The 57,620-nt window shown below is 38.5% G+C and overlaps 6 protein-coding genes across 8 annotated transcripts; 3 read left to right on the forward strand and 3 right to left on the reverse strand.

The window, feature by feature from the left end:
- The first annotated feature begins 2,307 nt into the window (after positions 1–2,307).
- LOC131320224 (uncharacterized protein YKR070W) lies at positions 2,308–10,043 on the forward strand. The gene is made up of 12 exons (XM_058350893.1): positions 2,308–2,483; positions 2,608–2,714; positions 3,367–3,402; positions 4,926–4,999; positions 5,241–5,281; positions 5,877–5,948; positions 6,069–6,255; positions 7,459–7,554; positions 7,658–7,725; positions 8,058–8,265; positions 8,378–8,461; positions 9,660–10,043. Exons 1-12 carry the CDS (start codon positions 2,359–2,361, stop codon positions 9,714–9,716), a joined length of 1,155 nt encoding a protein of 384 aa, XP_058206876.1. The 5' UTR covers positions 2,308–2,358; the 3' UTR covers positions 9,717–10,043.
- Positions 10,044–10,126: 83 nt separating this feature from the next.
- On the reverse strand, positions 10,127–16,265 carry LOC131320305 (enoyl-[acyl-carrier-protein] reductase, mitochondrial). Of its 2 annotated transcripts, XM_058351004.1 has the most exons (10): positions 15,898–16,265; positions 15,665–15,762; positions 13,996–14,127; positions 13,417–13,560; positions 13,231–13,333; positions 12,705–12,804; positions 12,474–12,550; positions 12,310–12,388; positions 11,424–11,542; positions 10,127–10,586 (listed from the first exon to the last, which is right to left on the reverse strand). In XM_058351004.1, exons 1-10 carry the CDS (start codon positions 16,086–16,088, stop codon positions 10,493–10,495), a joined length of 1,137 nt encoding a protein of 378 aa, XP_058206987.1. In that variant the 5' UTR covers positions 16,089–16,265; the 3' UTR covers positions 10,127–10,492. The 2 variants fall into 2 exon arrangements, with proteins under 2 accessions (XP_058206987.1, XP_058207063.1); XM_058351080.1 differs by lacking the exon at positions 13,417–13,560.
- An 11,395-nt stretch (positions 16,266–27,660) lies between these two features.
- On the forward strand, positions 27,661–29,990 carry LOC131320518 (uncharacterized). The gene is made up of 2 exons (XM_058351272.1): positions 27,661–27,890; positions 29,548–29,990. The coding sequence occupies exons 1-2, from the start codon at positions 27,692–27,694 to the stop codon at positions 29,745–29,747; spliced, it is 399 nt and encodes a 132-aa protein (XP_058207255.1). The 5' UTR covers positions 27,661–27,691; the 3' UTR covers positions 29,748–29,990.
- On the reverse strand, positions 29,304–33,282 carry LOC131320435 (uncharacterized). The gene is made up of 3 exons (XM_058351171.1): positions 32,148–33,282; positions 30,855–31,400; positions 29,304–30,265 (listed from the first exon to the last, which is right to left on the reverse strand). The coding sequence occupies exons 1-3, from the start codon at positions 33,018–33,020 to the stop codon at positions 30,164–30,166; spliced, it is 1,521 nt and encodes a 506-aa protein (XP_058207154.1). The 5' UTR covers positions 33,021–33,282; the 3' UTR covers positions 29,304–30,163.
- A 7,130-nt stretch (positions 33,283–40,412) lies between these two features.
- On the reverse strand, positions 40,413–44,197 carry LOC131320602 (WUSCHEL-related homeobox 3-like). Of its 2 annotated transcripts, none has more exons than XM_058351465.1 (2): positions 42,167–44,197; positions 40,413–41,078 (listed from the first exon to the last, which is right to left on the reverse strand). In XM_058351465.1, exons 1-2 carry the CDS (start codon positions 42,560–42,562, stop codon positions 40,842–40,844), a joined length of 633 nt encoding a protein of 210 aa, XP_058207448.1. In that variant the 5' UTR covers positions 42,563–44,197; the 3' UTR covers positions 40,413–40,841. The 2 variants fall into 2 exon arrangements, with proteins under 2 accessions (XP_058207448.1, XP_058207366.1); XM_058351383.1 differs by having other exon boundaries at positions 42,164–44,197.
- A 2,988-nt stretch (positions 44,198–47,185) lies between these two features.
- On the forward strand, positions 47,186–49,976 carry LOC131331629 (chitinase 2-like). Its single transcript, XM_058365627.1, is given in 7 exon segments — positions 47,186–47,361; positions 47,778–47,931; positions 48,403–48,512; positions 48,514–48,743; positions 48,746–48,784; positions 48,787–48,940; positions 48,942–49,976. Coding segments are annotated over 7 exon segments (978 nt in total). The 3' UTR covers positions 49,057–49,976.
- Positions 49,977–57,620: the final 7,644 nt, after the last annotated feature.

Below are 57,620 nucleotides of genomic sequence, written 5' to 3' on the forward strand. Positions count from 1 at the left end.
AACTAGAAAACAATGACAAAAGACATTTAGCCAATGGAAAATGGAGATTGTAGATCAAAGTACAAAATCAAAATATTCAAAATTAAAGGGGCAAATTTGGTGAGGAGAAGGGCATCCAAAACAAATGCTTCATTTTTGAGCAACTTGTTATGACACCTAATTGTTTCCGTTAAAAAAAAAAAAACAGTTCTTAATTTTTTCAAAGTAAGGCGAGAAGGCCTACTAGGGGAAACAATGGTATGGGGTCAATTTCATCAACTAACTTCACAACTTGCATCACTTCAACGGAGGTGAGAGAAAGACTATCATTGCATTAAAACACGTAATAAAGGATGCTTTTTCGGCGTTTGAAGGCCACAGTGGTATACCCATTGGGCTGTTTCTAGAATTTGCCCTTAAACAAAAAAAGGTTGGCTTAAGAGTTGATCGCAACATAGGCTTGAGATGGTGGAAATGTTCATAATTACAAGAATGTAAAAAGAAAAATGAGAAAGAATAAATTTGTACAAATACACTCATAACTAAGGGTTATCATTTAGCCCGCCGGCCTGCGACCTACCCAAAACCCGCCCAGCTCGTTGGGCTTTTGCCCAGTCCGAGCCCTGTCCAATGGGTGAGCCAGCCTAGCCCGAAGTCTTCATGGGCCAGTCTTGGGCTTCGATATTTAAGCTTGGCCCGCTGGTCGGCCCGCCTGTGAGCCCGCCCTTATAGCCCATTAATCGCACAAAACCCAGCACACATGCACATGCACATGGCAGACCACATTTTTGCCCATTAATCTTTAATCACACAAAACCCAAAACATTCAATTCAAGGATATATATATTTTCATCTTTTCATCTTTTGGTACAGGAAAACCGAAAAAATGAATGGTGGTTTCCTTTAAATTGCACAATTCAAATATCTTTAATGTTGTCTTGTGAAAAGTTAATAAGCTGGAAAAAAAGAAAAACAGAGCTTCAATTTAAAAATAGAGCTTCAATAAGCCCAATACAATTCTAGCTCCATTAAAAAAAAAACAGAGCAATTAAAATCCAACCTGTAAGCCCAATATAATTCTAGCCTGCCCACAAGCCCGCCCGCCAGCCCGCCAAGTGGGCTGCCCGTGGGCTAGGCTTGGGCTTCAATTTTAGGTACCTAGCCCAACCCGCAAAAGAAAAAAGCCCGCTTAGCCCAACCCTTGGACGGACTTGGGTAGTGACTTGGCGCTGACACAGCTCGATGATGACCCTTACGCATAACTGTGAAATGCACACCTATGTGTGGAACCCTCACACGTGTGTGAATGTGTACAGGTATAGAATGGTTGATATAGAAAACATAAAATCTGATCACTTGTATTTCAGCAAAAAAGTACTTCATCCGTCCCGATTTGTTTGTCTATTTTCACTATTTGAAACCTCCTACAAAATTGTCTATATGTATCAATTTATAATATTTTTTATATGCAATATGGATCTTGTTTGATAGATCTCAATTAGATCTAAAATATGATACTCTCGAAATTATATAAATTGTGAGATATAGATAATTTTTTAAAAGGTGCATATGTCGAAATTGGACAAACAAATTGGGATGGAGGAAGTATTTTTTAACTATCGCATAAGAAGTACTCCCTCTCGTCCAATAATTGCAGTCTTTTCGAAAGTGATGTTAATTTTCAAATAGTCTTGTGCATTACTTTTTGAAATTTAATATGCTTTTAAGAATGGTGCACAAAGTTGTTATTTTCCTATATTCAAGAAAATAGTACTAGTTCCAAAAAAGAAAATGAAAGAAAAGAAAATACAGTGTTAGTTCCAAAAAATATTGAAAAATAGTAGGAATAATAAGTGGAGAGAAAAAAAGAGAAAAATGTTGGAAGTAAGAGAAATTTAAGAGGAATTTTTGAAAAATAGTAGGAATAATAAGTGGAGAGAAAAAAAGAGAAAAATGTCGGAAGTAAGAGAAATTTAAGAGAAATTTTTAAAAAAATTCTTTTTGAATTATAAATTATAAAGAGAACAAGGCAATAATAAAAGGGAGGGATATAAAAGGAAATAAATCGTGTTAAAACGTCGTAACTTCAACCCCGGAAATCTTTAATTTGAAACGCAACTAAACCCTTGCCCTAGAGAAGATTTTCAGTGCTAAGAGGATAATTGTAATGCCTGTTTGGCACATCCGAATCGTTCAATACATATATTACATATATTGCTTATGCATCAAATCGGCCGGGCGACTTGGTACCGTACCCATATGACACCCACAAATTTCTTTCTCCTCGACCTAACCTCCAAGGCTCCATCCAATCTTTAACCCATCGAGGTCTTTACAAGTGGGAAAAAAAGTTATTTAACGAGATTACAAAAAGGGAAGATGAGGTTCCTCCAAAACCTCGCTAAAGCCTCTTCTTCCTCGACCAAAATCCGAAGCCAGTCGACCACGCTGTTTTCCGCGATCATCTCTCGCTCCTTCTCGCGATCCCGCTCGTCCTCCGAACGGTACGTGCCTCGCTCCAAATCCATCTCCATCTTATTCGTCTTAACTCTTAACTAGTACACAATTTCTGTATCCGTTTGTTTCCTTGTTCCGATTCTATGCCATTGCGGTCGTGCATTTTTTCAGGCCGTCTTTCGGCGTTGCGTTCGACATCGACGGCGTCATTCTACGCGGCAACGCTCCCATCGGCGGCTCTCCGCGTGCTCTCGGACGATTATATGACGATTCGATCGGTATGTTTTCGGAAAAAAACTGCTTCGATTCCTTCGTATACTTGCATTGACGTGCATAGTGTTTGTTGCAATTAAGGGGAAGTTAACGCTCCTTTTGTTTTTTGGCAATTCGGCTGGAAAGGTTTCTAAATTATGCATGTTGATTTTACTTGCATTAGCGCCTTAGTGAAATTTTAGTAGACATTGTATGCTTTAGCTATTCCTTTTGTTTTGTTTACATCTCCTGTGATGTTTAGATGTTAACCTGCAAAAAAAAAAAAAAAACTGGTTGTTACTTGTTAGGTTATTACTTATTAGAGTCATGACTGTGGAAGTAATTTTATTCCAATTGGTTCTGACTTTGGCTACGTCTTATTGAACGATTGAGTATAATGGAGGATAAATAAGTTTGTTAACGACACGTATGCAACAATTTCAGTCAGTATGTATTTAGGTTAGAAGGCATTTCATGTTGGCTGGACTAAACTAATCAAACTTGAAACAAGACACTAGCTTGGAATCTTCTGATGCTGAATCACAATTCGCAACTATCATTGGTGTCTTCTGTTGCATTTGCATGTCAAATTTTGTAGTTGATCAGCAGGCACTTATTGATGACTAGTTAATGGTATACTTTTTTTTTTATCTAACCTAAATCCTCTTGTTTTGGCAGGTACCTTGAAAGTTCCCTATGTTTTCTTGACAAATGGTGAGCCGTTTGTGTAATGTGTTGTTCTGTTGAATTATATCGACGATATTAGCTGATATGATGGAATTTTTTCTGCATCCGCTTGTGTTGTTGTTTATGTGATTTTTCCCATGATGATTAGTAGGATAACTTACCTCCTAGAGTAAGCATGCTAAATTTTCGTCTAGATCAAAGAAGGCAAGAGGATGCACAGAGTATTTGTTAATATCACACAAAGGTGACACGTAAGAAATTAGAAGAGAGTGTCTCTTTCTTTTCCACACAGGCATAAACGCGTGCACTCGCGTATAGCAACTGTGCTACTTAAATCCTGCAACAAGTGAAGAAAGAGCTCCTTTTTCAGAACATTGGAAGAAAGTTTAGTGTCTTGCAAGAAATAAAGAGGTTTGGTGAGAAAGCAAAAGAAGTTGATGATACAGGATGGAACATGTGTAACGATGGCGAAGATGGACATAGAAATGGTGTAAGGATAGTGTAGTAAGCTTCTCAAGGACATTTAATTTCAGTTGAGGGAAGGAGTTCTCCTTTACCTTTCCTTCACTCCTTAACTACATTCTCAAGCTTAGTTGCCTGAAGCGGGAGCGTAAGTGGGGGCGGGAGCGGCGAAGCGAGGGAATATAGAAGCTCCCAAGGTTGGGAGCGTGAGAGGCACGTGTACTTATATTATGAAATTAATGTAGCATAGAGTATTCACTTTAAAAAGTACAATATTTTAGGAAGCAAAAATAGGGGCCAAGTCCTCCATAAGTGTAAGAAATGGGCTAGTGTACAATATATGATTATCTTTTCAAGATATCATGACTTAGGCTAGATATATGAGTTCATCATAGACCAATTAATAAAGCCAAGTGATAGATCCCTATTTTCTATACTAATATCATATAAAAGCTCCCATCTTCATAAGGAGCGAGCTCCCATCTCGATGGGAGTGCTCCCGTCAAGCTCCTTAGTTGGGAGAGCAAAAGCGGGCTCAAGGAAAACTTTCATTCCATCTACCAGCAAGGAATGAAAATTATGAAATTATTGCAAGTCCCTTCTTAACATCCTTCCTTCTACTTACATGGATAGCAATCCACAAGGAATGCAAGACCATACTCATCTAATCAATTGAAATGAGGAACCTTAATAGAAAGCTTAGATGGGTTCTTATTCTCACCTACCTTTCTATTTAAGGAAGGGAAAGAAAAGGAATATTAGCCAGGAAATGAGATTGATCAGTGTGGTGTGGTGAATAAGCATGGACAATTTGTATCATCTTGTGACTGGGAATAATTATATAGTTGCTGTGATTAGCCCCTGCGCATCCCAGGTAGGATTGGATGACAATTTGGTTGTCTCGTTGAAGTGTAAACCGTTGCAGATTGACTATTGTGCTGAAGAGTAACGTTTTCCAAACCTTTTCTGGGTAGATTGGGATTTTCTTGAGAATATTGGTTTGTAAGAATTTTGTGTTATGGATATTGGTATGACTGACTGATCCCCTCTTTCTTGTTATTGTTTATTTCTCATCCCAATTTTATCAGGAGGTGGAGTCCCTGAATCTAAAAGAGCCTTGGAGTTGGAAAAACAATTGCGTGTTAATATCTTGTCCTCGCAAGTGAGTTCTGAATTTCGTACATCTCTTAAAATTGAAGAATTTACGTTATTTTAGATATATTTGTTTCCTCAAATTGCTTATACGTCAACATTTAGTGGACATTGATGCTTTTTCAAGCATGTTTTATGCAGTAACTCCTACAAAGATATCATTGAACTCTTGGTTTTTTTTAATCTCCCCACGGTCAAAGTGCCTAGTGTGTGTGTTTTATTAACCCTTTTGACTGATTTTTGGGATGCAGGTTATACAAGGGCATACACCTTTCAAACAGCTGGTGAAGAGGTATGCATATGTTGTGGTGTCAGTTTAATCATCAAATAGAATACAAAGTGTTCCTTACACTAGGAGGAGAGAATTCAGGGGCCTTATGGGTATGTTGAGAGCTCCCCTCCGTCTTATAGCAGCTAGGATAGTGGATTTACTTAATACCGTAGAGAGGGGTGTCTGTGTGATCGAACGTCCATATGTATGTGAGTTATTGGCTTTCCCTTGACAATCAGATGAATACATCTTCGTTTTTTTCCTTTTTCTTTTTGTGATGGGTCATGAATCCTCTCCTTGAGCATACGAGAGGATTCCCTAAATTTTCTAGACTTCACTTTAGTGCTTAAAGTAAAGATCCCGGATCATGGGCTCTGATGAGGGCTCGGGAGTTGACCTTGCTTCTCTTATTTGTTATCACACAATACCTCTTGTGGTAATGAAAGGTGAAATTTACTATGCAAAATCCTCACAAAAATCAATGAATTTTGAAGAACAAAAAGGAAAAGTGTTGTGATTCCAAGAAAATGGTCCTAATTAAAAGAACATTAAATCCATGTGGTAGATGGAATCTATGTTGGCCAGTGGCTCATTTAACTATTACCTTCATTTACAGATTTGAGAAAGAGCTCGTTATTGCTGTGGGAAAAGGTGAACCTGCTGTAGTGATGTCTGAATATGGTTTCAAGTAAGGGTTTATCCTCATTGTATCGTTTTATCTGATTGTGCACCCCATTCAGTGAATTCCCCAACACGGTGTGCCCTTGTGTTTTGGATTTTATTGTGTGCTTATTGGTATTATTTTCAGAAATGTTCTTTCAATAGATGATTATGCATCTTGCTTTGACAACATTGATCCCCTGGGGTATTTTAAGAAGTGGACAACTGGGAATGTTTCTGATCAGATCAACACTATTAGAAGCTCTGTTTGCTCGCAAAGGGTGCAGGCAGCATTTGTTGTGAGTGATTCTATTGACTGGAGCAGGGACATTCAGGTTCTCCCTCTTAACTTAGTTGATCTTAAAAATAAAACATTATGCATTCATATATTTGTTTTCCTAGTCTGGTAGTCCTATAAAACACTAGCTCAATACCATAAAGAAGAAGTTTGGAGGCACCGGGAACTTCTTATGTTTCCTTCCATTTTCGTCTGTGTTTGTCCTCCCTTTGTTTTAGCTGAATTCGTCTATCTATGTCGTCATGCAGTGTTTTATGTCAATTCCATCATTTGTTTGTGATAGTTTGTGATGGCGCCGATGAGATTGCTGCACTTACCATTTTTCCTACTTGTGCACATATACATGCATATAATGAAATGACATATATGCTCACTGAGTCTGTATGTGTGTATGTTTGCTGATCTGCGAGTCACGGTCTGAACCAATGCTATTGCGAATTATAGCAGACTGGGTTAATAATCGTTCTTTCCTTAAATCTGTAGTAATCGTGGAAAAATCAGTGCCTGCAGAGCTTAATAAAAAGGTTTGAACATGTACCAAAGTTATCGATAAACTATAGTGTATCCATTTTAATATGATGGTGGGATACTGTTATTAATGTTATATGTGTATGGCACCATTATTTTCTAATGTCTTTGTATACTGTTGGATAGAAAGTAGAAAGATAGTCCTAGTTGTATTTGTTAAGTATATGAACCTCTACGGCCTGCTCATCCTGTAAACTTGCATTGAACTCATTGAACTCTGTGTCATGTATGGAATGTGAAAATTTCTGAAAAAGTGTCAAATTTTGTAAGTTTTGAATTCCTGTCCTTGGAATTGCTTCACTTTATTCAAATGGTTGGGCATGTGGAATGTGGATAGTCAAATTGTTGAATGATCCATTCACAAAAAGGTTCATGAAAAGGATCATGAATGACAGAAGCCCATTTTTCATGTATCATTGTGTATATAACCATAGTTGGCACAATAGTGGTAGCGGGATATGATTGGGGAAGTGGAAGCAGGAAACACAGCCGAAAACTAGAGGGGAAACATGAAGCTGGGAATCAGCCAAGAATCTAGTGGGAAACTTAATTGGAACATTTGTAGAAACTCTTTCTAAAGCAAGAAAGGAAACCATAAGCTCATTCATAGCTGAGCTCTCCGTCCTATTCCTTGCTTTTTGATTATGTCTTGATAATCTCAAATTTTGCAGTAATGAACCTGTGAACCCTTATCTGACAGAGATAATTTTAGGTTCTCTGTGACATTTTAAGAACTGGTGGTCTTCCTGGAAGCAAAATTGCACACCAACCTCCTTTGTATTTTGCAAGCGATGACCTTGAATACCAGGTTAGTTATTGCGTTCATTTTCACCAGATTTTATTTCTTGAATATTTTGCAGTAATATCCTATAGAACCTGATATTGTACTGATGAGGTGACAACATAGGTAGGCTGTATTTCCAAGTGAACGTCTTGGTATGGGTGCTTTCAGAATTGCACTTGAATCTATCTTCAACAGGTAAAACCAGATCTTCACGTATTTTTGGGTATGGTGATCTAGTAATATGCTGTTGGAATAAAGAATCTTATGGAATGCAGGAGCCATTATCGAATTCTTATCCCAAAAGAAAGGGAGAAATGCAAAAACTTTAAAGCTTGGTGTGGATGTGACTTTTAGATGGGTCAAATTTTTTACCACAATATTTCATTTGATATTTTCTAGGGAAAATCATTGACTTCATTTTTTTTTTATTTCTCCTTTTCTCTGTTTTTCGATTTATCAGTCCCATCTTATTATTGATTATGCGACAAATTCTTGCACATTTCTTATGCTCTGGTTTTACTATGCAGGATTCATCCTAATGCCCTTGAGTATACATCTTTTGGGAAGCCAAATACTTCTGTGTTCAGGAATGCTGAAACTGTACTGAGGGAATTGGTGCATTCATCATCCAATACCATTCAGTCAGCGAATGATCAAATTGGCGGAAATCATGTTTTTAGAACCCTTTACATGGTAGGAGATAATCCTTCAGTCGACATCAAAGGAGCTCAACAGGTTGGTCTCTCCCTCCCTCTCTCTCGTAGATTCAATGATATAATAATCGCCTACTATGGGAGGAATCTGAGGTTGTGTAATGGATATCATGTACCTATTTTTTCATTTTCAGGCTGGACATCCCTGGTTTTCCATTCTGACAAGGACGGGGGTTTTCAAGGGAAAGGAAAACCATGACGAGTATCCAGCAGATCTGGTATGCGAACAGAACCCTGGAGAATTGTGTGCAAATCTAACTAAATCTCAGTATATTTCATCCCTAAAGGAGACCTGCATACCCATATCCTTTTGACATTGTGGAGGAAATGTTTACCTTGAAATAAATTTTTACCCTAAGGCTCCATTTGTTTCGATGTAAAATATTTTTCCATGTAAAATATTTTTTCAGAAAATAAATTTCAAACTTTTATTTTCCGGTGTTTGGTTGGCACTTGAAAAATATTTTCAGAAATCGACAAAATAGTGTAGAGAGGAAGGGGGTCTTAAACGGTGGAGAGATCTGAGAATATTGGAATTGAACGTTGGTAAGGACTGTTGATCGAAGAAACTGAGCAGTGAGAATTGTAATAAAAAGCAACGGGTTCATTTCGGAAAATAACTTACGGAAGATTTAAGGGTAAGTCATTTTCATCAAATTAATGGAAAATGTTTTACATGTAAAATATTTTCATATTTTTTTACACAATCAAACACCGAAAAATAGGTAAAACCTTTTACCGAAAAACATTTTACACCTAAACAAAACGGAGCCTAAACTTCACTTTTGATTCCACTGTTTTGTTTATAATGCCGGAAATGCATTTTCTAGTATTGACTCTTTTCCCGCGTTCTAGACTTCACGAATTCAGGAAAAACATTACAGTTCTGGACTACTCACCACTAGTTCATCGCAAATGAACATCCTTCGTCCATGAAAATAAAGGACCCAGCGTGAAAATGAACAACCTTCGTCCATGATTTTAGTGAGAAACAAAACCGTTGGTTTTGATCTAGTAGCCTTGTAAATAGATGATCCTATAATGCTACTGAATTTGCCACATATCTAACGTTCTTTCGCTTAAGCAACAAAAAAATTCAGTTTTGTTCGTTTCCTGCCTTGGTAATCAGATTGATTTCCTTTCCTGTGCCCGAGCAATGTATTTGTTATACATTCTTCCCCCACTTTTGACAAATATCTTCTTATTTTCATAACCTAACCAAAATAGGCCAACTTTTGCTCCCACTTTATTTCCATTCCAATATTCTCCTTCTGTTTTCTGTATGCATATCCAAGACTGAAGCATGGCATTATTGTTGTCAAATGCTGGAAATCGTTTGGTACATTTGCCAGCTAGTTTAGTTATCAGGAGTGCAAAGAGTAAATTTCGGCTAAAGTTGTGTGTTTGCCTGGGCAGGTTGTTGACACAGTCGAAGAGGCAGTTGACTACATATTGAGGAAGGAGGGCATCTAAATTCTTATTTCATTGTTTCGGTTACAGAGGAGAAGGAACGGGTGCAAGAGAGGGCCCATTTTTTACCCAATCAAGGTGAACTAGCAGCATTTGTTTGGCGTCCCTAGACCGAAAATTTAGCTAATATCAGGTTTACTTGTTACTTCCAAACTTACTTGCTCTGGTAGACACCAGGTTTTTACAGTACCAGCACGCTTTATGGTGCACTTCATAGCTTGTGCCTGTCGATCTTTGTGACGAGCTTTTGTTTTCCCCCAACTTTGAACAGATCTATGGATCATTTGGCATGCATGCTAGTATAATTTACCGCACCATTTCTTTTGGCTAGTTGCTTGGATGTGAGGATTAATTTTTCTTTCACAACCAGTATCCAGTAGTCATATAGATTACACAAGAAAAGAAAACAAAAATCATTAAACAGGAGTTCTCTTATACCAAAAGCTTCCTCATCTCGGTATCCTTGCACAAACTCCAATTGCTACAGCGGAATAATTCCAGCAAGAAAGGTATCATCAAGGCAATTTCAGATTACACTTTGAGGATGTAATTGGATCAAAGATTTGGGCAAGGAATAGAAATATGAAATTTCAACATGTTAACGGATTTAATGGCTCCCAAGAATTTAATCCTTCCATTTCCTGTTGTTTACCAAAATCCTTGATCCAAATTGCACTTTGAAGAGCAGTAGAAGCAAGCAAAAGCCTGAGTTAAATCCCACATGTACCAGGGACTTGTAACTTGTAAGGAGTTAAATTTCCATCCGTCCCGCATCAGGGTTAGAATTTGATCACTTGTTTTGGTTGACTTCCTAGTTTTCCGAGTGCCTTATCCAATGCAGTGGGAAAATCGCTGAAAGGAACCAGCTCCATCCTGCAAAGAGTGAGGCCTCAAGAATGAATGAACATCAATTCCTGATGGAATGCAAAACATGAGCTAAAAGCAAAGATAAGCAAGCAATGTATAAATTCACTTTCACTGCTCAAGTTATTTTTCTTAGGCACGTTAAGGATACTCGGAGTCTAGTCTTTGTACAACCAGTGCCTCTAGAAGCTGATTAAAAAAAAAAAAATACTAGTTCCTCTTAGAATGTCCCCTAGGAGTTGTGTGTGTCCTTTGCACGTGGATAAACACAGTGATGTAGGCACAAAACACTCAGAAAAAGAGCAAGTACGTTCACTTCTGTTGTCTCCGCCGCTGGGAAAATCCATTTGAAACAGGTGCCTAAAATTTCCAAAAAAAAGGAAAAAAAAAAAAAACTACTCCCTTAATTTACACTAAAGTGCCCCTAAGAATAGTTGGAAATCAATCCAACAGGGTGTCCTAATACAAAATCATTATCTAAAGAATCTTTACAAAAAACCTACAACAAGGCATTCATGCTTTCTTTGGACTTCCAAGTTGCTAAAACAGAGAGACTCTAAATTTGCTAAGCATGCAATGGTTCTCTCACTCAAGTAGCAGCTTCAGAAACTGCAACCTAATGTCAAAATTTCAGTAGCTGATCAATCTGGTTTTACTTTTTTGGCAATAATCCGCATAAAACTCACACCGAACAGTAAAATCAAGGACTCATGTGCATTTTTCAAAAAAACAAAAAACAAATAAAGGGAATTCCAATACGAAGCTATCATCGCATCAATGTATCCTTTTGTCTTTATCTCCAAAAGACAAGGAATGCAAGAAACAAAGAAAGACATGTAGACATACTCGTATATTAATTTTCCCTTGCGAACTATGCTCAAAAGAAGATCAATCATTTTTCTGCACTCCTTTGCTTTATCAGAACTCATCCATTTCTGCAACCAGAATCCCCTCAGGGAAAGGTCCTGCATACATAGGAATTTGAATCAGGTCAAGATATAATGAAATAGTTCCACTGGGCTGTGGAATTGGTTATGCCTACATTAAAATGACACAACACATTGAGATAGGGTAAACAAACTGTCCACTTCCTAACAAACACGTCGGTCATTTCCCATTCCCTTGCTTCACCCCAACCATAATATCATACAAATCAATGTCTTTAAAATAAGAAAAACATTTCAAATTTTAAACAGTTTGATTGTGATCCCTTACAAAGTTTGCACTCATATTTTCCTGTTCAAGATCACAGAGATATTTCAGCATGCCATTATGAAAATGAGATTTCCTTCAAAGCCAGTGGGCTGTTATTTGACACTGTCACACCCAGATTTCGAGCAAGTCTTAAAAACTTTCAACTACTTCTGATTCGGTGCTACTTATTTTACATGGGCCAGCGATCAGTCTTTACTCTTTAGCTATGTAGTATGTACGCTTGAAGTGGAGGCTCTGCATTAACTCAAGCATCTAAAATTAATCCAAGCAAAGAATGAAAAGGAGAAAAAGACAAGTGCATAAATATATGTGTGAAAGTTAACAGTGCACAAAATGCAAATGGATGTGGCATTAAATGCGCCTGAGACGGTTTTAGCGCGCTCGTATGCTTAAATTCCCATCAGTGTTCTCATACAAGCAACAACATGCACCATGAACACGCACTATCCTAATTACTAGTAATTACCAACAATTTTCTCCACGAGAACAAGAAACTTGGAAAGAATTCATGGCTCACCTTGAAAATAAAAGACGAGGTCGATACCGTTATAGGCTTTTTGGACATTCCACCGTATGTTACCATAGTTCCTCCCTGCCTGAAAACCTAAAATGCAATGAGTCTCCTGTGGAGATTGAATTTTGAATAATACTATCTCCGGAACTTAGCACTGCTCATCTGACCTCAAGAATTTAAGAACCAAAGAAGCAGCATTGCCTCCAACACAGTTGAATCCCAGATCAGGCTCAGGTATGTCAGCCTTGCAAAATTCAAGGGATGTGAGTATGAATAACACTACTGAGAGATAAATCTGAACATCAAATCCTCTATAATGACTCCAGATACATCGAAGGCAAAATAAAAGCCTCCCTACTTCAGACACTGTATCAACTGTGATAAGTTGATAACGATACCAAGAGAGCTTTGACATTCTTCACTTCCAGTTGGCTCTCAGTATACACTTCATCCGCACCAAGCTTCTTGAGCTTATCTTTTACTTCATCAGATCCAGGCCTGTCCAAGCAGAATGTGATAATACAGCTAATTTTGTGATAATTTCTTCTGCTAAAACTAGGTCGTATGAAAAAAAATTATTTGGAGATATCTCGTCTCTTAGGACATAATAGTCAAATGCTCATCCCATCACATGCAACTATACTGGAAATTTGTTGGAAAAGGTCACTGGGAGTACAAATTCAAGTTGCCACCCAAAACACTAACATATTTTGAGTGACCGGATGACTGCAAAAATGGCAAATACCATTTTGACTAGATTAACCAAATTTCACGAACGATGTAGGCATCAACAAGAGACATTAAATAGACGCATACACACAGAGAAAGCTTAAGTTCATTTATTCATAGGAAACTCAGTAAGAGTGGCAATGTTAAATAAACTTGGATGAACATAAGCCCAAACTTTTGTAGTAAGATAAGCACCTGTCCCTTATGATATTGATGCTATGGATGCCTTGATATCTAGCAAGCTGAATAATGCACTGCCCCACAATGCTTGTTGCCCCATTTTGAACAATACAATCGCCTGTTCAAGTTGAGATGCAGACTATTCAAGGGAAAGCAGTAAATATATATCACAGAGGATAACATCAAAGCAAATGGCAGAACCTGATTTTAGACTGGTAAAGTCCTCGAGCATTCTTAGTGCAGTCAAAGGGTTAACAGTAATTGTGGCAGCATATTCGATTGGCATGCCTTTATCTATTTTGTGCCATATACTTTGATCTTTTACAATATATGTCTGCCATGTACCTAAGAAGAAGAAACTTTGTCATGTTCCATTACGAATTTATGAGTACTAAATATCAGATGTAATTCCATAATATGCCATATGTATATATTTTCCTTTAAATCGAGATAAGGTGGAGGGTGCTCTCTTCCTTAATCACGTCGGCAAATGAAACCAAACTTGAAGGCAATCATAGGTCACAGCTGAGCCCAGTAATCATATCCTTTACTATAACTTCTAACTGCCAACTACATTGGATTTCATGCTCCTTCATCATTAATCCTTTACGGATTAACTCAATTTTTATCCATAAAGCATCCCAGAGAACTCTTACAAGTCTATCAGTCTATGCCAGTCAACATCCTCCATGTATTATCACCACAATTTTGTGACATTTTGAAACTCCAAAATTACATCAAACTTGGAATAGCAGCAAAACAAAGAGTCAAATAGCATACCAGATGAAGGAGGAGATGGGATGACCCAATCACCAGGAGATAGATCCTTAACTGAAGATCCTAAAGAGTGTACCTCTCCAACACCTTCATATCCTCCCACTGCTGGCACTTGTGGCCTCACCGGGTACACACCTGAAACGAAAATGAGTTAACAAGTATGTCTTTTCACTGAAAAAGGCAATTACGGGAGTGTAAATACACATATAGGGGTAGGCCACATGCCCTAGATTGTGGTGCGGTAGGGGTAGGGTGCTCTAAATTAAAATAGCAGAATAAGCAAAATTCAAGAGAGAAACATCAAATAAAATGGTATACATAAATTAAATATCTGCGTATGACCAACTTTTCCACATTTTGTCTTGCTAAAGCTATACTCTCTCTAGATTTTTAGCTTATCACATCAATTTATTTCTCCTTGAAAACTTTTTAAGGAAATCAATATTAAAATTGGTAGGATTGGTTTGGATCACTTAATTTACCATATTGGAACATAGGGGTACTACAGTTTGGAACATGCGTTCCACTCCATAATTCACAAAGATATTATCGACTTCTAGTAACACAGATATAGGCCAATTTGCAGGTTCAATAACTGTTTTCCCACAAATCACATTACCAATTATTGTGGCTCATATATTCGACAATGCCATTGTCCTGTCATTTTGGTTGAGTTTTCTGTATGACAATGTCGAGCTAAAAAAACAACTGTTTTTCTACCCTTGATGAGCAACAGATGGTTCTACCAATGGTTAATGATTTTCGCCGTCAGATGGTTTCCAACAGATAAAAAAGGAAACATATTTTAGTTGTCGGTCTAACCAACTGTCTTCGGCTTTTTAGGTTCCGGCAACTCTATGCATTACTAGCAGCATCAGCAGCACCAATAACAAACAACAATAGACCCAAATACTCACACCATAGAGAGATAGGGCATACTCCCAACCTGAACTAGGAGCTTCTAATCTCCATCACCAACTACCTCATGGACGGCAGAGGATTGGGGGCAAGTGTGGGGTGCACTTTCCAATAATTTCTACACCCAAATTATAAAGGTCATAACAATTTGTATCCCAGAAACTATACACGCTTCCCTTTTAATGTCAATTATCTTTGTCAAGTTTCCAACAAGTTCTCTTATATTGATCCTTTAACATACTATATTTTGCAGCATATTTTACATTTCAATTCGTTTGTAACATTTATTATTACCACAGATAATAAATAACATTTAAATTTCTGGTCACGCCTAGAATAGAGGATTCTCGGTCATATAATCTACATAATAGATTAGATGGATTGGACCCCCTCTATCATAAACATGCCTTAGGCAAAACTTCTTTTTCAAAACTGGAAAAATGTTAACTCCTATTCCTTCTCTAGAACTAATATTCACCTCAACTATTCAAACTTTGGAGCAAACATATCCAAGCATTTCCTCATGCATTAAAAAACCTGAAACCTAGAAACCAAAATTCATTGCATGTTTGCGGACAATTTCTCCTCAACCGAGCATTGCCTCACCCGAAACTCTCATTTCTCCTCAACCGAGGGTTGCATGGCCCGAAACTTTCTCCTCTGAATAACAGCATCGACAACACATAGCTATACTAGACAAAATCCGCACATATCCAAATACAACAGAATTAAATAGGTTAAGAAGTAATCAGACCTTCAATCCTGTTAATATCAGAAGGATTAATAGGAGCAGCAAGCATTTTAACGCACACATCGGTTGCTTTGAGCTCAACTGGTGGAACCTCAACTATTCTGCACGTATTTCAATTACGAGATACATGAATACTCGAGTACTGCAAATATGCGTACACTTATTTATATATACGTATTAACTGAGAACAAGAGAGTTATGTAGAAAATCAAGTGTTCTGAGAGAGAGAGATGGACCTGGTGACGGTATCGGGAGGTCCGTGCTGGTCGTAGACGACCGCCGTGGACGGCGGCGACATGACGGCGGAGAAAGGTCGGACGGTGGGGAAGGCATGAGTGCGGGGGAGGAAGGCGTGGGAGAGGTTGCACTTCCACAGCGATGATGGTCTATGTAGAGCTTTTAGGGCTACTAACCTCAGTGAAGCCATTCAATTCTTCTCTCTCTCTCTCTCTCTCTCTCTCTCTCTCTCTCTCTCTCCTGGAGAATCGGCTGGTCGACCTCGCGGATAAATGGGTTGTTCAACGATGGTAAGTAGAATTGGGATCCTCTCTCTCTGGTGTGTTCCTCCTGTGCTGTGTTTCTCTCACGCGGCCTAAAATGTGACCCCCCGACGATGATTTCATTTCACGATCAATAAAATGTTTTTAATCACGGCAAATTATTTACTTAGTACTCTCCGAGCACCGCCACATTGTTCCAATACCTTTTGAATCGAATTTGTGTTTGACCCAAAAAAAAAAAAACACACATTTTGAATCAACACCTGTAACGCCCCCAATTTTGGGTACGTTAAATGAGGCATTTATTATATAATAAAGAGAGCCTGGCTCATTATTACATCATAAATACATCATAAGGAAAAGGTACATTTATTCAACAAGGAAGGAAACTAGGGTTCCTAATACTACTCTGCTTGCTCTTCCATCCTAGCAAGCTCCTCTGCTCCAAAAGCTTCCACGGTGTACATCTTATCCTGTTCATCTAAGAAATCTGACACATTATACCGGCGTCGCCACCCATATAATATGTCAGGGTCACCAAAAAGGCAACACCGTGAGCTACAACGCTCAATAGAGTAAACCCTACCCACTAACTCATAACTTACAAACAGTAAATCATATACGACGAATAGTAACAATCACACATCCACATTCACTATTCAAGTATCGTTGGTGTCCATGTTTTTTCTGTGTTTCTCCTACGCAACTCATCGTAGACCGTGTCTCCATTTTCACTTTTCATCACCAAATCAACATTTTCAAAATCCGTTTTTAACACACCCAACCTCGGTTCCGCCGTTCCGGGTTCCCGAGTATCCTCACAATGGTTCCGCCGCACCGGGTTCCCATTGGCACACATTTGCATTGGCTCCTCTCCGCGGATAACCAAGCCACACACCCAACCTCGGTTCCGCCGTTCCGGGTTCCCGAGTATCCTCACAATGGTTCCGCCGTCCCGGGTTCCCATTGGCACACATTCACACACACATCTCACATAATGCCATCAAAATCGGTCATTATGTAGTTTCAAAAATATTTCCTCCTTCGAAACACATTTTTCTTGTTAACCACACCCTAGGTGTCATGTTTCTATTTTCTCGATTTCCGTGTCTCGTTCTCATGCATAGACTCCGCGGTAGGACTTTTCACATACGCAACCATAAATCATTCATTGTAATCTAACAAGATCATCCAATTCTGTATTGCTAAGCATGCTCGAAAAGATCAAAATATGAATACTTCAAATCAAGCGTTAAAATCTTATCTTTCGAAAATCGTTATATCTTACTTTTTGAGAAATTCAATACAACATATGTTTATTTAAGACAAAGTCATTTATCCAACATGTTCATACCTCCATTAGTGAGATAAACTTATTGACAATCATGCATTTTAAACGATAAGCTTATTTACTTGAAACCAAACAATAGATAATCTTATCTACGATATTGATACTTTGAATCAAGAACATGCTACTCTCTAACGTAGATTTTATACTATACGTAGAGTTATTGGATTAGGGTTCTACGTATACTTAGGGAAGTGAGTAGAGAAAATCTACATGATCGTAATGTCATTTCAAGATTTTGTAAAACGAGCTTGCTATTTATTCCTAATACTTTAACTTGCCTTATCATAAGCAAAATAACTAAAGTTATACTAGGGAAAATGAGTGGAGATTTATCTACCTTGATCCGAAACTTAGTCGGGGCCGAATAAGCTAGTTGGAAGATTTTCTACGGGCGGTGAACTTGCAAATCTGGACCGAACTTTGGATGGCAGTAACTTGGTCAATATTTGGCCGAATACGATCGTTCTTGGGTCGAAGTTGAAGCTCTCGAAGTGCTCTACGACTTTCGTGAAGGAAGTTGATCCTAGAAACTATTTTAGGTAGGAGAAAAATGGTGATAAAGGCAGAGACAGTATGCTGTCTGGAAATAGAAATCCGAGATTTTTACTGAACTTCGGATGCCAATATCTTTGTCGTTTCTTCACCGATTTGGATGGTTCTTGGGTCTAACTTGAAGGTTTCGAAGTGCTCTACAACTTTCTCGAAGGGAGTTGGTTCTAAAAACTAGCCTAAGCAGGGGAAAATTGAGGATTTACGAAGGGCAGTAGGCTGCCTGGAAAAACAGAAATGGTTTTTAGAGAGAAGTGAGAGCAAGAAGTGAAGGTGTGAGTTGAATGGAAGGCATGGGGTGCTATTTATAGCCAACACTTGAGCTCCTCCTCCCTCCTCTATGGCCGGCCCCCCTCTCTCTCCTTCCTCCCATGGATTTGCTCCATTGTCATGTCCAATCAAGCTTGAAAGCATGCCAAGTCTTCCATGAGTTGTCACTTCCATTTGTTGGCCAAATCTTTAGGTCATCATGAAGGGTTTTGGACTTGTCAAGTCTATGGGGAGGTTGCTTGCAAGAAAGAATGAAATCATTGGCTAACTTTGTACTTTGAAAGACTAGAAATGGGTTGGCATGTAGTCAAAAAAAAATAGGCTTAAGGCTATAAATGTTGCTTATGTAAGTAATCAATACTCATGCACACACTCCACCCCACTCTCTCCATCCGGCCTTTCTCTCTCTCTCTCTCTCTCTCTCTCTCTCTCTCACTTGTATCTATATACATCCAAGAAAATCTAGGAAAGTAAGTCTAGGATTTTAAGACTAGAACATAGGTGTGCATGCATGGCAAAGCTAGCCTTGCTTCCTTGGAAGCAAAATGATGAGATTCCTTAGCCCATGATTTTGTATTGTCAAATCAAGGCTTCAATGGCAACTTAATTGCTATTAACCAATGGTCAAAAATTCTCCTAGCATTTATTAACCATTGGTTAAAGAAGGTAAGTATGGGCTTGAATGACTAGTCAAATCTAGGTTCTCATTATGGCAAGTCTAAGGTTGCTTCTTTTGGAAGCAAAATGATGGGATTCTTGTATGACTTGTCTTGTCATGCATTTAGGCAAGTCAAAGGTCTAATAACCAAGGGACAAAAATTCCCCTAACAATTATGGACCAAGGGGTAAAGGGATATTGGTAATAATTTGATATGACTAGTCATGGAAATCTATTGTCCAAGGGATAATATTTTCCCTAACATTTATGGACCAAAGGTTAAAGTTTTCCCTTGCCTTTATTATCCAATAGGTAGGGTAAGTAATGATGCTAGGTAAAGTGAAATGACTAAACATAGGAATAAAATGATTACTCCTATAGTCTAATGGTTCAATTAGGGTTCGGGGGTTCAAAAGGCTCAAAGACGGTCAAAAAGGTCCATCTAGGATTAGGAAATTGTAACTAGATTGAAACGGTAATTAAGGTTTTCTAACGAATTGGTTGGAAACTAATTCTACTTGCCAAGTAGGATTTCTAGCCAAGAAATATAATTTAAAGATTTTATTTTAACTCACTAGAAAAAAAAAAAATACGAGTGCTTCTACAAGCATACTTGTCTTTAGAAAATGACTAGATTGCTCGGCGTGAAAATATATAATTTTATAAATCTCAAATCTAATTATGACGGATTATTAAAATTAAAAAGAAATTTTTAGTAGCAAATCCAAGTAATTAAAATAAAATTTAAATATTTAACGAAATTTTTATTTACCAAAAATCAGGGTCGTTACAAACTATCCCCCTTAAAATAATTTCGTCCTCGAAATTGGTGCATGACTACGGATCAGATTTCGTCGCTTTACTGGTCTTTGAATCATCGTCTATCCCCCTTAAAATAGGAGCAGGTCACCACCAATAGCGTGATATTGAGGTGATCACCTTCGTCATTTGAGGATATCTCCATCACGTAACCTTCGTGGATTTTGTTGACGGCCATTCCTCCTCCTGAAGTAATAATAGGTTCAACGGCGAACCTATGGGCTCAGTTTCTAGTTTTGTACAAGTATGCAGTGATAAATAGTTTAGGAAAAACCTTCCCATTCCAAGGGTAGATTCTCGATTGGAAGAGGATAGAATACGCTGCATGGGTATAGGTACCCTTGCAGTGTTGATCAGGCTCGAAAATTAGGATTTCAACTTATGACTGAACGGAGAGGGGTGATGTCAAGGAATGAAAGAAATGCCCCTACAAAATCAGGAAGGACCCTATAGGTATGTTTTAAGCCAATCAGCGATCTAATCAAGATTCGAATACTCTGGCAACCCACAAAATGCTTTGGCATCACACGGCTACTGTCTAAGGCTCCGGCAGGTCCTAGAAGTATCTCGAAGTAAGACGACAGCATTTCAAGCATCTCTCACAATCTTCTGCATGTTTTGTTAATCAAATTAAGCCTCATCACTTGCTTAACAAGACGAGGTTGAAGTTGCTTCAGTCGTCGAACAATTTGCCTCGTAGTATGCCTTTGATGAAGTTTCTATCGTAGATACTAACGTCAAATGCAAAACTTCTACCAAATCATCATGCGGACTCGTATCCCATAAGCATCTTCTTATCACGTCCCTATCAAATCAGCTTGCTTCCCACCTAACGATATTAAACCCATTTCTAAACTAGGAAACAACGGATCGCTTGGGCAGAATCACTCCATTCTCGTAAAGCGTAAGTACTCCATCCTCATTCAGGGGAAATCGAACATCTGCAAGCATGTCCTACTATAGTCTACAAACTCGGATATTATTAGCAAAGGCATTGAAAGAACCTATGCAGTCACGGGAAAATAAACCTGGGTGGCATCGACTTCTGGCAATAATTTCAGAGGTACGGCTATCTTGAAAATAAAATTTCAAAAATCCAAGATAATCCTAGATGTCGGGACGGGAATGGCTGAGTTAAGCTGCCCTCAAGTAGCGCAAGCTTTTGATAAGGAATCAATGATATCTGGTTAGTTCAAGGAAAGGTACCCATCTCCTAAGGAGATTAGTTTCAAACAAATTTGAATGATCGTACCATAAGAATGAAACAAGGAGTTTTTCCGAAATGATTTGAATATCATCAAGAGATGATCTGAATTTATTGATTACGAACGAAATGGAATAGTTATTAATGATGGAATGGACCAATCATCAAATCTTAGTTATTGCGAAATGACATTGCCGATCATTATCGAAAGTGTCAATAAAAGTTGTATCAGAAGAAAATGGTTGCTATGATTCTCGAGGTTCAAAACTCAAGAGTTACGAAAAATTCGAGGGATAGTGAAAGGTTCTAAATGATAATAGTTAGGATTAGTAACACCATAGGGTGCATCGCTTGGCCAATTAGGTCGGGTCATAAAAGATACCCAAGATTACGCCACTCTTATCAATAAGTGTCGTAAGGAGTAAAAATGAATGATTTCATTACTTGAAACAATGAGGGTTTCCTTCACAAGGATGTTGATTTCAAATAGAGATTTGAGAGAAGCAATGTAGTTAGGAAATAGTACGGATATAACTAGTCGATTGGTATATACTTCCTACTAGGATTTAGCTGGCGGACGTAATTGTCGTTCCCTTCGAGCATTCCCAATTTAAACGAACTTTTCGACCTCAGTGTTCCCGGTTTGCGTCCGGTACAAGTGGTTAGCGTCCGCAGCCCTTGAATAGTTTCACGCCTTCCTTTGTCGGTTTACGATTCTAAGGAATCTCGCGATGTTTAGAGGTTAGAATGGAAGCTCTAGGAGTATTGGTTGATCTTGTTGGCTTCAGACGTTGCGTTGGGATGTTCTTTTAACTTCTGCATCAGTGTCGCCCTTGTTGCTTGCGGTGGCGGCCTCACCGTTGGTGCTGGCATCTTGACTTGTTCTCGTAGTCCTTCCTTTTTTAGTGTTAGAAGGGAGTTATTCACAATCTAGTTTCCTAACGGCGCGTAACTCGAAATCGCAAGGTTCTTACTCCTAGTGAAAGGGCGATGAGGTGAGAAAAGACCATTGAGATTTTGAAATGCGAACGAATTTTCAAAGCAGCAATGCAATAGGATGCAATTTGAATTCGGCTATGGTTCCGGCCGCTTTGGCCTAGGGTTGGTTAGTGCTAAGAATGGTTACAATAGCTTAGTTAGACCTGTTCTGCGTTTAGAGGGTCCTCCGTTATCGTATCCAAATCCGTGGCGCGTATTCACTCTCTATGAGGGAAAATCGAAAGGGGTTTTTACTAAAATAAATTTTCTTTTTGCAAATGGTCTATCTTTCAAAAGTCAAAAGTAGCTTAATAACATAGTATCCAACGGTACTCTTTTAAAAGTAAAGCAGGTTTTTCATAGATAAAAACATCATACAACATAAGCATAGAATTACAAACATAAACATAGAGTTCTACTATAAAACAAATAGATTAGAACAAGATTCCTAATACAAGTTGAACACGATCTTAATCATTAACATCCTACATCCCGAAGGATTACAATCGGCCTAATATATGTCTAAATGGCGTCGTTGGGTTCGGGTCTCGCCCATCCTCGAGATTCTCTACCATCTTTCGTTGTAAGCTTGGCGCAACTGACGTTCGTACTCCTTTACGACTGCGGCGAGTGCGACGGCCACGACGAGAGTCCCGTACCAGAAGGTGTTGAGACGGTTATTCACGGCGAACCACCGTGGCATACCTATTGTGACTACCGCACAAAATATAATGAGGGCGAAGAGTTGCAACCATAAGGTTTGGATTGTTATGGTTATTTCGGCTCGCTCCATTTCTCGGAATATGGCGTCTTCCGGAAATCCTCGTCGTCGGGTTGCCATGGCTCAGCTCGGTTCGGTTCGGTTCGATAGGATAGGATGGAGATTTGGAGGAGTTAAGATGGTGAGAGGGATGAAGAAATGGAATTGGTGGTGGGGTATATATAGGGGACGGAAAAGGTGGGTGGAGGAGGGAAAAGGTTGGAAATTTAAATTTGAAGTTTGAAATTTGAATTTTTGGAGGATAAAATTTGAAGGTTAGGGGGGGGTGCGGTTTGCCGCGCCTAATGGGGTTGTGCTCGGCACTCGGTGCTAGGTTCCGCTCTCGTCCCTTAAGAAGCGTGGGAAAATATTTATTTCAAGAACGAGCCGCAAGGTTTACTAATACCAAAAAAATATTTTCGAGTTTCTAAGTCCCACATTCGATTCTTGATTTAAGTCATCATCCAATTGTTCGGGAATTCCCAGCTCGGCCGTACTGCCAATTCCGTGCCTTGCTTCAATCCGAAGATTGTTTTGACAGAATTCCACCCAATTTGAGACGGTAAACTTAAACTCAATTTACGTTTGTGCAACGGTCAAACTATCTCATGGTTCTACCCATTCTACCCATGGCCGAGGTTTTGAACCTAAAGCTCTGATACCAAGTTGTAACGCCCCCAATTTTGGGTACGTTAAATGAGGCATTTATTATATAATAAAGAGAGTCTGGCTCATTATTACATCATAAATACATCATAAGGAAAAGGTACATTTATTCAACAAGGAAGGAAACTAGGGTTCCTAATACTACTCTGCTTGCTCTTCCATCCTAGCAAGCTCCTCTGCTCCAAAAGCTTCCACGGTGTACATCTTATCCTGTTCATCTAAGAAATCTGACACATTATACCGGCGTCGCCACCCATATAATATGTCAGGGTCACCAAAAAGGCAACACCGTGAGCTACAACGCTCAATAGAGTAAACCCTACCCACTAACTCATAACTTACAAACAGTAAATCATATACGACGAATAGTAACAATCACACATCCACATTCACTATTCAAGTATCGTTGGTGTCCATGTTTTTTCTGTGTTTCTCCTACGCAACTCATCGTAGACCGTGTCTCCATTTTCACTTTTCATCACCAAATCAACATTTTCAAAATCCGTTTTTAACACACCCAACCTCGGTTCCGCCGTTCCGGGTTCCCGAGTATCCTCACAATGGTTCTGCCGCACCGGGTTCCCATTGGCACACATTTGCATTGGCTCCTCTCCGCGGATAACCAAGCCACACACCCAACCTCGGTTCCGCCGTTCCGGGTTCCCGAGTATCCTCACAATGGTTCCGCCGTCCCGGGTTCCCATTGGCACACATTCACACACACATCTCACATAATGCCATCAAAATCGGTCATTATGTAGTTTCAAAAATATTTCCTCCTTCGAAACACATTTTTCTTGTTAACCACACCCTAGGTGTCATGTTTCTATTTTCTCGATTTCCGTGTCTCGTTCTCATGCATAGACTCCGCGGTAGGACTTTTCACATACGCAACCATAAATCATTCATTGTAATCTAACAAGATCATCCAATTCTGTATTGCTAAGCGTGCTCGAAAAGATCAAAATATGAATACTTCAAATCAAGCGTTAAAATCTTATCTTTCGAAAATCGTTATATCTTACTTTTTGAGAAATTCAATACAACATATGTTTATTTAAGACAAAGTCATTTATCCAACATGTTCATACCTCCATTAGTGAGATAAACTTATTGACAATCATGCATTTTAAACGATAAGCTTATTTACTTGAAACCAAACAATAGATAATCTTATCTACGATATTGATACTTTGAATCAAGAACATGCTACTCTCTAACGTAGATTTTATACTATACGTAGAGTTATTGGATTAGGGTTCTACGTATACTTAGGGAAGTGAGTAGAGAAAATCTACATGATCGTAATGTCATTTCAAGATTTTGTAAAACGAGCTTGCTATTTATTCCTAATACTTTAACTTGCCTTATCATAAGCAAAATAACTAAAGTTATACTAGGGAAAATGAGTGGAGATTTATCTACCTTGATCCGAAACTTAGTCGGGGCCGAATAAGCTAGTTGGAAGATTTTCTACGGGCGGTGAACTTGCAAATCTGGACCGAACTTTGGATGGCAGTAACTTGGTCAATATTTGGCCGAATACGATCGTTCTTGGGTCGAAGTTGAAGCTCTCGAAGTGCTCTACGACTTTCGTGAAGGAAGTTGATCCTAGAAACTATTTTAGGTAGGAGAAAAATGGTGATAAAGGCAGAGACAGTATGCTGTATGGAAATAGAAATCCGAGATTTTTACTGAACTTCGGATGCCAATATCTTTGTCGTTTCTTCACCGATTTGGATGGTTCTTGGGTCTAACTTGAAGGTTTCGAAGTGCTCTACAACTTTCTCGAAGGGAGTTGGTTCTAAAAACTAGCCTAAGCAGGGGAAAATTGAGGATTTACGAAGGGCAGTAGGCTGCCTGGAAAAACAGAAATGGTTTTTAGAGAGAAGTGAGAGCAAGAAGTGAAGGTGTGAGTTGAATGGAAGGCATGGGGTGCTATTTATAGCCAACACTTGAGCTCCTCCTCCCTCCTCTATGGCCGGCCCCCCTCTCTCTCCTTCCTCCCATGGATTTGCTCCATTGTCATGTCCAATCAAGCTTGAAAGCATGCCAAGTCTTCCATGAGTTGTCACTTCCATTTGTTGGCCAAATCTTTAGGTCATCATGAAGGGTTTTGAACTTGTCAAGTCTATGGGGAGGTTGCTTGCAAGAAAGAATGAAATCATTGGCTAACTTTGTACTTTGAAAGACTAGAAATGGGTTGGCATGTAGTCAAAAAAAAATAGGCTTAAGGCTATAAATGTTGCTTGTGTAAGTAATCAATACTCATGCACACACTCCACCCCACTCTCTCCATCCGGCCTTTCTCTCTCTCTCTCTCTCTCTCTCTCTCTCTCTCTCTCTCTCTCTCACTTGTATCTATATACATCCAAGAAAATCTAGGAAAGTAAGTCTAGGATTTTAAGACTAGAACATAGGTGTGCATGCATGGCAAAGCTAGCCTTGCTTCCTTGGAAGCAAAATGATGAGATTCCTTAGCCCATGATTTTGTATTGTCAAATCAAGGCTTCAATGGCAACTTAATTGCTATTAACCAATGGTCAAAAATTCTCCTAGCATTTATTAACCATTGGTTAAAGAAGGTAAGTATGGGCTTGAATGACTAGTCAAATCTAGGTTCTCATTATGGCAAGTCTAAGGTTGCTTCTTTTGGAAGCAAAATGATGGGATTCTTGTATGACTTGTCTTGTCATGCATTTAGGCAAGTCAAAGGTCTAATAACCAAGGGACAAAAATTCCCCTAACAATTATGGACCAAGGGGTAAAGGGATATTGGTAATAATTTGATATGACTAGTCATGGAAATCTATTGTCCAAGGGATAATATTTTCCCTAACATTTATGGACCAAAGGTTAAAGTTTTCCCTTGCCTTTATTATCCAATAGGTAGGGTAAGTAATGATGCTAGGTAAAGTGAAATGACTAAACATAGGAATAAAATGATTACTCCTATAGTCTAATGGTTCAATTAGGGTTCGGGGGTTCAAAAGGCTCAAAGACGGTCAAAAAGGTCCATCTAGGATTAGGAAATTGTAACTAGATTGAAACGGTAATTAAGGTTTTCTAACGAATTGGTTGGAAACTAATTCTACTTGCCAAGTAGGATTTCTAGCCAAGAAATATAATTTAAAGATTTTATTTTAACTCACTAGAAAAAAAAAAAATACGAGTGCTTCTACAAGCATACTTGTCTTTAGAAAATGACTAGATTGCTCGGCGTGAAAATATATAATTTTATAAATCTCAAATCTAATTATGACGGATTATTAAAATTAAAAAGAAATTTTTAGTAGCAAATCCAAGTAATTAAAATAAAATTTAAATATTTAACGAAATTTTTATTTACCAAAAATCAGGGTCGTTACAACACCTTTTTGGTGTAACGAAATCGGTGTTACTAGAAGTCGATAACATACATTTTTTGCCAGTCTTATAAATAATTGGTGCATTTTTTTGCTTGTCTTGTAAATAATTGGTGTCTTTTTTTCTTTCGAGATTTTGTCGTGAGACTCATGAGTTAGTACTAAATTCTTGTGGAGTATTGATGACCTTATTGTAGATAACATACATTTTTTTTTTTAGAGGATTGATGATCTTGTTATTGTATTTTTTATCGTCACGCATAATTATAAGGAAACTGATTTTCGCACTCTATTTTTTACTGATGGCGCTCCACTTTTAACGTGAAATAACTTAATGAACAAAGTGGAGCGCCGTAAATAAAAAGTGAAATGCGAATATCAAAATCTTAATTATAACTCTAAGCTTAATAAGGATATTTGGGATGTACCACTACCAAGTGAGAATGAAGTGCATAAATTAAAATTCTTGAAGATCCATAAGGTTGATCTAGACATCGAAGTCTAAGTCACATAATTCGCGTGTGCGTGAGAAAAAATTTGAGCGTGAAAACGTCTTTGAATCATATTTCGAACTACTAAAATTTGCAGGAGCGATAACTAAGAGCGTGAACTCAGTGCGAGTATTAATAACGTAAGCACATGACATCTTCAAGAAGAACTATATGTGTGACTAAGGTTGAGGTGCTTCTTGGCTAAAACAACAAAGACAAAAATTACTAATTTAAGCAATTTCCCATTTTTTCAATATTTTATTAATCTAAACGGGCGAAAATCTTCCCGCCCAAAGTTCGTTAGAAGAACTCTCCATGTAACTAACCGGAATCAGAAAGCTCACGAGGCGCTCTAACAAACTCTCTTTTCCAATTTACATTCCTCTCTCTCTCTCTCTCTCTCTCTCTCTCTCTCTACAATGCAGAGGGCCACGAGCTTGGCCCGAGCATCCGAGGAGCGCCACCACCACGTGATCGACATAGGGGAATGCTCTCCGAGGAGGGGGGAGGCGTGGGCGCGGAGGTCCCTGTGGCGGTCACTGAAGAAGCACTGGATCCATGCCATTCCGGTGATCGTGTTGCTCTCGTTCTTCATTCTCTGGTGGTACTCTTATCCAGGTAACTAAACTGATCAGATTCCCCATTGATCCTGTTCTTGAATTTTCTAAGTCGCTTCTTTCTGTGTATATTGTACTGTAATTTGTTTCCCTGTGTGCATCAAGTTGATCTGCGGATGGCAGATGGCTGTTCGTTTCTAGTAATTTCTAGGGTTTTGGGGGGAAGGAGTTTACGAAGCATGCGATCGTAAATTTGCACGCCTTTTTGTTTGATCTTGCTGTTACCTATGGCTCTCTCTCTCTCTCTCTCTCTCTCTCTCTCTCTCTCTCTATATATATATATATACACACACACACACACACACTCTGTGTGTGTGTGTAGACATTCTTATGAGATATCCAGTGATTATGTATTTATGTTGCTCTGCTTCTTCATTTCCCGACGTTTCAATTCAAGAACAGGATTCTCTTCTTGAAATTGGTAGTTGCTTCGCTCTGCAGAGTATTTCGTACCGTAATTTGCATCCTCGTATGCATCAAGTTAACGAGGGATGCAATTGTGCATTTGTACGCCTTTTTGTTTGACCTTGCTGTTGCGTATAAGACTCGAGTACATATACTACAACGCTCCCTCTACTTTTATGTGTATGCATGAACGTATACATATACACAATACAATAGGAGCATATCATATCAGCTGATACGTAACGTTTTTTAGTCTTCCGGTACTCTTGTACACTGATATACTGGTGACACGAAAACCTCATGTGTATTAGCGTATACGCTTGTTCCCATTACATATCGTTCACAGGCGATATTCAACTGTTACGGTGATTCAGGCACTCAGCATTTTTTTTTCGAAAATGATTTTTCCGAAAAAAATTGATGACCGTGTCAACCGATTCCCGGTATGCATTTTTCGATACCTCAATACCATTACACCGTGACCGTTACCATTACATGTCCCACTATTGTTAATTAAAACCTTGACTCACATACATGCTCTTCCTGTGATTATGTTGCTCTGCCACTTAACTCTCTGAGAATTTTCATTGCTTGAATTCAAGAACCCCCGGGCCCCAATCCTGTTCTTAATTTCGAAGTTGCTCCTCTCTGCATGTGTATACCATTTATATGTGTCGTGTTGTAATTTGTATTCCTGGATGCATTAAGTTGATCCACGGATGACATGCCTGTTTGTTTCTAATTTCTGGGGTCTTCGGTATCAAGGGGAAGGGTGTGAAAGAGGCTATGTTTGTTCGCTTTATGTCTATGTATATGTTCGTGGATAACATACGTATACTTACTGTTTGATTCAGGTTAAACATATAATGAAGAAGGTCCTTGTCTTCTGAACTGCGAAGTTGAGTTAGTGTAAAAGCGAAGACTACCTGTAGGATTTTGACACGCTAATTCAAATTAGAGAGGCTATTATTATGAGCTTCCTTTTCTTGAAACATACCAAACACAATCCTTAGAGAAATCAGAACATTGGCATTTTCATATCATTAAGAAAAGCTGGTATAAAAGAAGGTTTTCTGTCTTTGATTTCTGCTACTTCATTGTTCAATGTTCGTGATCTGCTTGTTTTGAGAAAAAAAGAGTTTTGGTTAGAAACTTGGAATGTTGAAGGAAAGAAAAAGAGGAAGATCAATCGTCTACCCCGTTTGTTTTCTAATCATCCTGATTGTTTTTCTGGTTTTTGCTAATGAATGCAGTAACCTTGGAAATCAAAGATGGCCAAATCATAGGAATACATAGGATCAACCTGCCCAAGCCTCTTAAGGATACTCGCGATGTTGACCTCACCATCCTGGCATTAGCTTCCCCGCCAAATGCCTCAATTCCTCATATTCCGACACTGAAGAACAAAGTTGAAGTGAAACCTGAATTGGAACCGGTGAGTCCAACTGATTGAAGAATCATCTCTTAGGTACTGGGTTCTGTTTGCCCTAAACAATTACAAGAACCATGAATGGGATGTAAGGTGATACTCGGATTTGTTTGTTTCATAGGAGAATATGGTAGAATAAATCCCCCGCTGCCCTGCATATAACTATGGCGCTGGGATACCAATAGGGTTAAGGTTCAAAATTGACATGCTTGTCTCAAATTTACAGTCAGAAAAAGGAGAAATAGCAAATATAGCCTACGAATTCAATCGATCAGCGATGTTGGTCAAATCAAAGGTTGCTTCTGCAGCTATTTTGATGTGCTTAAAGACAAATACATGAGTCTTCTGTGTTTGAACTCCATGAAACAGATGGCATATGTTTGAATCCTGCATGGCATCAGAGAACTTGGAAAAGAGGCAAAGTCAGCTCCCTCGTGCTGCTACAACTCGCTAACCTCACCTTCTCGGCAATTGCCCACCCATATATACATCTGTGAGCTCTTACTTGATGGCAAAACTCTACAACAATCTCTCCTCGGTGCCTGCAACAGATGATCAGGGGTTTCTTAACGTTATTTAGAAGTATTGCTAAAAGAACATAGGGAAATTCTAACAAGAGCAAGGCAATATAAGTGAAACAAAATTGGTTTCACACGCTTTATCAATCAACGGAATGCAAAAGACAGTTAATTCTGTTTGCTTTTGCGAACCTGATTAACAGCTTTGAATTAGGTATATAGCATTGCAATTTCCTTGGGGATTGGGCGAGAGGGTAGAAATGTTCAATAGTATGAGGAATATATTTTGTGTTACTTGTTCAAGTTGTGTGCAAGCATGTTTTCTAGGAAGGAAAACAGGTGATTGATACCTTGTCTATTTTTGCGCAAGACTTTTGGAGGTTATCTTAACATAAAGCCGCGAGTTTTGATTAAAGTGGACATAGCGTTACACTTAATCACTTATCACCTTCAAACAATATTGTTTTGTGGAATTTAGATCCCAATTCACCTTTGGTACCAAAGTTGTGTATACAGCTTCATAGGTTAAGCGAGTCAAAAAAATCAGTAGCATATCAAACCTTAGAACATAGTTGCATAAGAAGAAAAAGAAGACTGTTTCCAATATCCATACCTTATTCCAGCGTTGGGTATCCGGTCTTTTCAATACCACGATAGAATCAATCTTGTCTGGCGAGTCCATCTGCCATCGACAATAAGGGTGGGGATCTTTTCGATCGCGGGCATAAACCCCAATTATCTGCTTCCTGCCCTTGTCATACTGTGAGGATTTCACATAAAACAGGAAAGGCTTCTGGCAGGGGTGCCTGGTCACGGGCCTAGTGTTGAAAGAATAAGCTGTGAAATCAGCTCTTTTGTACCAGTTGAGAAAGGTTCTGGTGGGCATCTCTAGCTCTCTGGGAGACATGACTCCTCTTATGATCTGAACCACGTATCCCCATGAGACGGTGATGGACCATTGTCGTCGCCTGTCGAAGCAGATGGATTGCTGCATCATGCTGGCCGAGTCGTCCTTGGCGGACTCAAACAAGTGGTGGAGGGCCTGCACTTGTTTCATTTGCGGGAAGATAGGGTCCACCACGTCGAGGTGGTGGAGCGACACCAGTGGAGTTATAGGGTGAGCTCCCAATAGGCCTAGGAGGTTTCCATACACATCGTACTGTATAGCCACAAGACTAGAGACAGTTAATTCAAAACCAATTTCTAGTTGAATTCTGGATTTCAATATGCAGAGTCTACTTTTCTAAGGTATCGCATACTAAAAGTCTCAAAAGTAGTTGAGGAAGCTACGATCATTGTGGTGTCGACGAACATAAAAACAATCTCGATGTCAATCACTAATAACATTATGTCTGATGAAACCAATAGTTACTGACTATTGCTATTAGTTTGACGATAATGCCCTCGATGGGGCTCGGATTCCTTGTCCCAGCCGCTCTCATAGCCGCATGATGTGGTTCTTAATTTGCGATTCTTAATTTGCGAAACATCACATTGTACAACTGACAAGAGGGTATAGGCCTATAGGGTGACATGGTATTCTGGGACATGTTATTCGTCTCTGTTTAATATAACTCATCAAAGATACAGGAGTAACTAATCCAACACTAAATGAAATGTATTGGTGCACTTGCACAACATTCTTGGCATCAAGAGTATCAACACAGCAGCAATACTGAAAAAAAAAAAAAAGAAACCCCGGGATGCTGCCAAGCACCCCGCTCAGCACCTGCTTGGCAGGGCGGTGCTTGACAGTATCCCTAATTCTACACTGTTGGTTGGTCATTTTCCTTTCTAAAATCATTGTATCTCATTGGTCCAACAATAATGAATCAAACAAGATTGTTTGGTTCCATTCATCACCTCTGAAAGTATATCTCTGCTAAGCATAAGTTATAACCATTACCTGATGAAACCCGGGTTCTTTGGTAAGGGGCACCCCTAACTCAGCCATACAAGCCTGCATCCTGTCATCACTCCCATACAACCCCGGATACCGCTGAATACACCGGTCTTGCATCTTCTCCAACTCCTTCGCCAACGGATAGCTTATCGCGAACCCTCCCCCGCCAAATGCCATCGCGTACGAGAAAAATATGTTCTGTATGTGACTCTCCGACGAGCTCCCGACGTAGTAAAGCTGGTTGTGATCGTACTTGGACAGAACCCGAACCAGATTCTCCACCATGAACACCGTGTCGTCGTCCCCCATCACGAACCACCTCACGTCCTTCATCCCTAGCCTAAGCGTCTCAGAGACCGCCCTCGTTATCCTGAGCGCCGACCTGTCCCCCTGCCTGTTCGTGTACTTGAACTGGGCGGTGCTCCCGGATATCCGAATCTCCGGCAATTTCTCATTCCGCCTGTTTCTCACTCTCTTGTCGAGCCAAACGACTCCCCTGGTCTCCTTCGGCTTCCACCACAGCTTCAAATACTCCTTCCTTTTGTCCCATAAGCTCGACGAGGCCGCGATGCAGAACACGATGTGTTTAGCTTCCGTGTCGTATCGGAGGGACTTCTGGGGCAGGATTATGGGTTCTTGTTCTTGTTGGTTTCCTTTGGAATAGTTGGTGAGGGGAAGTGGGAGGGTGGTGGAGGAGGAGGTGGATTTTTGAAGGGTGGAAGGGAGGGGGCAGGAAGGGGGGAGGAGGATGAGGCTGGAGGAGTAGAGGACGTAAAGGAGGAGGAGGAGGAGGAAGAACGAGGTGACGCAACTGCGGAGGCGGCTGGTGGCGAGGAGGCCGGTCTGGGGGCGTTGGTGGTGGTTGGCGGAGGTCATTTGTGAGGCTTCCAACGCGATTTGGGAGGGTTGGAAACCGGCCTGTTTTGTGTTGGTTGAGGAGTCCCATGGTTTGAGATCATTGGATGGATAGAGTGAGTGATGGAGAGGGAACTTGGAGTGAGATTTGTTCGGATCTGGGTGATGAGAGAGAGAGAGAGATTGAAGTGAGGGAGAGAGAGAGGGGGTTTGCTTTGAAGTTTGTTATGGAATCGAAGAAGTTGAGGGCGGGTACGACACTTGGTGGTGGATGGAATTGGTAAAACAAGGTTGTGAAACAGGTTTTTTTTTTCCAGACGGTCCAGGTATGAACTCGAGAATCCGATATGAACCGGACACGAAATGGTCAGCTATCTTTTACATGAAACACGAATATGACACAATACGATAACACGAAAAACTAATCAGTTTTGGTTAGAGTTGAGAGAATTATGATGCGACCACGAGATGACGCGACATAACACGAAAAACTAATCAGTTTTGGTTAGAGTTGAGAGAATTATGATGCGACCACGAGATGACACGACATAAACACGGACATAACACGATACGATGTTCACCCCTAATATGGATCAACTTACGTGCATCTCAAATAACCCTCTCACTAGTACGGTAAAAATAGGTCATCCTTGCCAAAATTAGGCGGAAGCACTTCAGTGTTGACCACCACATTAATTTCTTCCACGGGGAAGGGTTTTCATGCAAACAATTTTAAGGAACATCTTGCTCCCTGCAAGTTATGTGTTATGGGTACGTTTGATTTGTCAAATTATTTTTAGAATGGAATGAAAAATATGGGATTAAGGATAGGGAGAAGATGAATAATTGAGATTAGTTGTACTCTGTTTGATTAGAGTGAGATAACGATGGAGTAAATTAAGATGATATGAGGAGGGAGATTATCTGGAGAAGAAGACTAGTTAATACCACCCTTGTCCTGGTATAAGTAAATCCCTGCATGGAGTACTAAATTGAAAAATAGTCTCACCTTATCTAGTCCAATGATTAATTCTATACGCCCACAAACACGGGTATTAAGAAATAATGGGAAACATATGGGTTCTTGTGTTCCCCTAATCCATCCCCACCTTTCTAATCCAGCAATCAGTACTAATCAACGAGTCTAATAGATGGATCTCGCATAGCACGTGTCATTGGTATTTGTAGCATAAGGCATACAATATCACAATTGTGTTCGCTTGAGTCTCTAAACTTACCACTCTCTTTGCGGTCCTCAATTATTATTACTCATATTTTTCTATTTCTCTCCACTCATTATCTCGGTATTGTTGAGTAATAAAACTGGAGTAATGGTATGTCATTAGGTGAATGATTAATACCAAGCGGTTTGACCAAGTAATATGACACAACAACTAAAAAGCTTACCCCAAGAGGTTGTAAGATTGAAATCTCACTAAGGTCAAACATTTTAAATCTTGGGTCACTGAAGGTTTGTTCGATCGTTAATGTCAGGACCTCGGGAATAGTCAAGCTGTGTCCAAACTGGGCCAGGCACCTGATTTCAAAAAAAAAAGGTTAGGTGGGTGACATTTAGGTTATATACTCTACTCACATTTTTTTTTGGATCTTATCTTAGCCTGTACGGCTGTACCAAGCCTTGAACTCTTGACCATGGAGTTTTGAGAAGTGACACCATCCATGTCAGGTCAAGGAGGCTAAGTCTCTACTCACATTGATTTCGAGATAACAGACCTTTGATTAATTCAAAATTGATTGGAAATTATGAACTAGAACAGAAGAGACATCCAGGAAATCAAAAGCTACTTTTGGTATGGTATTTGATGTGATATTTACATGAATCATACCTATCCAAACTGGAAATCCCTAGAGTATCATTTGATAGCTATATGAGATAACTGTTGGCCGGTCCTATTTTTTAGTTCATGGCTTGGGGATCCTTCCCCATAAAATTTCTTATCTCACTAGGTTGTTCCCAAAAATTTCACACGTGCCTACACATTATGTGCGCATTTAATCTCTGCCACTCTCTCTCTCTCTCTCTCTCTCTCTCTCTCCCTCCCTTGTCGCTTTCTCTCTCCTCTCTCCTCTCTCATTTCCATTTCCCTCTCCCTCCTGTCACTTTCACCTCTATTGTTTGTCCTAATTGTGGATTTAGACAGTTAATTGTAAATTTAGATAAAATATAAAATGGACATTGAAAAATAAAATTTTTATTTTTTTATAATTTTATATATCCAATAGTGATCTCATTAGCTAAATATGAGAGAGGAGAGATCGAGAGAGAGTGAGGAGAGGGAGATAAATAAAGATGAGAGAGGAGAGAGAGATGGTACGGAGAGAGAGATGCAAAGGGAGTGTGTGCGTGTCTGAGTGTGGGAAGAGAGAGAGGGGAGAGGGAGGGAGAGAGAGAGAGAAGACAGACAAAAAGAGGAAGAGTGAGCGCTCGTGTAGTAGGACTTCATGGAAAAATACTTGTGCGCAAGGATCTAATGGGACATAATCCACTCACATGAGACTGTCCCGGAAGAACCCCTAGCACTATTGGCTTTGTTTACCTGGGTTTCCAAAACCTTTCTATATTTGTTTGAAATAAATTCTCTCCATTATTGCTCCAAAAAATCCCTCAAAACCTTTGCTATCAAATAATCAAAAGGTTTGTTCTCTTGGGTATGCCGAACCTCTCCATTTATATGTGCACGGTTTTTAATAAGTGTCTCTCTGCTTACAATTATTCTACAACTATACTCATTTTTACACACTCAAATGCGCACACACTCGCAAAAGTGTTGGGGCTCCACATGGCGCAACTCTCTATGTGCTCGATTTTCAATAAATTTTTCTCCACTTACACTTATTCTACAACTACACCAATTTTACATATCCAATTACACACACTCAGTCAAGTGTTGGGGGCCCACACACATGCGCCATGTGAAGCCCCAACACTTTTGTGATTGTGTGTGCATTTGGGTGTGGTTATAGAATTATTCCTTCACTTACTACCCCAATCTTTCTACCTCTCATATGGGAGTAATAAGTGGATGAATAATTCTATGACTATACCCATTTTTACACCCAAATGTGCACCCTCAATGTGCCAATGGGAAAGGACCGACCAAGAATCTAGGCTCTTGAACGTAGGTCAAGCTGAGTCTAGTGCATTAATAGATTAAATAAAATAGCAACTTTGTTGATTTAAATGAACTTTTGGGAAAATACCAATAGCATTGTCGTTAGTTAAAGTTATTCTCTACTTTCGCCACTAGAGAAAATTTGTGTGTGGGATAATTCTTCTTCTTCAAGCCATGCATCCTTGTGAGGGTGACGTACTCTTGGGCTTCAACCTCTGTGTCCTGGTGAGGGTATAATTAATGACTTGGGCTAATAATTGTCCTTTCTCCTGTCCTTTATGCAGAAGAAAGTGATAGAAGAACAAGATTTGCATATAAAAATTTCATGCAGGATACCAAAGTGTCACATCTATTTTTCAAGGCAACTTTTCTGAAGTCCTAAGATTGCACTGCAGGTTGCAGTTTATTCACCTGAATTTCTCCGAGATGATTCGGGCTGTCCATAATGTATATAGTTCATCGATTAAAATGTACGTCCACACAAAGAATAATTTATCGAAATTAGACAAACAAATTGAGGCAGATTATGGGCTAGCCAGTCGGTTTGGATAATTTAATTTCAATCTGCATTACTCATGATATTAGAGAATATTGATGTAGACGGCTGTGTGAGATCAGAAACTTGATGCGCAAATTAGTTTAAATTTATTCTACTCTGGCCATGAAAAGCTTGTGTGTACCATAGTTTTAAATATCGGCCGATACGGTACGTATCGGCCGGTTCGTACCGGAATTTTCGACTCCCGGTTCGGATATAGGCCGATATATCGGTGAGATTGAAATTCACAGGCGTATCGGCCGGTTCCCGATACGTATCGGTCTGTAACCGATTTTTGGACGGGTACGGCCGGTACGTATCGGTTCTGGAAAAAGAAAAAAAAAACAGAAAAAACCAAAAAACAGAGCTAAAAAAAAAAAAACAGAAAAAATCAAAAAACAGAGCTCCTTCCACACATATGTATATATTTGCTTCCACGTCATTCATGTACGTATTGGTACCCCCACATCATTCATTCTGGCATTGAAGTTGTATTAGCAAAATTATGTTTGACTTAAAAGCTATGAGCTTGAAACTAGTTGTGCCTAGCGATTATGTAATGTAAAACCTCTATGGTGTGTTTATTTTAATGTCTTCATCTTATTTTTGCTATTTATGTCAATTATATCGAAACTTATAATGTTGCATTTTTCTCATATTTGTAAAATCTTATTGACTTGCGAGTTTTGATAAATTATCGGATATTTCACATGAAGAGAATGGGCTATTACATGTCTTAAATTAATTAAAATGTGATAATTTAAGCCAATGTTTGGGGCAAAAGTATATTTTTCAAGTTTTATACATGTTGCTGATGATTTTTAAAAATTCACGACCGCGACACCCGATTCCCGCGACGTATCACCGATATGTCCCGATACCGATATACCGCGACCGATACCGCGACGGCGACCGATACCGCGATTTAAAACTATGGTGTGTACTCTGTGTGTGTGTGTGTGTGAGAGAGAGAGAGAGAGAGAGAGAGAGAGAGAGAGAGAGAGAGAGAGAGTAATTCTTGTGCTTCACCCCATCCAATATCCATCCTTGCAAGGGTGAGTACTCTAGGGCCTCAAACCTGTGTCCTCTTGAGAGGGCATAAAAGTGGAGGCCAGGGAACCTTGTAATGATCTTGTCCAAAATCACAGTTCACATCAATAATTCTAAGTAGTATATCAGAGTATGTGAGAATCGTATACCGGCCGTTTGAGATCTAGCACATCTAATATTCCATTGCTACGCGACATGCATTTGCTTATTTAGTGTCACGAGACTATTAATTAAAGATACACGAGTTGAAACAACCACAATTTATCATTGGCCGCGTGAACTAGCTACAATCCTTTGGCCGTTGGAGCAATCGTTGAATTACAATTTCCAAATATCATACAAGTTAGTACTCAGAAGAATCCAACAATGGTGAAGATTTCGTCAAAAGATGTAGTTCGTTTAACATGAAACACCAGCTACGTACGTACAAGCCTAAGATGAAGGTAGGTACAAGGTGGTAATTGTTTCAGGGTCATTAAATCCATGCCCCTATATATTAACCTAATTCCGCTTATATAACTTTCTCGATCATGCACTCTCTCACGTTTGGTCATAGGATCATGCAAGGCGCATGCAAATGATGATTTTGTGCGAAGTAACAGCACCGGAGGCACTATATAAACATTCTAACGCGAAATTTCAGTGCTAGCTAGCTCCAGTGCAAGGTTATAGAAATTAATAGGAGTAACTAGTTAAACTTGGCCTAGGCCAAATTATTGCTCTCTTTCTGACATTGAGAAGGGAGACAAATGAAGAAATGGTACTACTTGTACAGAAGAGTGGTTGTAGTTGTTGAATACTTCAATTTAAACACTGTAGCTTTCCCTCTTTGCTAAGCAATTTAAACGCGGTAGCTTCTCATAATTTACCTTATGATCAAAGGCTAAAACGGCTGTTTTCTCCGTAGCTGCTCTAATTCATGCTGCGAACAAACGACACAATATTCGGCTTGATTAATTGCAAGTTTCCAACTAATTCTTAACATTTAGGCTCCGTTTGTTTCGATGTAAAATGTTTTACAATGTAAAATATTTTCCATGTAAAATATTTTTTCAGAAAACAAACTTCAATTTTTTTATTTTTCGGTGTTTGGTTAGCACTTGAAAATATTTTCAAAAATCAACAAAATAGTGTAGAGAGAGGGGGGTGAAGAGATCTGAGAATATTGGAATTGAACATGGGTCAAGACTGACGATCGAGGAAATTGAGCAATGAGAATTGCAGTAAAAAGCAACGGGTTCATTTCGAAAAATAACTTACGGAAGATTTAAGGGTAAGTCATTTTCATCCAGTTGATGAAAAATGTTTTACATGTAAAATATTTTTCTAATTTTTACACAACCAAACATCTGAAAAATAGGTAAAATATTTAAAAAATATTTTACGCCCAAACAAACGGAGCCTTACACACGTTTGAATTACAACTTTACGAGATCACGGGCTCGGCCTAATCAAAAACATTTAGATATCTTTTAATGACAAGTATAGACAATTTATGATAAAAGAACTCGTGAGAGCATCTCCAACCCACACTCTGTTTTCCCTTCCAAATTGGAGCATGCAATGTGGTACTTCTAATATGTACGTAGTATGGGAGAAGAAAAAAAAAAAGAAAAAAAAGAACGGATCCTCCAAATTCACTTTATGAATATACAAATGCAGAAAGTATTAGATTTGGAGGGAAAGGGAATAATGATCAGAGAAAAAAAGGGAAAATATTTGAAATATAAATGAGATATAGAAATTTGTGATTGGAATTTGTATGCAAGGGCAGAGCTATATTGAGGCCCCCCGGCTTCACGAGCTCCTAAGTTTTAAATTTGTGCTTTGCATATACTTGATTTTGAAGATTATTAATAATTATTCATGTATAGCTATTTATAATCTTAATAATTTTGGTTTGATTTGATAAAATACCTATTATTTTACATTCTCATTTATCAGTTTCTTTCATAAATAAAAAATAAGCATGTGACAGTTGAAGTAACCTAAAGAAAAAATAAAATAATTGATATACTTCAACTGCATTAAGTTATAATCATTGAGAAATGATAATGCGAAAACCGTTTTTGTTGGTGCCAAAACTCTAGTGTACAAAAGGCTTGTACCATTTGCAATGTACAAGACTTTTATGCATTGGAGTTTTGGCACCAACAAAAATTTTTTTGGCATTATCACTACTCATAATCATTTCAATGTACAAATGTAATGTATTGAAAAATAAAATTTTATAATATAATAATTATACGTTCCGATAAAAAAAATACGTCTACTAAGCCGGCCTCTCCGAATTCAAAATCCTGACTCTCTCACTATTTGTATGACTAGTTATAATTCTTAATATTCACTTTTTGATTAGAAGTTGTTACTTTTCATCCTCTCAAACGAAGAAATAGAAAAAGTTGGGGTTGAAAATGCTATATATATTCCATTGACTTGTCGAAGGGTGCTTGAAACATCAATAAGAAAACCAGAGGAATTCTCTTCGTTTAGTCTATGAAGCAGTACTAGTGTGATGTTTCATGCACCCTGGCATGGCAGCTTTAATGATACAAGTTAAAGACAAAAATAAGTTAGCTAATAGCACAAAAAAAACAGTAAAAACAAACCCTAGTGATGCCCAATGCAGATTCTGATTAGTACTGTAATAAATATAGTAGGCCCAGTGGGCAGGCAGTGCTAGCTACATAATTAGACAATCCAGATCCTTCTCATTTCAGAGCTAGCTAGAGACACATAACACAACAAACCAAAGACAATGCCATGACCAGAGTCATCATAGGGATGTGAAACCTTAGTTCAGAGATACACGAAAAACAGTAATGCTACGTACGAATACAGATGTTTGGACACAGATTCGGATATAGGTTTTTTCGGAGCTGTTCGACGCATGTGAAGCTTTGCACAATTAAAATGAACTTCAAATGCATTGAACGCGTGCCAACATATCTGTACCCGAACATCTGTGTCCAAAGCATTTTTCAACATATATATATATATATATATATATAGAGAGAGAGAGAGAGAGAGAGAGAGAGAGAGATATGAGAGAGAGAGAAGAGAGAGAGAGAGAGAGAGAGAGAGAGAGAGAGAGAGAGAGATGCATGCAGTTAGCCAGGGTTAGTTGGTGGATGTGGTGTCTCTGAGACCAGTGGCTGTGACGGGGAAGAGTTCTAGGGTTTTGAGGGGCCTGCTGCAAGAATTGGGAGATGTGGGGCCCAGATCCAGCATAATCATCCAATCACGGCCGTAGGTTCTGGCCATGGGCTTGTCCTCCACCACCTCGCACCTTTCTGGAAGATGATGATGATTCCATGAGTACCCCACCATTGGTGTTGATGCATCCTCAACTCCTCCCTAATCCCAGGCGCATACAGAGATGTAATTAGAACAAAAGCCATTGGAACATTGAAACAAAATGTTATAAGGTCGGAAAAATCATATTTTCTCTGTTAATTCATATTTTCTCTGTTAATTCATTCTTCTTAGACAACGGAGACCATAAAAGGATGTAGAAAAGGGTAGACACTACCTTGGGCGCACGGGAGGATTTGTCCGGCCTTTAGTTCTTCAGGGTCTTGAAATTAATCACGGTGCGCGTAAGTTGACCCAAACATTTAATAATAATTATAAAAAAAGAAAAAGAAAAGAACAGACACCGGACACTGCTACTTTAGTTATTTTGAGCTACAATATGGGTGCTATGTTACTTAGGAATAGAATTTAAAGGGTAATCATTCGGTGAGGATTCTATACAAATTTTATGTTACTTAGGTATAGAATTTAAAGGGTAATCATTCAGTGAAGATTCTATACAAATTTTTTAGCTTAAATCACATAACCTAACCATATACTTAAAAGGCCACTGGAGTGAGTAACACAGAGAAAAGGTTGAGGAAACTATCCTGGGTGTTTTGATTTAAAAAATAAAAATAAATAAATATATATATATATATATATATATATATATATTACAAAGTACGACATTATTATTTTTTTGCTCGGCAAAGTACGACATTATTCAGCGGGAAACCATCATGATAAACATAATTTTGACACTGATAATAACATTACATGCATATATTATATATAAAAGCATATTACCTCATTAAATTCTATCTGCATGTTTTGTTCTAAGTCGAACCATATATATATGCTACCTCGGTCCCAAAATGTTAGACTCTTTTGGAATTGCGTTCCATTTTAGATTGTTTATATCTTTCGATTTATAAAATTTTATGTGATTTTAAAAAATTTTGTTTAATAGAATTAATTAAAATTTATCAAACAAGATTCATATTGTATAATTTTTAACATTCACATTGAAATATATACACAATTGAAAATGACATGCTGTTCCAAAAGTATCCCCTTTTTGGGATGAAGGAAGTATATATATATGTACACACGCATTATTAGTCATATACTATAAGAAAGAGTACTACCTGAGGAAGAAACCCAACTGGGGTATAGTGGGAAAACTGAGGAAGTAGGTGGTGGGAGTGGTGGTGGTGGTTTTGTGGTCCATTGTTGTTCTGCTGCTGCTGCTGGTGGTTGTACAGTACATGCTGTTGATGCATAATCTGCTTGCTCATGAGTTTCCTCCTAAGCTTTTGTCTGTCTCTAGCCTTGTGGTTCTGAAACCAGTAGAACACATTCTTCCCCTCAATCTTCCCATAGAAAGAGAGGTGGGCAGTGATCTGCTGTATCTGGGATGCATTGGGTGTCCTTGTTCCACCTCTGTACATCTCTTCCAAGATCATCAGCTGCTCCGGTGTTGGACACCACCTTGATGATGACGATGATGATGATGAAACAGCTGCTGCTGCTGCTGGTGACATTTCTCTCTCACTCTTACCTTCTGATCTTTTTGCTTTGTGGAAAGAGTGTTTGGGCCAGTTGGGTTGTCAAGGCGGGGTATAAATGTAAGGGGGGGAGATAGAGAAAGAGAGAGGAGAGGAGTGAGACAAAAGGGATAGAGAGGTGGGAGTGGGAGGCAAAATGGAGAGGGTAAAAGAGAGAAAAGGACTGGTGATGTTTCCCTTCAGAGAAGCATTAATCATGCAGAGAGAGAGAGAGAGAGAGAGAGAGAGAGAATGTGTGTGAATGAGAGGAGAGAGAGAGGGAATTGGGTGATGGGGCTGGGGTTGAAGTTGAATGATTCCGTCATCATCACGATATTATTAATTTTGCTTCATCACCCAGAGCAGAAGGAATTGGGACACAAAGCAAGTTGGATATACTGTATGATGCAACAGTTTTGAAATTTGTTTCCTTTGGGAAAAGGACAGAACAAAATACACACCTGCCACCTGCATTTCGGCTGCAGAAATGCCTGGATGGACCACCATATTAACAGAAGCTACCTTAATTAGGGTGAGAACACATATACCATATGTAAACTCAAGGGATTGGTTCTTGATCAATTTTTTTTTTTTTTAAAAAAGGGGATTGGTTCAATTGCAGCATGCCAGCAAGTAAGGGCTTTAATATGTTCGACTCTCACTTCCCGCAAGAAACAATTGGGGCCATAAGAAGTTTGCTCAATCGTTAATTTTAGGATCTAGAATTATTATGCGTAAGCTGACCCAGAAGATTCCGTTATCGAAAATGTACGGCCATTGAACCAAGTTTTCAGCTTAATTATGTTCTAGTATTTTGGTACAGGGCGGGCTGTTTCTTTCCTATAATGAATGAAATTGCTTTTTCTAGGCATATGTGTAGCTTTGTTGATCACTTTATATGGCATTGGGAATATTATTTTACAGTCTTCACTTTTAGTATAATAGTAAACACTCTCTCCGTCCCAAATTGTTGTGTCAGTTTCTTTTTTGGAACTTCTCAAAAAAATTGTCTATATTTCACAATTTTGAAATCTTTGTTTAATAAAATTAATTGAAATCTATCAAACAAGATCCACGCTGAATATAAAAAAATATTATAAATTAAAAGATATAGAAAATTTTTTGAGGTGTCTCAAAAAGAAAAAACATGTACAACAATTTCGGACAAAGAAAGTATAAGTTATCAAATTCCACAAACGCAAACACAAGAATAGTCTAGCAATATAAGAAAATTAACTGAACAAATTGTGAATTTGAAAGTATTGCGTTAAACTTTTGCTGATAACGTATCGACACATATAATTATCACTAGTGGTACCCATGGGCAATTCGATTTATGGTTATCAATACATGGCTTCTTTCACATATATGGAAGAACAGAATTAGCAGGACACATGATTAATTAAGTCTCATCCAAAGTACTAGAGAAAGGACTTGATGTGTTCAAGGTAATATGAACAATTTCGTGATACTTAAACAACATATGAGAAAAACTCATCATATCGAGACTCATATGTTGGATTGTAATCTTGTTTTATAAACATCCGATATCAATCAACAAGATAATTATACGAGGTTAGGACTCGTGAAACGAGAGAACCGGTCAAGATTAAGCGCGAAAAAAAAAAAAAAAAAGACGTAATAATGCCTCTTTAAACATGTAGCAGACAACTACACAAGAATAGAATACGAAAAGGAATTGAGTGATCATACCATTTGTTTTTCAATTGTTTTCATTTTTCTTGTTACTTGTTTCCTTTCCTCCATGTCCCTTGTCTTGTCTCGCTTGGTAAAAAGCCTGCTGGCTCGTTCTTTGTTTTCATTTCAGCAGTTTCTCATTCACTACCTCTTTCCATCAGCACTAAATTGAAGACCATTCCTTGTGTGGGGATTCTTGGGATGTGAGACTAGGGGAATTCTCTCTCTCTCTCTCTCTCTCTCTCTATAAGTTCACTGTAACAAAAAGGAAAAGGCAATAGGGAGAGGTTTAGACGTTCCAGAAGTTGACTGTGACAAAAGGTAGAGGGGGTTTAGACAACAGACTTACATTCTATAAATGCAATGCAGATTCTGCACTGTCCAATCTTTTTTGTCTTGGGGAGTCCTTATCCTCTCTGTCATCGCAAACCCATTAATCTCCACCGTCTAAACGTCCAAAAAATACTTTCACGGGACAGTCCCCCCCACTAATTACCAAAAAAAATTCAAATTAATGCCTCCTTCCCTCCTAAGTCAAATGCCCGTGCAGGTGTAGAAAAGTGACCTATCATGCTCAACATCCAAGAACTTATACTATAGTCCGTTAAAGGGAGGACATGGTGAGAAAATAGGGAGCTACGAGGGACCTGAGGGCCGCGTGTACGTGAGCGATGGTATGTTGTTGGTTACATGCCTAATTTTCTTTTAGGGGGTGCGAATTTCGAAAGTTCAAGCATGAGCAACATATTAGGATGCAAAACTAAAATCTCAAGGGTAACAAATCTATAATTCACCCAGAAAATTATACTCCATCCGTCCCAATTCTTTAGTCTTTTTGGGGAGTTCGTGTCACTTTTCAATTGATTATATATTACAATATATAATCTTTTAGATGATTTTGAAAATTTTGATTAAAAGAACTCATTAAGATCTATTAAACAAAATCTATATTGCATATAAACAGTACTATCAATTAAAAGTCATAATCAATTTTCTATCTGGTTAGGATGGAACGATGGACAAAAGAATGAGGACGAATGGAGTATACGACTTTGACTATAGATACTTAGTTCGGTTGCAGGGGTTTAGTTCAATTGGATTTGATTAGCAAAGAGTCCCAACTAATTGTCTTAAGACCTAAGCCACAATTGACTATAACATTTTTTGCTGTACTAAGTTGAGTTTGATTCTTATAGAGGGGGTGCCAAGATACTAAAATATTAATCATATTGTAGGTATACATAACATATGTTCATATGTTGGGTGTAATTAGCAAAACAGGGGTCCCATGGCACCCCCACCCCTAAGCACAGGTTCGCCACTAGTTGGTTATGTAATCGGTTTCCGTGGCTCTAACACAATTGGTTAAGCGTTTTTCCTTCGTAAACTCAATGAATTTTTTACCAGCAAATTTTCCTAAATCTCATTTCGCTTGTGGTTTTTGAATTGATATCATTTGAAATTTCCTATCCGATTTCCCTTCAACTGTTTCATTTTTTATGTAAGAAAATAGGAGTTTGGTTTATCAAAGTATTAACAACTAGCACGCCGTTATTCATTAATTTATATACATATAGCACACCTTTGGGTGTTCAGGCCTTCTTGTCATACTCAAAATCGCCACAACAAAAATTATACAGACTAATTATATGCTCAACCACACAATACTTTTGATGAAGAGAGCTAAATATCTACTACTTAGTAGGAAGGAATTTCAACGGACAAAAGGAAAAAGAAGAAAAATATTCGAGGGCATGGTAGTAATTTCAAGAACTGTTGGGGTAAGGATCGAGAAAACCTTGTAAAATGAGGGGCATGGATGTGGTGAGGTTATCAGCAAGGCCCGGACAAGCTCTGCATAATAACATGGTAATAGACTCCTAAATCTTCCAAGTACACAGACAAATTTGTTGTTGGATTCTGCATTTACGTACCTGCAAATTTAACTGTCTAGTCACTTTTCAGTACTTCTCCCAGACCAGAAACCAAAAAAAACAAGGACAGAGAAAGGGAGAGATCATGTTAAATGGTTGATTGGACCCCTCACGCTGGTTCACACCTTTCCTACCTTTGCATTATGCTGATTTTCCATTTTTTCACTTAATCTTGTTCCAATTTTTACTGAACTGTACTTGCCCAAAAAAAAAAAATTGCCCACAACAATTAGTTTTGAAGGGCGCCATTTTTATTTTAATTCTATACAACTGCTATAAGACCAGTGATGTTTTACGGGATAAAATATTAGCCTATTAAAAAACAGCTGGTGAGCAAGATGAGTGCAGCAGAAATGAGAATGTTGAGGTGGATGTGTGGTAAGACTGGACGAAACATTATTAGAAATGAACGGTTCATGAGAGGGTAGATGTAGACCTATATAGGAGAAGTTGAGAGAAAATATGATAAGGTGGTTTGGACATATCTACCGTAAACCTAGAGATACAGTAGTTAAGAAAGCGGATAGGATAGTTTTGGGTAGCAGTGCTACGGGGAGGGAAATACCTAAATTGATATTAGATGCAGTTGTGCACAAAGATATGAGTCTAATGGGTTTGAGTGAACAAGTGACTCTTGACAGAGTTCAATGGAGAAAAAAGATTTATGTAGCCGACCCTAATTGATTGGGATATAAGACTCAGTTTAGTTTGGTTTACGACAAGAAACTCCCGATTGGAGAGACTAATGTAAATTTCTAAAGGAAAATTCTAAAATCAGCCAATGGGCTGACAATAGTGAGTGTGTGAGTGTGTATTAAAGGTATAAAAAGTACACAAAAATACGTATTTTTCTTATCTTTTAGTATGTTTATCGTCAGCCCAGTGGGCTGACAATAGCAAGACCGATTTCTAAATATGTGATCACCCACATGGACAGAGTAGCCTAATATACAGGTATGGAGCCACGATCCTTTTATTGTAGGAGCGAATGTTTAAATCATACAATGGCAAGACTAAGAAATTCATAGCTTTATGTGGTACTAATGTGATTGTGGAAAAAGCTGATAAAAAAAAAGAAAGTGATTTGTGGAAAAAGCAGCGCGGACACGTGCTTCCACGTGTCCCTTATTTCCTCCGCGTGCGCAAGTGTTTTAAGTTGCACATGTAAGCCCAAGCTTTAACCCTGATAGTGATATGGTCTCATACGGTGAATTCCTCAACAAATCCCCTCCTCTCCTTCGAAAATTCCTTGAAGGATCCACAGGAGAGAAAGCCAAGTGCCTGTAACCCTATTCAGTTTGTGTGTTGATTTATATCCTGAATATACACAACGTTCCACTATTTTCGTATCGGGTGCAGTAGCCTACATCATTGTCATAGGTTAACTTGTGTCATGTTGCCCAAGCTTTGTGCAATCCAATTTCGTGACTGTTCCGGTAAAAGAGGCGAATTTCTCAAAAAGCCACAAGAGCGGGACCACTAACAGGAGAGAAGCCAAACACAGGGTCTTGTTGGTCTATTGGTGTAATTTGTCATGTTGCTCTTCCATGCATGGAAATTTAGGTCTACTCTAATTGCAGTCAATGCAATTACTGTATTAGTGTCTCTGTACCCGGAAAACAAAATAATTATCTAAGCATCTACAATGCAAACGGTTCATGCCATTTGATATTTTATGAAACGAGAAAACAGAAAGACAGGATCACTTTTAGCACAGCTGTTATTAGCATCAACGTATAGAAGGCATAGATTAATGCAATATATAATACTGAACGACACAACATGATTCAGGAGAAAAGAGCATACACAATATGTCGTCATAGATAGGGCCAGACGTAAAAGAAGACACCTGCACCGCTGCACCAAAAACAATGCCATTGTTATCTTCTAAATTTTTATAACCGCCAAATGGTACGAGAATGATAGAACAATTCAATCTGGATTATGAGATCAAGATTATTGTTTAGATAAAACAAATGCCAATAGAAGAACAAACACTAGAAAGGCAATAATACGAATAAACACATTTACATAAATGCATCTCAGAAAACAGCACCTATGTGCAAATCCAGGACATACGAATAAACCTATGTGCAAATCTCCTTCTGTCTCTGTTGATCATTCAATTCCTCTTCACCACTTCTTTACTCATTCAGAAAACCCAAGCAAACTCAAAGCTCTTCAAAACATAGGAGCTGAGGGAAGGAATGTTACCTTTCTGATGTACCCATTAATCCCGATGTCGATTTCAACTTCATTCTCTCTTTCGCCATTGATTACTCAAACTCGTCGCCTCCTTCCTTAACTTATGGTGATTTCCATTTTTTCCGTCAAGGCCCACCATTCAAACGTCAAGGTGGTGAAGAGTCTTGGCAGTGATTTGTACAACAACTATGTTTACTTCAACTCTCCATCGATAACTTCATGAATTAGTCTTCAACTCTCCATCGATAACTTCATGAGTTACGAGTGCTACTTTCTCAATCCAGAGATAGTCAAGGAATATCATTTGGATGGAATTGACATCAATCATGACCTCTTCAATGCTGTCCTGATACATTCAATGAGCACCTAGGACAGCTGATTTTTGTCTTAAGCAAAATGATATCTCTTCATTTGCATAAATTGCACCATACAAGGATGATTCTATCCGGCTACATTTTTTGGCTCTGTGGAGGAAGTATGGACATCTGATAGACGGTGTGAACTTCCAATTTTTTGCTTATGACAACAGGACAACTGTTCCTCGAGACTCGAAGCCCTCATGGAGGAGGTAATATAAGAGTGAGCTTTGGCACCAATGGAAGTGGTGGCTCGACTCCTGAAACTGGGACTTTGATTCCAGTAGGTTTTTTTTAATCTCAAGGAGCAATTTTATTTATTCCAGTAGCATGCTTAAACACAGCTCGGAAAAAAAAGAAAGAAAGTAGCATGCTTAAACAGGGAAGACTTGACAGTATCTTTATGTGGTCCGCAGATGATTCCAAGGAGGCGGGTTTTAGTTATGCAAAGCAATCACAAGACCTTTTGGCCAGAGGAAAATTATCTCACTCGTGTGGTTTTGAAGAAGAAAAAAAAAAGTTATTCCTTGAAGTAATTGTCTTGAGAATTTTCTTTATCAAAAGAAAAATCACTACGAAGAAGAAATGAGGTTGAATTCTGAAACTTCCATTATGGGGTTTTGAGCAAAGATATTTATTGAGAATTGATGTTGATACAAGTTTCTCCCCACTATGGTGTAGCCACTACATGGCTTGTGGGGTGTGGGGTGTGTGTGCCCATATTTGTTTGTGTTCACAAGAACATAAGCATGTACACAGAAGTTATGAGACTAAATTTTACACTATACGTGTTTTACGCCAAAATGCACGCAATGATACCTTCTTTTTTAAACGGCAAAATTTTATTAAGAAACTTGATAGGGGCACGCAATGATACCTATTAGTTCCTTCCATTATGGGAGAAAAAGATGCGCCTAGAACAACATTTGCTCATGAGCGAACATGTGCCTGTACGAAGCCTCAAACACCAAAAGAGATGCAACAAGCAAGAAAGAGTTGATTCCCTGCAAACTAGAGCACTTTTAGCTAAACAACATCTATGATACAGAAGGGCCTTCAGCATATGGAACGAGCCTAAAAAAGCAGACAAAAGAAAACCAACGGACGCATGAACTGGTGCATTGTGTGTGAAGACTGCACAAACACAAAACAGAGGCATAGAAATACACAGAGAGAGAATTGATCTCTGATCCTCAAGCACTCAACCACATTTTTCTTTGTTCGATGAACCTCCAAGTCACCAAACTTTCACTACAACAAAAATTACATTTTATAGCTTTTGAAAAACGCTGTTGAATGTCATAGATAGCGTTCTGGAGAACGCTGTATTAGCCGATGCTGTTAAAAGTCAAGACTTTTAATAGCATTTTTTGAACACTATTTTAGATAAACTTTTGATAGCGTTTTTTGAACACTGTCTTAGATATACTTTTAATAGCATTTTTTGAACGCTGTCTTAGATAAACTCTTAATAGCATTTTTTGCATGCTAATTTTGAGATTCTTTTAATAGCGTGTTTGTCATTGCACCACTCATTTAATTTTTTTTTTATTACATTCAACACCAATTGTAAAATAATTATTAGAACAACACGAATATAATCTAAAACTTCAATGTTACCAATGTAATTAACCAAATTCATTCAATCGGGCAAGTATTCATTACACCAGCTTTCGAAACAATTCGAAAACACAAATTACATGAAACGGTTGCAAGAATTACAACGGATTCATATAGTACCCAGGTGTTCAATGTTACCAAAGGTAGCCACAAACAAGCTAACCAACATATTACTTGAAAATTTCCTATGTTGTAAGCTTGCTGAAATTGATCACTAAATTCAATTCTGATGGAGCGTTCTCGTCCTCCCGCAGCAAGGCTGCCTTTGGCTTCTTAGCCAGGGATAGTGGTGGACAAGCTCTATTTTGGAGGACTGGGAAGGTTGTAGCGTCTTCAGCTTTATTCACAGAGGCTTGGGCTCTTCGTATAGCTTGTGGTACAGCAGTTGATCAGGAAATTACAAGAGCAGTTTTTGAGTTGGATTGCAAGGAGATCATTGACTGCCTTTTGAAGAAGGATTACCAATGCCCCTGGGAAATTGCAGTGGTAATTGCAGACATCAAGCATTGGGCAACCCAAAGAGAGTGGAGCTTTTCATGGGTCCATAGAGAACAAAACCGAGTTGCTCACTGGCTTGCTTCTCAGAGTTTAGCTAGGAATTTTGTTTACTCTACAGGTTGTATTTTGCCTGAAATGGAGAACCTCCTTGCAAAGGATAGACCTCCTTAGTTTTGCTGTTTTCTTTCCTTGTATATGGTTGTCATTTCAAAAAAATAAAAAAATTGATGCAATCTTCGAGCAATTTGGTCTCTCTTTCCTCCCAAAGCCAAGCTCATGAAATTGATGCAATCTTCTTGATTCCTTGTGGTACAAAATTTTGGATCAATAGATGGGTGTAGAATAAGATCATGATTCGCAAAAGTATTCAGACTATAAAAGCACAAGCATTATTAAAGCACCCTCAAAGCAGCAAAAACAGAGTTGTTGATGTGTCCCAAAGCAGCACCAGAATAGGACTTATCAATAAATAGAATAGAAAGGCAATAGGATAACAATTACTCCGTACAACACAAAATAGGGTTGAAATCAAATTCAGTACAACAAAATGGCACAAGAGTTATGCCAAATTCTAATAACAAAATACGGTTGCTTAGTCATTGGACAGCAAGAAGAAGTAGAACAACATGAAGGTGAATCTATTTGAAGATTGCATCTGAGGTGAATCTGTTTATAGAGATAATTGATTGAACAACCTAACAGTTGAGCCACCAGTTGGAGAGCAAAGGCATCTAACCCATCCAACAGACTTCAGTTCCCGAACATCAATAGGGTTGGGTGATTTCTATCTTCTTGGGAGTAAATGTTCTGCTTTCATTCACACATCTAAAGATACACGTTCCTAGAACTAGAATGAACCAGCACTGAATGGTGGCCCAACTAAAAAAAAAAACTTTAAAAGAGGAAACATTGTCGTATTGCATAATTCCTGCCACTGATGTTATAGCTTCATGTTCTAGTGGCTCTCGTCTCAATAATCACCCGTCTTAGATGATGAATATGTAATTTTATATTCCAGGTAACACCAAATCGGACTATTCAGCTTTAGGTGTGAAGATATTGCATACTACAACTATGGTCCAAAATTTCAACCTGTATACAAGAATCCAAAGCATTTTAGACAACCCATTAAGTACCTCAAACCAAAATGCATATCCGCTTACCTTAACCTGCACCGGGGAATTTCTGAGCAGTCTGAACTCTAAAGGGATCAATAAACAACAAAGGCGCCTAAGTCTGAGTGGTTTTCCTACTTATAGATCACCAGCAAAGTCTCCTTACCATTTGAACAACTAATACCCTGTTTCTGGATTACCGTAGAAATTTTCTGCTTCTTAAATTTCCCAACAGACGAAGTAATACTACAATGCAAAATGGAAAGGAAACAGGACCGTACTGAAATAATTGTGCACCAATCAGTCAGAAAACACTAAAGTTCAACCGCATGGTTACTAAGATACATTGAACCAAGAAAATAGAATAGAATCCCACTTCCTACATTGCCAGTTTTCTGAATCAAATAGTACCATAAAAGTCCGCAAAATCTTCAAACAGTGCAAACTATAAACTTATAGCACCTAAAATGGGTCCTCAAGTCAAGGCAGGTATAGAGGAAGTTAATATTGACAGTAAATTAAAATAGAAAACTCAGAAAATCAAACTCTGAGCTGACTAAAAATCTAAACATATATGATATTTATCCTTTAGAGGTTTAGTCTTCTCCTCGGAAAAGACAAATTTTACCATTCGACCATATCCACAATTTTTTTGTTCTTGATACGCAATATGTGTGGTAATGATAGGCACATTATTATACTTAATACTCGAGCCCCGAAGAAGCAACCACGAGATCAACCCCCTAAATTTCAAGAGAATGTGAAGCTTATGAGCTAAGAATATCAAAAAACACATTTGCAGAGCACCGAACTAATTATACTAAAATAGGCAATGTTTTTCAGACTACAATAGCCTTCATCGCACCCATAATGACAGTAGAGTCCTACTTTCGTATTCATCATAAGTAATATGAATATGGTGTATCTTGTTCAACCTTTTTCAATTCCATCTACAAATCATACAGTAAAAAATCATTGAGCAAAAAGAATAAAATAGGTGTTAGAGAGTACCTGACAGTACTTCGGGGCCGGGCATGTCCTAATTTGGTGTTGGCGTTTGTTTGCAGTGCAACTCACGCTATCCATCCTAAGTAGGAGCCATGGTGCACCTATTAGCATAAAAGAATAATATAGGTATTGAACTGTGCAATAACTTACTAAGAGTAAGACAGATATGGCCATAATCAACACTATGGAGCAACCAAATAATCAGGCATAAATATGATATGCATAAAAGGGAGTAAAGAAACACAAGTCATATTCAGAGCAGCACTGATCGCAAATAACAATATACGGAAGCAGCCATATGTGCACAACAGAAGCATAAGAGTAATGCGGTTATCTATCATCACATAACTCAACCATGTGTACACAATAGAAAGAAAGTTTTCGTTTCAACTTGTAAACCGACGTATACCCCTCGGAAGTGGTAGAAGTGAATTCCAAAGAAGATGTCTTATGAAACAGCTATGTCACAGGAATGGAGTTGACCCCAAGCATTCTTCATATCATTTTCTACCACGGTTTTCTCTGAGTCCACAGAGTTCAGTTGCACCCACTGGAATGCAAGTTAACTTTCAAGGGATAAACAGGAAGCAGTATTAAACACCCAATAATAAACCCCCATTGCTCATATAGCTAACAAAATGAGTACTAAACTTTAAAACCCATTAAAGGGATAGAAAGGAAGCAGACCTTACTCACGTAGTATCACTGTATCAACTCTGTTTTCAGTTGAAAATCTGAAAAATATGAAGCCATTCAGATGCCTATACCCATTAAAGTGACAAAAAACTTGATCAAGAGGAACCCAATGTATGATGTTTGACATTCTATTGAATGGACCTAGAGCAGAACACTCTCAACGGGTCAAGGTATCAATTCTTCTCTGTGAAATCATAAATACTCAAGCACATAATGAAATCCAAGCCATATATATACACGAACCAGGAGTTTATTAAGGGCTGGATAATATGAACAAATTAAAGTTACACATGCACGATGGCAAGATACGAACAAAAAAGACAAACCAAAAGATCCCAGGAGGTGCCTTTAGTACAACATACCAAAAGTTACAAACCATCAAAAAAGTGTACTTAGTCCTCCAACTATTGAATCAGATTCTACGTTGTCCTTTATTCTAACTTCTGTTAAGTTTGTAAACGGAAAAATCCACTCCACCACTAATGTAAGGGCAGAAATGTCATTCCCCTCAATCCTAGAATTGGCACCATCCCTTCCCCTAACAAAACAGAAAAAACAGAGAACACCACCACCGCTAATGAGCACCCTATTTCCCCTGACCTCCATCCCCTCCCCATACCTCCCTCCCCTCCCCATACCTCCCTCCCTTCCCTTGAACCCAAATGCAACAAATTCTAGAGCTATAAAGTGTATTTGTTATGTGCAAAATGTGAACCCGAAAGGATGAGAACAGTCTTATAGCTCCTTTTCTCTTTGATTCTATGCAAATGTTAACCCAAAATTGAGTGCAAAACAGACTCAAAACTAAAAACTAAGTGCATACCGATATGTGGCAACTGTGTATAACCTGTGACTTAGAACAGACTCAAAACTGAGTGCAGAAACTAAAATGATGCTTCATCTCAAGTCACAAAAGATACACATTCATCTCAAGTCACAAACTTAACTGAACTGAAGTCATGAAAGCAAAAAACTGCAGCAGCAGCACCACATTCGTAACAGTTACTAAATTGAACTGAAAATGGAAATGCAGATTCACATTAAACTGAACAAGACAGATTCCCACAGATTAGGTCAAGTGCAGATTCAACTGCTATTAGTTACAAAAAAATAGACCACATTATGGTTCTGCTATTAGTTACAAAAAAACATACCACATTATGAAGCTGCTGACCAAGTAAACAATCCATCGAAGTACCACCCCGAGGGAAAATGGAACATGGTCATTACGTAAGCCTCAAAACCATTGGAAACACCATAAATCAATCTTGGAAGACCAACCACCCTGTGAAAGGGTACAACCCTTTGAGGCAAAGATCCATCTTTGAGGAACAAGAATCCTATGTTATCAACTTTGTAAGGCTTTCTTGATTTATATTTTATATATACAGCCTAAAACGTAATCTCCGAGGCAAGACAATCAGTTCTTTTCTATTTAACTCTCTTTTCCTTTGAAAATCATAAAAAAATTGTTCCCCCACCAAAGGAGCCAAGCTCATTTACACATAATTTAGTCAATAGCATGTTTGCAAGCGATGGAAATCATTTCATAAGTACAATGGCTAGGATATGTTGAAGAGAATTACCACAAACTGATTCTTGTGTGAGCTTGTGCATCTGTTGCATCTATAGCAAATCAATCTTGGATATTCTAACTTTGACAATCACTTCATTGATCAGTGGCTCTTTGATTGGGCATAAGTATAGTAGAGCCCATATATATATCTTCTACACATAACAGATAATGAACATGTTTAGCAAGAAAAAAAAAACTCTTTTCTAATTAGAAAACCACCCAAGCTGACTTCATTCGAATTCATATAAATCAACCAATCAGAACTTCATTAACAGGAACTATGAAATCAACAATATAATAATATAGTTCATTGAGGCATATCTACAAACACAAGGAAGTACTTGTAACAAAAAAAAAAAACACATTAGCCGGACTATGATGGACACAGATAGCACTAATAACTCGTCTTGTTATAGTTTATTAAACCCATGACTCGATTCCATTTCCTAATAATCCTAACCAATACACCTAAGACCCAATCGATTCCATTCCCTTTAGACGATAAACAGCAGATATAACCTGAGAGAGAAATAGATATAAGTTGTTGCTCTCGTTCAAATGAAATTATCGCGAAATCTTGGAGAAATTGTGAAGCTACTTCAAAATTATTAGCAAAGCTATGTCAAAGTGCATATTACGATGTTCACCATCTTGCTCTGAAGTGTTTTCTCTCCAAAACTCTTACTTTCTGTTTCAATTGAAGCCAATCAACTAAGTCATATGCAGAAAACTTCTTATATTCACCAATACGAGGTCATTAGTCATAAATAGCAAGGGAATTTTTCAGTATTTCTCTTTCTTTTTGTTAAAATTTCCTTTTGCAAGAATCATTAGACCACCAAAAACCTAAACAAAAGCCCCAATACAGTATCAATTACAAATATAGAATTTCGAGAAAAATAGAGAATTGTTTGGAATGAGTCAACACAAAAGCCCCAATATTTTTTTGGAATGAAAACTGATACTCCGATAAATAAAATCCAAACCCTCTAAGTGCATTATCTGTGCAAATCCTTAGATGGTTATCACAAACTAATACTTGCCGATTAAAACCCTAGCCTTGTATTTGGGCAACAACTGAATGAAAAAAATCAAATCAAACCTGGTAAGGACTCTCCGAGCAATGAATGTTTGCTTCAACTGGTGCAATATTACCGAATATTGCTTTGATTCTCCTTGACTATGGAATGAGGAAGCAGAAGTATGAAGAAGATGAGGCGATTAGTAAGAAACAGATGTTAATCGGCCGGAAATTAAGAGAAATAGAGAACAAGGGGCAAACCTGTTCCTCTCGATTAAAACCATAGAATACCTAAAAGATCGATCCATTAGAAACCATCACCAGTTCGCACAGAAATTTTGTAGCAACTCGAACGAAACAATTGGCAGATATGGCGCCTATAGTTTTGGTGGAACCGATTGAAATTTTCAGGAAGGGCAGAGTGCGATTTTGGGGGCAACGATTGGCACTTATAATTTTGGTGGAAGTGTGGAACGCTGTTTTTCATTTTGGAAAAGAGTGGAACGCTATTGAAGACTTCTGGAACCCTATAATAAATTAGGGCGTGAGTGTTTCCTTTAAACCTAATGGCTGAACGCTATAATTTCCTCTCTACAATAGCATTTAAAATAAAACGCTATAAACTTTTGCTATTAAAAGCGGAATTTGTTCTAGTGTTTTGAACTTCCTCCACTCCAAACACCAAAGCCCTCCTTTTATCTTTGGCTACAGAAACCGAAACAGACTAAGCCAGGAAGGTAGCTGAACGTCCATGCGTCAAATGACTCAAATCTAGGAAAACAAAGAGAACACACGCACAAGAAAGGTATGAAGAGACAATGTGTATGTAAACGACACTAGAGTATACTGAAGCGTAGGCTGATTCTTACATCTTTCTCCGGTTAGTTCGTGGAGTCAATACATAAGCATATAAGCCTCCAAAATTCCAAAAGTGACATGTTCCTTGGAATCATAAACCTCTTTAGAGCCTTTGAAGCATAATTATTCAGCAGTTAGGGTAGTTTCCCAAAAGTTCTAAAAATGCTAAAAGTGCTAGAGGGGCTTTTTTTCTTAGTATTTTGCAAAGGAAAAAAGCACCTTTAGTGATGAAAAAAAGACTTTTAGTACTTTTAGCCAAAATGGGAAACTACCCCTTAATCTGGTCCCTAGTTGACTAGTCAAATACCTAACATACGACTGATTGCCAATCATCTCTAACACTTCAAACTAGATGACCGAAATTTGATGTTGTAGATTCAGGCTCTTGCTCATCCTTCCTTTGTTTCTTTACGCTCCTTATAAAGAGTATCCACTTCACTGCTGCAGACCGCTACAAAGAAGAATTCCCA

Source organism: Rhododendron vialii, chromosome 1a (assembly GCF_030253575.1).
Source record: "Rhododendron vialii isolate Sample 1 chromosome 1a, ASM3025357v1".
Lineage (NCBI taxonomy): Eukaryota > Viridiplantae > Streptophyta > Magnoliopsida > Ericales > Ericaceae > Rhododendron > Rhododendron vialii.

Bases quoted from the DNA above. Each gene is read 5' to 3' on its own strand.
- LOC131320224 (XM_058350893.1), top strand. From the start codon at position 2,359: ATGAGGTTCCTCCAAAACCTCGCTAAAGCCTCTTCTTCCTCGACCAAA. The intron at 5,949-6,068 runs GTAAGGGTTTAT...TATTATTTTCAG, and splicing joins ATGTCTGAATATGGTTTCAA to AAATGTTCTTTCAATAGATG. The intron at 7,726-8,057 runs GTAAAACCAGAT...TTTACTATGCAG, and splicing joins CTTGAATCTATCTTCAACAG to GATTCATCCTAATGCCCTTG.
- LOC131320305 (XM_058351004.1), bottom strand. From the start codon at position 16,088: ATGGCTTCACTGAGGTTAGTAGCCCTAAAAGCTCTACATAGACCATCA. The intron at 12,389-12,473 runs GTCAGATGAGCA...TTAGGTTTTCAG, and splicing joins TTGGTTCTTAAATTCTTGAG to GCAGGGAGGAACTATGGTAA. The intron at 11,543-12,309 runs GTGAGCCATGAA...CTATGTATGCAG, and splicing joins CCTCGTCTTTTATTTTCAAG to GACCTTTCCCTGAGGGGATT.
- LOC131320518 (XM_058351272.1), top strand. From the start codon at position 27,692: ATGCAGAGGGCCACGAGCTTGGCCCGAGCATCCGAGGAGCGCCACCAC. The intron at 27,891-29,547 runs GTAACTAAACTG...TAATGAATGCAG, and splicing joins CTGGTGGTACTCTTATCCAG to TAACCTTGGAAATCAAAGAT.
- LOC131320435 (XM_058351171.1), bottom strand. From the start codon at position 33,020: ATGACCTCCGCCAACCACCACCAACGCCCCCAGACCGGCCTCCTCGCC. The intron at 31,401-32,147 runs GTAATGGTTATA...GTGGCTATACAG, and splicing joins AAGAACCCGGGTTTCATCAG to TACGATGTGTATGGAAACCT. The intron at 30,266-30,854 runs GTATGGATATTG...CATCTGTTGCAG, and splicing joins ATACCCAACGCTGGAATAAG to GCACCGAGGAGAGATTGTTG.
- LOC131320602 (XM_058351383.1), bottom strand. From the start codon at position 42,562: ATGTCACCAGCAGCAGCAGCAGCTGTTTCATCATCATCATCGTCATCA. The intron at 41,079-42,163 runs GTACTCTTTCTT...GCCTGGGATTAG, and splicing joins TTGGGTTTCTTCCTCAGGTA to GGAGGAGTTGAGGATGCATC.